This window comes from Bidens hawaiensis, unplaced genomic scaffold (assembly GCF_021521415.1).
Source record: "Bidens hawaiensis isolate Kalapana, Puna unplaced genomic scaffold, B.hawaiensis_p1.1 tig00029300_1, whole genome shotgun sequence".
NCBI lineage: Eukaryota > Viridiplantae > Streptophyta > Magnoliopsida > Asterales > Asteraceae > Bidens > Bidens hawaiensis.
Window position 1 is genome coordinate 132,034 of NW_027494834.1, and position 72,089 is coordinate 204,122.

Genomic DNA, 72,089 nt, shown 5'->3' on the forward strand with positions numbered 1-72,089 from the left:
TTGTCCAGCGTATAAGTCTTGCCAACGTGTAAGCACTTCCGGCGTGTAAGTCTATAACGTATAAGCCATATATACATGTCCATATACATATGCGCTACATACATATACGGATATACATATGCACTACATGCATGAACGACTCGTACATACATACGCGCTGCTATACATACACGTTTATATACATACGCGCTGCTAAACATACACACTGCTATACATATATACTGATATACATACACGCTGCTATACATATACGACGTATATACTTATACACCGTATAAGCCCTACTTAGCGTTTATATACACATTTTTGGTGTTTTTCTTCGATTCCGGCGCCGTCAACCACCATGGTTGATCGGGGTTTGATCGTTTATAGTCTAGGTAGCTTCGGGGTGTCCAGATATGAGCTAAGGTGACCCTTAAACTCATTTTTTGGTTGATTAAATGCCCGAATATAGCTAGATCTAGATCCAAACGGCTCATATGGCATCACGGGGCTACGGTGTCGGGTTCTACTATGTCGGTTCAGCTGAAATAAATCATATCTTACCTACGATTGGTCTCAGATCATCGAAAGGATTAGTGTAGAGAGTGTGTGGCTTAAGTATGTGTTTTTGAAGGTGTAGGCTATGGTGTAGAGATGGATGGAAAGGGAAAGGATTAGGGTTTAAGGGGTATTTATACTCTCTTAAGCCCACTGGACCTAAGGTGTAAGGCCCGGTCCCGGTGCCCTACATTGGATGTTGGATTTACTTATAAACACAGTTCTAAATATCAAAGTTAATTAAAACTTTTTGCGGAATAATAAACTTCAACATATATTACAAAATCAATAATATCTTGTCTTAACATCCTTCAAATTTGTCTTTTGAAACAAAATATAGTTAAATAAACATCATAACATTGCCCTTGATATGCCTGTATCTTCGTCTCAATGCCATGTTTCCATATCAAGTGAGCTGCCTCAACCTATTCACATGTGTGCATATCAAAAGTCAACTACACTGAGTGAGTTTTAGTTAATTAGGCATCATAGAATACATTCACATACTAACATAAATACGTATCCGGAGATACATATTTTCATCCTTTCTTTCCTAGTTACGTACATACATACTTTCATTCATACATATACGTTTTAAAGAGAATTTCGCCATATAACCTTCGCATATACTCTTAGGGTCTGTTCCCTACATTCGCAGATATTATTAGGGTCTGTTCCCTACATTCGCGGGTATTATTAGGGTATGCTCCCTACATTCGCATATATTATTAAGGTCTGTTCCCTACATTCGCAGATATTATTACGGTATGTTCCCTTTTTAGCTATACATTCCATCCATCCAATAACCATACATACCTTTCTTTATATAAACATACTTTCGTACATACTCATTTCATTACGTACTTTCATACATACATATTTCATACTAGGCATACTATTCATTACTTTCATAAAAGATACGTGCAATATCCGAAGATCATTCACGCACCGACAAGCATTCATTCATACTACTCATGTTAAATTCCTTCTGTTCGAAGAAATACTTTAAGCTCTTATGATCTGTGTAGATAGTACACTTAGTACCATACTGATAATGTCTCCATATCTTTAGAGCATGCACTACTGTTGCTAGCTCTAAATCATGCGCCGGGTAAGTACTGTTGTGAACCTTCAACTGTCTGGATGCATAAACTATCACTTTTCCTCGTTTCATCAACATGCAATTATAAAAATTATCAAACATATTTTACAAATCATAACATTTTTGTTTAAAACATTCAAATTGTCTTAAGATAAAACATTATAACTTTCCTTCACTGGATGCCAGTCAGCTCAGTCCATGCCATGTGTCCCCCCTCAAGCCAGCTACTTCATCCCATTTGCATGCGTGCATACTAAAGTCAGCTACGCTGATTGAGTTCTAGTTAATCATGCAACATACAATACGTTGATACATTACATACTTAACATGCTTTACTTTCTTTCGTACATACGTAAGTATATACCTTCATTCTTACTTTCATACTTCGGTTCTTTCATACATTCATATGTAATCTTACTTTATATACATACTTATATGTTTTAAAGCGCATTACGCCCTACTTTCCTCGAATGTTATTAGGGCCCAGTTCCCTCTTCCCTCAAATATTATTAGGGTTCGGTTCCCCCTTGCCTCGAATATTATTAGGGTTCGGTTCCTTCTTGCCTCGAGTATTATTAGGGCCCGGTTCCCTCTTGCATCAAGTATTATTAGGGTACGGTTCCCTTTTCTACCATACAGCCATATCCTACCTTTCCTTACCTTTATAATTGTAACTATCATTCATACTTTTAGTAGTTGCATTAGCGTACATATAATATTCATACATAATTTCTTTTACATACTCATTTCATTCTTACAACATATTATTCCATTTGACTGTACGTGCAATATCCGAAGATCGTTCACATACCGACAAGCATTCATTTATATCATAATTATAAACATCACATTGATCACTATAACATACACTTACCACTTAAGGTAAATGTATTAACATTCACATCGAGTATGCACACAGCCCCGAAAACATAGCAAAGAATGGGGCAAGAAACTCACCTGGATCTTGTTATGTTCGCCGTTAACGGTTATTCCTTTCTTTAGCTGGGCTCGGCTAATTGTACATTAATTATTTGTATCAGTAATCGTCCTAATTACATTATTTGGGTTTTAACAAAAATGGCTAAGTCTGGTCTAATCTAATTAGGTACCCCTTTGGTACTCAACATTTCAGTATTCGAATAATATTGTATTCGAATACTTTTATTCGAATACAATTATATTCGAATTCAATGTATGTATTCGAATATATCATATTCGAGTGCATTGGTACTCTTCTTTTTTTCTTTATTTCCTTTCGGAATTCGAATAAGCTACCTAATGTATGCAATTAGGCTTGCATGCTCTCTTGTATTCGGGTAAAACACTTTTACGCCCAAGGGGATTGTATGCAGATCCCCATGTATTCAACTGGGCATATATTTAGAATACGTTTCATGTATTCTAATGAACCTGCCATCTTGCTTAAACTATGCGAACACACGTGTAGTCGAGTTTAGCTATGTTTGAATACTCTTTGTATTCAAATAGAACGACCCTTGCAATATCTTCTATCATTCTTTCATATATTCGAATAGAAAGGGTTGTATTCGAATACACCCTTGGGTCACGGCACACTCCTAATTTCATTTCCCTTATATATTTTAATCCTTGTACTTCGATTATGGCTCCATGGCGTCTCTCAAACATCCCCGTGCCATCCTTTGCCTATGATCTAGTTCGGGTGTCCATAAAGCATGAACCTTTATCGGTTCCAAACCCATTTAGGCTAGATCTCGGGTTTTTAACATGAACCGTATATATCAACTAGTTCATTACGTCCATATTAATCATCAAGTTTACATTTTTATGGTGTAACTACACCCAATTTACTATCCTACTAAGTTTCATGCAAAACCGACCTCGTTTACCCGTCCTTTTCACAAACCGAACACTACTCGTTTTACTCGAAACGAACCAGCTAACCCGTTTACTATAAAGTTCATTACTTTATCAATAATCATGACCCTATCTATCATCCTACCAATTTTCATGTAAATCTGTTCATGAAAAGTAAGCCTTTTAAACAAAAACGTACCTTTGAGGTTTTTTTCTGAAATCACTCGAGAGGCCCAAAACCATATCAAACGAACTCCGATTTGAGTGATTCAAGCGGCCACGGAACCATATTGCCCTGATCAAAAAACCCATTACCCATCAGCTCACCTTCGCTGAAAACAGCCGCGACAGTTACCGGAAAAGCTGAACAGTCGTCGGAAATCTTCATTTTTGAGCTGCTACGGTTTTGCTAATAAAACCTGGACTTCCCTACCTCTGATCGAATATCTGATCGGTGAAAATCTTCATATATATATATGTCATTAACATTCCGTTAAAATTTGAGACCGATCCGACGGTTAGATCTCCGGGAATCGTCGTGTCTTTGTGGGCTATTTTATCAAAATCGGGAATTGGAGAAGTGTGTGTTTTTGATGGTGTAGACTTTGAGGTAGAGTTGGATGGAAATGGAAAGGATTAGGGTTTAAGGGGTATTTATACTCCCTTAAGCTCATGGACCTTAGGCCCATCTTTATTTTTTGGTCCATAATTAATTCCATCTAATTAGCCTACTTATCCTTACATCTTTATTATTTTATTATTTCTCTATTAACTCAAGTAAACTTTTTCACCATAAATAAATAATATATTAATTATTTATTCTTAGAAATTTCGGGATGTTACAAGTCTACCCACCTTATAAGAGGTTTCGTCCTCGAAACCTTTTTAGTCCTTGTAAAAAGGATACTTCCTTTATTCACATCCTTTCTTTAGCTTCCTGACTTACCAGTTTATCCTTTGTCTTACAATCAACAAGTGATGTTAATTAGTTTTAACTTACTTAGGTAGCTTGTCCTCGATGATACGCTTCCTCAAATAAGACTTTTGCAAGTGCATATCACTTCCACAAGCATGTTCTTCTTTCTTTTCCTTTAAATAGAAACGTTGCACTTACTATCGTTACACTTAGCACTGAATGACCATTCCGTCCAATTACAACCTTTTGCAAATATACTGCTTGCATTAAATTCAAAACATAAGAAAACATTTCCAGTTTATTTTTAATGATTATTCCTTGAAATCCCTTTGTCCATCCTTTAAGGTAGAACACTTCTTGCAATTCTTGAGCACATCCACTGCATAACTTGTTAGAGAACTCCTTAAGTAACAACTTAAACCTTCTTTCATTCTCAGCTCCACATCAACATGTAGGGTTCATGAGTTATAGTTGTCTTTATCAGCTTCACCCATCTTCTTGCCTCGTATTCCGTTCATCTGCTTGAAGAGATATTCAAACTCTTAGGACATGTATTAATGGTACATCTTGAAAACCTAGCATACGATTACGACTTCTTCAGCGTTTCCAACACTTTCTCAAGTGTCCAGCATGGTCGGACTTATCAAAACTATTGTCTGTGAAGGAAATGACATATTTGTCCTAATATCGGATGACATGCCCTATTCACAATAACCAAAGATGATGTTGGAGCATTCTTCAATCCCAACGATATCACGAGAACGTTTAGCGTTCATATTGGGTCTGAAACATTGTCTTAGGGATGTCTGCCTCTTTCATTTTCAACTGATGATAGACTACTCTAAGGTCTATTTGTGATTGCATTTGATCAAACAAATCATCAATTTGTGGCAACGAATATCTGTTCTTCACTGTAAGCTTGTTCAACTCGCAGTAATCTATACACATTCTCATATTTCCGTCTCTCTCCTTCACGAACATCACCGGTACACCCTGCATGGAAATACCCGGCATTAAAACACCTTCGTCAAGGAGTTCTTGCAGTTGGGACATTAACCCTTTCATCTCGGACGACGCCAGGCGTTAAGCTGCTTTCGCGGCGGGCTATGCTCCTAGTATTAACTCTATCTGGAATTCTACCTTTCATTCCAGTGGTAACCCTAGAAGGTCCTCTGGGAACACTTCTGGTTAGTCACACACTACAGGAACATCTTTCATTTCTTTCATGTCGGCCGTAGCTTTGACAACATACGCCAGGTAGGCACTACACCCTCGTCTTAACAAACCTTCAGCTTTTATCATAAGAATGACGTTAAGCCTTGAACTTTCCTTAATACCATAAACCGTCACTGTACCGCCATCCAAAGACTTAAACCTTATCAACTTACTCTTACATGTTATACAAGCTTTAAACTCAAACTTCAAATCCATTCCCAAACGACATCGAACTCTCTTAAGGTCAATCATAAAGAGTAGCAAGGAACTCACGTCCCTCTAGTTCTACCTTACAATTCTTAACCATTCTCATTCATTAACGAAAGTATCGTTGGTGGTCTCTTCCATAAAGTCTCAGGTACACAACTACATTCTTCTTTGTGTCTTCTTTCATATTCGCTACACTATGTTGCCTCGTCCTTTCATTCCTTTTCAATTAGGATGCCTTGACATTCACCCGTCCTTCTCGATCATCTCTGTTTTTATCATCATTCGCTTTGTTACTCACGATCCCATCAAGTTACCTTATGGAGTTAACTATTGCAGGCATACTACATGTCTTGACTCACTCTAGTTGGCTTATTTCTGCATCTCTCATGTTGCTTCCACTTGGACTTCCCAGTTCGGGCTGCCTTTGATGCTTCAACGAACTTTGTTGGCATTGTAGTGCAAAAAAATTGAGCAACTCCCTTAGGGTATATGACTACAAGCTCCAAGTGTAATCCTTCTTCATTACTTTCTACAGTCGGAGTCATCTTGCTTTCGTATATCGCTTTGTCACACGTTCTTCAAAAAGGGTTTCTGGTTGGCGCTTGTCTTACCACAGCGTCCAGTACGACCTCCTCGTGCTCGTCCCTTTGTATCATTCATCTATCTTATCTTTAAGGAAACACAAACTTCATCACTCGAATTATTTAGCACATGATTCGTAAGGTAAGTAGTTAATGACATTGGCCAAGTTTAATTAACTCTTTACAGTTGTCCTCAGGTCCTACATACTTCCCTTCATGATTTCACTTGTGCTTGTTGCTACTACTTACACAATCATGCAAACATACATACAAACAACATTCGTATCCCTAGCAATTAAGCTAGCATACACGCATTCTTTCTTTAGCAATTAAGCTAACATTCAAACATTCTTTCTATAACAATTAAGCTAACTTCCTTACACATTCTTACAGTATACAAGAAAGTAATCATGTACTTTACCTTTACCGAGCTTGCTTGAGTGACACATAGCTTTCTTGAACTGGCATCTTCTTTCTTTTCTTACTTAAATCCCATTCTTTGTTCGAGTCAAAGCATGTAGGATGCTTAACTCTCTCGAACTTATGCTCTGATAGCAACTTGTAAGGACCCGATCCCGGTACCCTACTTTGGCATTGGATTTACACATAAACACAGCTCTAAATATCATAGTTAATTAAAACTTTTCATGGAATATAAAAATATCCAACATATTTTACAAATCATAACACTTTTGTTTAAAACATTCAAATTGTCTTAAGATAAAACATCATAACTTTCCTTCACTGGATGCCATTCATCTCAGTCCATGCCATGTGTCACCCCCCTCAAGCCAGCTCCTTCATCCCATTTGCCTGCGTGCGTACTAAAAGTCAGCTATGCTGAGTGAGTTCTAGTTAATCAGACAACATACAATACATTCATATGTTACATACTTAACATGCTTTACTTTCTTTCGTACATACGTAAGTATATACCTTCATTATTACTTTCATACTTTCATTCTTTCATTCTTTCATACTTTCATATTTAATCATACTTTGTATACATACTTATACGTTTTAAAGAGCATTACGCCCTACTTTCCTCGAGTATTATTAGAGCCCGGTTCCCTCCTGCGTTGAATATTATTAGGGTTATGTTCCCCCTTACCTCTAATATTATTAGGGTTCGGTTCCCTCTTGCCTCGATTATTATTAGGGCCCGGTTCCCTCTTTCCTAGTGTATTATTAGGACCCAGTTCCCTTTTCTACCATACAACCATACCCTACCTTTCCTTACCTTTATAATTGTAACTATCATTCATGCTTTCAGTAGTTGCATTAGCATACATATAATATTCATACATAATTTCTTTTACATATTCATTTCATTCTTACAACATATTATTCCACTTGACTGTACGTGCAATATCCGAAGATCGTTCACATACCGACAAGCATTCATTCATATCATAATTATAAACATCACATCAATCATTATAACATACACTTACCACTTAAGGTAAGTGTATTAACATTCACATCGAGTATGCACACAGCCCCGAAACCATAACAAAGAATGGGGCTAGAAACTCACCTGGATCCTGTTACGTTCGCCATTAACGGTTATTTCTTTCTTTGTGTCACTTGAAGATCTATGGTATTTTTATCTCTTGACACTTACTTTCTTTCTTTATGCTATGGTTTTTCTATAATTTCGGGACGAAATTTTCAAAAATTTGTGAATACTGTAACATTCGTTATTTTTAAACCCGGAACCTGACCCGTTTAGTTTTTTTCTTTTAATCTATTAAAATTTTAAAAGATATTTGTTTTATTATAAATATATGTTACTTTTATTAAGTTTATTTACATTTAAACAAATTCCAAAACTTGAGGGGCCAATTCTGTCAAATTTCCAAACTCCCCTCTTGTCTTCCTTCCTTGTCACGTACCTGCAAACCTCCCCCATCCCATTCACGATTTTGACCAAGGTCAAAAACCATCAAATCATCCAATAATCGAGGGATTGATGATATTTCTGGTTCTCTAATTAACACGTAATCAATCTATATGGTAAGAACAACTAATTAACAGCTAATTGATAGTCATTCTCGCATTAACAACCCGCGGACCAAACAACACCAAAATGCTATAAATACACAATTTTAATCCAATTAAACTCGTACACAGCTCACTCAAGCTATCGCGATCTGAACCCCAATGCTTACTTATACAATATCAACCTCTTGATCTTCGTTTTTTACCCTCCTTAGCGCCGGCCTGGTTCTGTCCAATTAACCCATCACGGTTCATCATACGAGGTATTGAAATACATGGTTTTAATCTCATTTATTCCTTGATATAAAGCCCTAAGATCTATTTGGTTAATTATAACTGGATTGATCAAATCAAGATGTTAGGGTTTATGTTCAAATCTGTTATGAACTGATAGTGTTTTTAATTAATGAAAACCAAATCTGTTAGTACACGGTTTAGCATCTCGAGTCTTTGTATTTATGGTTAATGTATTTATCATTTTAATTAATGTATTAATTATTAAAGACCTTACTGTAGTTCATTAAAGCATTGACTAGTTCGTTAAGGATGTTTAACGAACTAGGTTTAAGTTATGTTCCCTCCTGATTCGTTAAGGATGTTTAACGAATCAGGGGGTGATTCGTTATCTTTGTTTCATTTATTGTAATGTAACGAAGTGGAGGCTAGTTCGTTATGGAATGTGTAACAAACTAGATCCATCTTCTATATATAATTGTGTTATTCCACGGTTAATTTAAAAAAAAAGTTTTGAGTTTAGATTATCGAACCTCTGCCCAATTCGTTTCTCTCAAGCTTCAATATAATATTATACATACACATACATACAATTAATATAACATATAATCAAGTGTCATCATGAACTAGATCCTTAATCGGTACTAATTATATATATCAGATCTGAGATCTGAGGTTAGTATAAGGTAATCACAAGTGGTATCAGAGCTTTCGGTGTTCGATTGCTCTTGATTCGAGTGTTAATTTGTTATTAGTGAACTGTTAATTGGTATTTTAGTATAAGTTTATGTCTGGTTTGAGTTTGGATTGAATTGAGTTGATTCGGACTTGGATATGAATTGATTGGATTAGATTTGAGATTGTTAAAGTATTGGTAAGGTTTGGTTGGAAGGAATTGAAATTTGGATTGGTTTTGGACTGATTTGGTTTGGATTTGGATTTGGCCGAAAACAAGGTAATCGTTTTGGTCATAATTGGTTGTGATATATGGTAATTTGATTTACGAGATGGTGAGATTTGGATTCGCGTTGTATTTCCGAGTGTATTGATAGTTTAATTGGACGATTTGGTTGTGTATCAATTGAGTATTACGAATTTGATACCTGGTTGATTGTTCATATTTTTCCAGAAATCTGGAAATATGTGTTTGAAGATTTGAAGATTCAAGTTAATTCGTTAACATTTCTGGCTAATTCGTTAATGTCTTAAGCTGATTCGTTATAGTTATTGGCTAATTCATGAACCAATTCGTTACGCATTCTAATTCGTGTAAATCAATTCGTGTGACACGTGTCTCAGTTAGTTAACTTTAATCCCAATAACTTTTGCCACGTGGCAATTGTTGTCAGAAGTTTGTTACAACCGTTGTATCAACCAGATTCGCTATAAGTTGATTCGTTATCAACTGTAGCTAATTCGCTACTTAAGTCGCTAAGATTACTCTTAGTGATTCGTTAAAGGAAAAAATCTGATTCGTTACTTACTTCGTGGACCAATTTTTATAATCTATTTCGTGTGAGATTATTCTAGATTCGTCAAAGTTACTGTTTCAGATTCGTTAAAACCATTTCTAATTCGTTACCTGGAAAATTTTCAATTCGTTAAATTGTGATTCGTTAATCACTGTTCACAATTCTTTGGTTCTACTGTTCACAGTTCGTTAATATAATTTTCATTTTTAAACCCTTGGAGTTTGAGGAAATTGTCATTTAGCAAACATGGCTGGTATGTATGCACTAGCTTCCCAAAATATGTTAATGCAACAAATGTTGCAACTGGATACCGAGATTGGTTCACATTCGAAGTGTCCACGTTTAATGAAATTTAGCGATTTTTCTAAATGGGAACCCCGTTTCCGTGCTCATCTAGGGTCAGTTCACCTTGGTTGTTCATATTGCTTAGAAGAGGTTTACACCGTTCCAATTATTGGGGATGAGACCATTGGTTTTACACCTAAAGCTATCTCGAAATATTCGGTTGAAGAAAAGAAAGCCTTAGAAATTTAAACGAAAGCTTATTCTACTCTCACTATGGCTTTACCCGAAAACATCTTTCATCAAGTTGAAAGTATAAAAATATGTGCCTCTTTATTCCAACACATTCATATGAGGAGTATGGGTAACACTGCTGAAAGCAAAAAGGTTATGCTCAAGTTTCAATTTAGAAACTTTAACCTACTTAAGGGTGAGACTGTTGAAGAGATGATAGCAAGGTTTAATCATTTGATAGCTGAGATGGATAAGATGAGGTTGGAAACTTCAGAGATTGATAAGATTGACACCATTAAAAGTGCATTACCAAGTTCTTACTCGACTTTCTTAATGGTTCTGAAAGAGAATAATTATTTCAATAATGAAGATTTGACGGCATCAGAATTTATGCAAAAGAAAAATACACGAGAATACGATCTTAAATGTCAAAAGTCTTCAAAAGATAGTCAAGATCCTGCATTGTATGGTGGAAGTATGCCATTAAGTTCAACCATTTCTCATATCACTGCATTTCTAACACAAAATGCAAGTGATAATACAACAACTATCTATAGTGATCCACGTGCTTGTTTCTACACAACTGGAAATTCTGGATCATCTGGTAATTCTGGTGTATCTGGAGGATCTGGAAATTCATCACCTTCAAATCAATTCTCATCACAACCGAATGTGAACATGAGGGAGGCCGAATAAAGATTTGCCTTCTTAACTGCCTTCATGACTTCATATGAGAATTGGGTTAGTAGTAAAATCGCAACGAGCGATTTGACTGATGAAGATTATGATCAAAATGATCCAGATGATTTGGAACTAATGGACTTGAAGTGGAATATGGCTATGATAGTCAGGAAAGTGAAAAAATTTATGCAGAGAACCGGTAAAGATCTTCCATCTTTGAACAAGAAATTGGGGTTTGATAAATTAAAAGTCAAATGCTACAACTGTCAAGAGTTTGGGCATTTTGCTAAAGAATGTGATAAGCCAAAGAAAGAGTACACTGCTCCCAGAAAGCAAGATCAGAATACAGCTGGTAAAAGCGTAAGTGATGCGGGAAAGTCTTCTTGAACTAAACCGTCGTCTTCTGGATCTCATGCATTGTTGTCTAACTTTGATGGAGATGGCTGGTCACAACGATTGCTATGCCATGACAATCAAGCTAATTTGGTGATGTTTGGATCAATGCAAGTGGGAGTGAGCTATCTTCTGATGCTGATACTGAGTCTGATTCGGATGATTCTAGTGAAAAGCTTTCAACCACTTTTGCATGTATGGCTAAAATCAGTGATTCAAACACGTCAGCTTACATGGCTAAGCAAAATGAGGTCAGTACTTCGAATTCTAAATTTTCTGTTAACGTTTCATGTGCCGATTGTGAAATCAATAAACCTAAGATAGATTCCTTAAAACTTCAAAATGATAATTTGCTAAAAGAGATTGTTTCGTTAAAGAACACTTATAGGAAATCCTTACCCTCTCAAATGAATCTACGAGAGAAAATTGAGGCCTTAACTATAAGTAATCATAATCTTAAGGTTGAGCTATCGGTTAAAATGACTATCAATGATCAAAAGTTTCAAGAAATTTTGAAACATAGATCAAAGATAACCGAGCTTGAAAATAAGGTTCTTGAGTTAAAGAACAAATTGGGAAAATTAAGAAATTCTTCCTTTTTGCTAAACAAAATAATTGAAATTCCACCACCTTTTCAGAATGATTACACACTAAATCCTTTTGCTAGAAAAGAAGAGGATGTAATTGTTAAAGAACCTGTGATTTCTGAAAAAGCAAAACCAGTTAAACCTGAAAATGTTAAAGCCCAAATTACAACTCAGAACCTCATGTTCAAACAAACAAAGTCTTTGTTGAAAATGTTGATATAGTCATCATTGAGGATATGTTCGAACCTGAAATAATACACAAAAACAAGAACATTCCAAGTTCTAATCACATACTTTGTGAACCTCATGAATTTGAGGAGGCTGTGTATGGTTCGCACACAACTCAGGTGAAACAAGAAAATCATGTTAAGATCAAACCAGTGGAAGCTAAGAAACCAGAAAAGCCCAAAATTTCTGATGAGGATTTATTGCGTTTCATCAATCCGAATGTTTCCAAGCCATCAACTGGTCGTGTATTTAAATTAAAAGGCATAGACATGATGTTCACTAAGAAAGACATTCCAATTAGTATCATTAAACCGAAACTGATTGAAAGCGTTTTTCACAATGAAACCTCCAAAGTTCAAGATCTTGAACGTCAGTATGCTCAAGCTAAAACATCAGTTTCATTTGACCCCTTGACTAAAGCTAAGCAAGTTTTAAAACATGCTAAGAAAGTTCAGTCTGTAAAATCGACTGGAATAGATACTTTGCAAAGCTTTTCAAACTGTTCTAACCTAGATTTTTATTTAAGAAAGAAATCGGGGTCATCTGGTGATTTAGCTAAGAGTTTTATCAAGAACGTGAGTCAGCATCCTTCTGTGTCATATGTTACTGCTAATTCTCAACACAACCATGTGGACATGCAAAGTTTTTTCCTTTGCGGTCAACAAGGTCATGTTGTGAGAAATTGTGGACAGAAGAGTTCTCAGAATCTTCATCCATTTGTCAAAGATCAATCAAAACCAGTTCCTTTTATAAAGGAGATTCTGAAATGACCTGTGTCGTATGATGATGATATTCACATCATGTTCTCAAGCGTTAATCCTCAAAAGGTCGTTCATGTGAATGAAACTTATGGTTACGTTAAACCAAAGTTTGTTCCAACTGAACTGTTGTGCAAAAATGTGAACTCAAATGTAGTTCAAGCTGCTTATCTAAGACGGAAGTCTAAGAAGCCTATAACTTATTCTCAAGTTGCTGAACAACAGTTGAATTCAGCTAAGTTTAATGTTTCTCAAGAAATCCAAAAGGTGACTGAGGCCTGGGCTGCCTTTTTTAACTAGTCATTTTCTTTTATGTGTAGGGTACATCCAAGACCATCTCTGGTGAAAACTGGATTATGGATTGCGATGTTCTCGTCATATTACTGGAAATCTCGACATTTTAACAAGTGTGAGAAATATTCAAGGGGGTTATGTGGCATTTGCTGGGAATTCTGGGGATATGATCACACAAGAAGGTGATGTTTTTAATGGGCATATTACTTTTGAAAAAGTCAATTACATAATCTGTGGTTCTGTCATTACATAATCTGTGGTTCTGAGATCATTCATAATTCCCAAAAACCTCTCCAGAATTGATTTCAACCTTTCTCCTTCTTTATACTTGAATCTTTCTAGCTGCTGCTTCAATCTCTGCTTCTTGATGTTTTTGAGTTCAACATTTCCCTCAAACATTTCAAGTATTGCATCATACATTTCCTTGGCATTGGGATGATGTGCAACCTTCGTAAGTATTTCCCAAGACAGACCTAGCTTCAACATAGCTAAAGCCTTGTCATCTACCTTTCTCATCCTTTCTCTTACAGCAACAGTTGCTGCCTGATTTGCACCTTCTGCAACTTCCCCTTGTGGACCATTCTTGATGGAGTTCCACATATCAACATCATTATAGCAAACGGCTGCTTCAAACAAGACCTTCCATTTAGTGAAATTTTCCTGTCCAGGCAGTCTAGGAATCTTGTTAGTAGAGACTTCTTGTTCCTCGTAACCAGACATTTTGAGAAATCAAAAGTAGTTTCTTTGTAAAAACAGAGTTCAAAATAATCAGATCTGAAAACCGATTGTTCAGATCTGAGGTGTCTGATGCGATAAGAGCAAGATTTATATATAAAGATTAAAACTTTGATTAAAATAAGGAAGAGAAAACACCAAATGATTTTAGATCTAGAAGAAAAATGAAGAACAGAGCTGCAGACGTCACGTTTCAATATAATAGTGGTCTGCTGATGTCATTCTTCTTCAAATCTCAATCAGCAACAGTCTTTCCAAAATAGCAGCAACAAGCTCCGATACCACTTGTCTGGTCCCTTGATTTCAGCTGGATCTTAATTAATCATGTCATAACTCACACAAATAGATGTGTCGACAAGAGAGTTAATGACGGGTTGCTATATTTAGAAAGACGACTGTTTGTTAAAGGCGGAATCAATAACAAAAATACGGTTGCAAAATCAGTATTCAAAGGTAACCAACAAGAACAAGATTCACTCAAAAGATTTCCATTTATATCATATTAATCATACAAAGTGGATAATCGATTTAGGGTTTCTTGAAGGTTTATCCATACTAAGACAGCCGTCATACACACAATATTCTATTCTTAATAAATGTGTCTGTCTGCCTTGTCTGTCTTGTCCTCTTGTGGTGTGCCCTAAAACATTCTATTTATAGGCCTGCCACCCTAGGACAGCTGTCATTCCTTCTAGAAACCCCAAACGTACATACATATTCAAATTACATAATCAGAAAATAGTCTAAGTGTAAAACAAGTCTTTCGGGTAGGCTTTGCATCAATCTTCACATTTTGAGTACGTTGTGTACTCTGCCATCCTTCAGGACTTGGTAACATAGAAGTGTGCTCGGATCAATTTCCGGGTAGACTTTACTTAAAGAGTATTTTATCAAGTAAAATACTCACCGGGTAGACTTCAATCTTCTTGACTTTGCCAGACTTTGCCCGACAAACCCTTACGAGCAACCTTGTTCTTCAATGGTCCATTTCAACACCTTGCTATAACATAACTTATTAGCAAAGTGTACTCGGGAGTACTGTTCCTTTGCTTGAGTTGAACCTTGCTTGATATTACTTAAAGATATTCATTTCAATCATCAAGCATGTTCGCACCACTATTATTAATGAATACCTTGCCCGGTCTTCCAATCACTTGGCTTCATGGACTTGGTTAGCCAAAAGCTTACTCGGGAGTGAACTTTACTTGGCTATGAAGAACAGAATTGCTTGATAAAGTGAACCTTGCCCGGATTTACATAAACTAGTGAACCTTGCCCGGTAATATACTAATTTGCAAACCCTGCTCGGATATCCACTAAAGAAGACTACTTGAAGATAACCTTGCTCGATAGACAAAATATCGTACCCGGCTAAGTAAATGCTTGCTCGGATGTCTAATGTGTGCCCGGATCCATACTTAGCGAATTCTGAGGAGGTTGAGAAGATTCCAATCTTCCATGTACTTCATTTTGGTCAAATCTTTGACTCAACAATCTCCCCCTTTGGTCAATTGTTTGACTCAACAATCTGAGTATGTTGGGTACAATTTTGGTATGCAAGTTAGTGAAAAGAAGTGCATAATGGTCTTTTTTTTATAAAATGAGTTGATAATGTTTTGCAGGAAAACAGCTGTTGAAAGTAAGTTGAATTAGAAGCAGAAGAACAATATGAACAAATAGAGGTTGTGCAAGAAACAAAACCAGCAGGCGGAGAAATGATGACTGTCACAGCATGGAAATAAAGTGGATTAACTGTGACAACATGATGTTGTATTCTATATTTGTTGCTTATTTGGTTTCAGCATTACACTTGATGTTTGAATGTGTGTATTTAGTTAATGTCTGTTTGAACTTAATGACTGAGACTTTAATGAAATGAATTCAACAAACCCGCCTGTATAAGTAGTAATAGTATTAAAACAACCAATATTTGTTTACTTTGAATTAATAAGTACAAAGTAAAGACTGGTGATATCATGTATCACAACTAAATTTAAACATTATTGACATCTAACTAGGCGAACAAACTACTGTATCAAACCAGCAGTTCTTTGTAGGTGCTCTATAAAAACAACACTTATTGCAGTTCAATCTCCATTACGAATGTTGGTTTTCAAACAGTCGTTCTATGCAGGGTTCAATCTCCATTACGAATAGTTATAGGCTTTTCCCTGGGCCTCCAGTAATCATCCGGGGACTCATTATGAAGCAGTTGATTTGGTTGTACACGTGGCAATCTATTACCCTCATGAGGGAAAGTTACCATACTAAATTCCCCATCGACCTCGTCATACGAATGTCTATAATTGTTGGGTGGAGTCATGAGGACAGCATGTTTTTTTCAATCCAGCTGATCTTGAACATAAAACACCTAGCGTGCTTGCGAGGCCATTATGAACGGATCATCCTTATTGCCAAATTTGTTTAGGTCGGCCGACGTGTGACCAAGAATATCATGTTTGACATGTTTACGGTCAACCCATTGGCACATGAAGACCGGAATTCTTTTATTATGATAATCTAGGACCCATATCTCTTGCAAAACCCCAAAATAAAAGTTTTTTCCATTGGTCACCACGTCTTTTTTGATGTGCATGTCATCCACCTCTACACCAACCCCGCTGTTCTGGTAATGTAACACCCCGTAACCGCAGCGGAAACGTACACGGGATGCAACAGACACATCTGATATCAACAGCATTGCTTATAAAGAAAACACCACTACATTAATTTAAACGTATTACATTGTTCCATTACCGTCTAGGTGTTAACACATGTGTTTTACCAACATTACATTAACATATATAATTCAAAATGATCCATATGCTTCCACAAAACACGCATCAACAAGCATATAGCACTTACTCCAGTTTGGGGGTACCTAGAAAGCATGTAAAGAAACGGGTCAACTACGAATAGTTGGTGAGTTTCACTAGTTTAAATAAACCATGTCAAATCAGTATAAAAATCATATATTACGATGAAATTATGCTGAGCTCACATATGAAACCCCTATTAACCCAGAAACTCCTCTAATAACTTCTGGGAACACTGTTAACCCAGCAACACATTTAATAACCTCTGGGGACACGGTTAACCCAGAAACACATTTAATAACCTCTGGGGACACGGTTAACCCAGAAACACATTTGATAACCTCTGGGGGCACGGTTAACCCAGAACACTGTTTCGGGCCTTACAAGATTAACAACTCAGACAATTACCATCTTAATACATTACCGTACGATTCCCGTACAATAAACATTAAATAATGCATTTATTTCCATGCGATCGGCATGTACTTAAACACTTTGATAAAAACATGCTTTCCGCCCCGGGAAAATATTTAAAACAGTTCAGTAAAAGGGGCTCGTGAAAACTCACCTTCTTGTGAGCAAAGATGTACTACGGTGCACGGCTACTGGTACAGATCTGTAATACGATCCCCAAATCGTTACTACACAATTTCTATCAATATAACTTAAATTCGTGTTAACCGGTACGTCCGGGGACACTGTTAACCCAGTACCGTACACGATCCGGGACCATGTTAACCCCGATACACTTCTCAAGACTTAGATTGTGATATCACTTAGAGTTCCTTAGTCAAAACTACCATTAGTTTGTTTTCTCGTTTTGCGTGCCTGGCACGGTTATCCGTCTTTATGTTTTCAAAAATGAGTTTGACCACACACGACCCGAAAATAGTTTTTATTGATATTTTCATTAAAGTGGTGAAATTAGAGCTCGGTTAGACACCCCGTTTGGCCGCGGGGCCCGTTTCCGCCTTTAATACACCGGAAACGGTTAAATCGGGTAAAATTACCCAAATCATCCGAATTATTTTCGGATGATTTATTTTTACTTGATTAACTTAGTTTCATAAAAATCATCCATTTTTAAGGTTCTCAAACACCAGTCAGCTCGCTTAGGCGAACTTCGCCGGTTTACTAGTTTTAAGCTTTAAAAGTTTGTTTTTAAGTTCCATTTAGCACAAATAAATATCCGTTTAGTCTCGGACCTTGAAATTTTGTACAAACCATATTTTGACAGTAAGGGATTTTATAAAATTTTTCCAGAATTAATTTTTATATCTAAAATTTATTTAACCGTTTTTAAACGTCATTTAAACACCAAATATGTCGAAAATACCAAACGACCTTCGAAAAATCCCAAATTTTTCTGGGATGACCCCTGTCACCCAAATAGTTCCCTGTAATTTTTCCAGAACCAAAAACTCATTTTTCATGCCATTTTTTCCAAAACCGAGCTAGAAATCCCTAGAACTCGTTTTACCGAAAAGCCTACTTAGACTTCTCCAATGAACCTGAAATTTTGTGTGTGACTTTTATATGTTATAGAAAGCTTATCTTAAATTTTCCAGAATTTTTCATGATGTTTAGCTATTTTTCACCATTTTTGGCCAAAACCGAGCATTAAATTCACCAAATATTCATCCTTTATCCAAAAATTACCAAAAATTCACAGATCTCATATTTTCATGTTTAGATCATCTCTGTGAAATTTCGTGACCCAACTCTAGGTCTATCACAATCTGTCCAAATTATCTAAATCATACGAAAACCGAACTACCTTGTGTTTTCTAGCGTTAGATCGCAAAGATCTTGGTTTCTAGCCTTTGCTAGCCACTATATACAACACCTACAAGCACAACAACACCACACCAAGCAAGTTATACCCACAATCAAGCCATTTCTTTCATGGTTTCGATTAAAACATCAAAACAAAGATTTTGACCGTAAAAATTCGTTTTTGACTCTTTTAACTCCTTTCTTGGACCAAGATCCCTTGTATAGCGTGTATACATCACTGGATCATGCAAGAATCGGTTTCATCTCGGGTTTTCACCCATTTTTCATTTGAAACCTCATTTCCTTGTAAATGAACCAAGAAAAGAAGATAAACACGATTACAACTCGGTTTTTACCTTGTGTTCTTGCTTAAAAACTTGGGTTTTGGATGGATGTGTAAAGGGGTTGAGAGGATTTTGGGAGTAGGATTGAAGAAAAAAAGAAAATGAATGTGTATGTGTGTGTAGCATGGATCGATCGGTCCATGTTATGTTTGTGGGGGGACCCACATCTCCAACCATAGCCACACATTCGGATTGTGTAATCCGGATAATGTTGTGGATAATCTGGTTCAGTTCGTTTTTCGGTTAAACGTTTAATTCCGCTCAAAACGAGGTCAAAACGGTCGTTTTTTCGGCTTAAAAATGAAATTTATATAAAACTGATTTAAAAACTTTAAAAACTTAAACCATGACGTTTATTGACTCAACACATCATATTGTCGGTAATTGTGCATCTTTTTCGGCTTGATCGATCGTCTCTTGCTTGGTTTGATATTAAAGGTTTCGTTTAACGTACCGACGTACCATTAAATCGAAATCCTTTTTCTGTGCTATAATTCACTCATCCCGAAGATTTAATACTTCGTAAACCTTACTAAACATCATATATTTCTTATATAATGTAATCCCCGATTCGTTCGGGTTTCAATAACCGTTCATAGGTTAATCGTAATTCCAATACGACTAGCTTATACATTCGAGTATAATTCGTACTGTGAATCTTATATACTCGTATAGACACATTATAATTCATATATTCGGCATTAAATAACACGTAAATAGTATATTCCGGCTAGGGTATACCTGAATTTGCCGGAATCATTACATTCTCCCCCCGTTACAAAAATTTCGTCCTCGAAATTTTACGCATCAACTACTTCCTTTTGCGGAAATAGGTGGGGGTATTTCTTCCGAAATTCGTCCTTTCGTTCCCACGTATATTCTGGACCTCGTTGCGAGTTCCATCTAACTTTTACCAACGAGATCTTATTGTGTCTAAGTTGCTTGATTTTCCCATCCACTATTTCTATGGGTTCCTCTACAATGTTGAGTTTCTCACTTATTTGGACACCCTCTAAGGGTAACGCCGATGTCTCATTCGACAGACACCTTTTCAAGTTCGACACGTGAAACACATTGTGAACTGCACTCAGTTCATCAGGCAGTTCTAATCGGTATGCTACGGGACCGATTTTTGCAGTAATGTCGAATGGTCCAATGTATCTAGGGGCTAACTTCCCCGCCTTTCCAAATCTGACTACTCCTTTCCAAGGTGATACTTTCAAATACACTTTATCACCTTTCTCAAATGATAACGGTTTTCTACGGGTATCGGCATAACTCTTCTGCCGATCCCGTGCGGCCTTCAGATTGTTCTTAATTTCAAGAATTTTGCTGGTCGTTTCCTGGACCAGATCTGATCTAATAACCTGTGTGTCGCCCACTTCAGTCCAGCAGAGTGGTGATCGGCACTTCCGACCATACAATGCTTCGTAAGGCGCTGCCTTTATACTGCTATGATAACTGTTATTATAGGAAAATTCAACGAGTGGGAGATGTTGATCCCAATTTCCTTTAAAATTCAGTACGCATGCACGAAGCAAATCCTCCAGGGTTTGGATGGTCCTCTCAGACTGACCGTCGGTCTGAGAGTGGTAAGCTGTGCTTAGATCAATACGCGTTCCCAGCGCTTCTTGGACAGCTTGCCAAAGTTTGGAGGTGAAATGGTTATCCCGATCGGAGATGATCGAGATGGGTATACCATGACGAGACACAATTTCATTTATATAAATCTGCGCAAGTCTCTCAGTGTTATAATTATTTCTAATCGGAATAAAATGTGCCGATTTGGTTAATCGATCCACGATTACCCAAATTGCATCATGTCCACGGGACGTCTTGGGGAGATGTGTCACAAAATCCATCGTGATCTGCTCCCACTTCCATTCCGGAATTTCCGGTTGTTGTAACATTCCCGAAGGTTTCTGGTGCTCCGCCTTAACCCTCGCACACGTCGTACACTTGCCGACGTATGTGGCTATTTCCTTTTTCATACCCGGCCACCAGTAGAACTCCTTCACATCCTGGTACATCTTATCCGATCCCGGATGTATGGAATATTTCGATTTATGCGCTTCGTTCATGATTAATTCACGAAGGTCATGGAGGGTCGGGATCCAAATCCGATTTTTGAAATAGAGAATTTCGTCCACGCGCTGTTCGAAATTCTTCTCGTTACCGTAAAGTCCCTCTTTTTCCAATTGTTCCTCTTTCAACGCCTCGCGTTGAGCGACTCGAATCAAATCCGAAAGGTTCGACTGGACTATCATCCCCAGCGCTCGCACTCGCAATGGCTTAACCCGATCCTTCCTACTCAAGGCATCGGCTACGACGTTAGCCTTGCCGGGGTGATAACGGATGTCACAGTCATAGTCGCTTAACAACTCGACCCATCTTCGTTGCCTCATATTCAGTTCTTTCTGATCGAATATGTGTTGCAAACTTTTATGATCGGTGAAGATGGTGCACTTTGTACCGTAGAGATAATGTCTCCAGATTTTAAGTGCGAAGATAACTGCTCCCAGTTCTAAGTCATGAGTAGTGTAATTTTTCTCGTGTATTTTTAACTGACGAGAAGCATAGGCTATAACCTTATTATTTTGCATCAACACGCATCCTAACCCTTTCCGGGATGCGTCACAATACACGACAAAACCATCGTCTCCGTCGGGGAGACTTAAGATCGGCGCTTGGCACAATCTTTGTTTTAGCGTTTGAAACGCCGTTTCCTGCTCTTCACCCCATTCATACTTTCGATCTTTTTGGGTCAGAAGGGTTAAAGGTTGGGCGATGCTGGAAAAGTTCTCTATAAATCGACGATAATATCCAGCTAAGCCTAAGAATTGGCGGATTTCCTTTGGCGATTTAGGTGCTTGCCAATTCTTAACTGCTTCAACCTTACTTGGATCAACGTGTATTCCTTGATGGTTTATAACGTGACCAAGGAATTGCACTTCTTGTAACCAGAAGTTACACTTGGAGAATTTTGCAAACAACTTCTCCTGATTTAGAAGCTCTAAAATTAATCTCAAGTGTTGCTCATGCTCTACTTTACTCTTTGAGTATATCAAAATATCGTCAATGAACACGATGACGAATTTATCGAGGTAGGGTTTACAGACTCGATTCATGAGATCCATGAATACTGCTGGCGCATTTGTTAGCCCGAAAGGCATAACTAAGAACTCGTAATGGCCGTAGCCAGTCCGGAATGCGGTTTTTGGGATATCCTCCTCCTGAATTCTAACCTGATGGTATCCCGATCTAAGATCTATTTTTGAGAAGTAGCTCGCACCTTGTAGTTGGTCGAACAGATCATCGATTCGGGGGAGAGGATACCTATTTTTGATTGTCAACTTGTTCAACTCCATGTAATCAATGCACATTCTAAGGCTCCCGTCCTTCTTTTTCACGAATAGTACCGGTGCACCCCACGGGGAATAACTAGGACGAATAAATCCTTTATCCAACAATTCTTGCAACTGGTTGGATAATTCTTGCATCTCAGATGGTGCAAGTCGGTATGGTGCCTTAGCAACAGGGCCAGCTTGAGGTAACAGATCGATTCTGAATTCGACCTGTCGGGTTGGCGGTAATCCAGGAAGTTCCTCTGGGAAAACTTGTGGAAATTCGCGTACCACGGGGATATCGTCCACCCGTTTTTCCTCAGGATCCGTGGCCGTCAAGCTCGCTAGATACGCCACGCATCCCTGGCGTATATATTTTAACACCTTGAGGTGGGATATAAACGGTATCATATTGCCCGACTTCTCACCCTGCACTAATACCTCTTCGTCATCCGACACCCGGATCTTGACGATTTTCTTTTCACAGTTTATTTCTACCCTGTTACGTGCTAACCAATCCATTCCCGCTATCACGTCAAAACTACCCAATTCTACCGGTAACAAGTCAATCAGAAAGGATTGTTCGTTCAGAATAAAAGAGCAATTCCGAACTATCTGATTAACTATCATGGTTTTACCGTTAGCGACTTCTACGGTGTAAGGTTCTATGGTTTCACCAATAGGAAGGTTTGCTATCGACAGGAATCTAACGGAGACAAAACTTCTATCGGCGCCTGTATCAAATAATACAGAAGCGTAATGATCAGAGACGAGGAATGTACCTGTCACTACGCTGGGGTCCTGGCGTGCCTCGTTCGCCCCCATCACGAATGCTCGGCCTCGCGCCGGATTGGACGACGATGCCTGGCCCACAGTTTGCCTCCCATTCCCTCCCTGGTTCAGCTTCGGACAGTTTTTCTTGAAGTGATCTGTGCCGCCGCACTCAAAGCAAGCACGGCTAGTGGTCACCATTTGACTTCCTTGCGGGTTTTGCTGTTGGGTTGGTTGGTTCCTAATTGGCTGCGCACGGATAGGTTGCGGTTGTCGGTTCAGAGTGTTCAGGTTTGTCCTACATCTCGGTGCGTAGTGACCTTCCCTGCCACACCGATGGCACACTACCACCCTGCACTCGCCACCATGTTGGTAACCGCATTTCCCACACCTGAAAAACATCCTTATCTGCGGTTCCTGCCTTCCGCCCGAACTAGTCATGGCGTAGTTCTGGGCAGTGGGCCTAGCACGTTTACTTTGCTGTTTTTCCCGGCTCCTATGGTCATGCGTACTCCGCTTTCCCCCAGCGGATTCTCCCGTCACCTTCAGTGACCCGCTTCTTACGAAATCATACGTGACGATACCAGCTTGTGTCACCGCACCCTCATACGTCTGGTGTCCTCCAGAATTGACTATACTCCTTACTACTGGAGTTAGTCCCCAAATATAACGCTCCACCCTCTTCGACTCTGGGGTGACCATCCATGGTACCAATCGCGCCAACTCATTAAACCGGTTCGTATAACCCAAGTGGTCCGCCCCCTGCATCTCCAGATTCCACAATTCATTTTCTTATTTCTGCAATTCGTTTCTCGGGCAGAAATGTTCCAATACAAGAGCCTTGAGCTCTGTCCAGGTCATGCGGTTTGTCGTCGCCTGACCGCGAGTCTGCACTATGGTGTTCCACCATGTCAAGGCATGGTCCGTGAGTGTGCAGGTGGCGTACTTAACGACACAATCCTCGGGGCAGTTGCTGATGTTCACAACGGATTCTATTTTCTCGATCCATTTAACTAACCCATTTGGTCCTTCAGACCCGCTAAACTCTAGAGGTTTGCACAACATAAAGTCTTTGATCGAACATCCCCTGGATGCAGGAATCGTTTCAGTACGGTTCGTCTCTACAGTAGGTATAGGGCCATTACTGTCTGTAGCGACCACCGTAGGCGGTGCGTCATTACTCGGAATCGTGTTATCGTTTTGTGGAGGATTAGCATTTTGTTCCCCGTTATTATTGGTGGTCGTTTGATTGCTCGGAGGGGTTGGATTGGTCGAATTGTTAATACTGGCGGCGATGCGCGATACTATATCCGGTATCGCCGCCTCCAACTGGCGAGCAATCAGACGGCTCACGTCCACTTCCGACAATTGGGCTGAACGTTTTGGTGCCATTCTACATAACATCAAGAAAATATATATAATCAATACAAGTTCCAATCATAAAACACAACAAACATTCCATTCATTAATAAACGTTAGTACATGTTACACAAACATCCGTTCATATTACTTTCCTGTCACTATTACATTAGTTAAGTTTTCATACGTAGGGCCTATGTCGGCATCATCTCGACATAACCCGCAACGGGTCAGTGCTTGAATGATACCCAAAAGTATCTATACTGATATGCCCCAAAAGAGACCCCCCCTATGGGCCAGTGGTTGTATTATAACTAAACAAGATTCACTCCATGTTAGCATCACCACTAACTGCTTACACAAAGTATCAAAAAGCGGTCCCTGTCTATTCCCATCCCAACACAACTAAACACGGTGGTAAACCAACCCCACAAATATCGCCACCAACACCACCAACACAGCCATCATAACCCGAACCCGCATCTCCATCCGGCCGAGCATCCATTGGGAGTATGAGCACTCCCTCTTCAGCTGGGCAATCGCATACTGATGGTCCAGTATGCAATCCCCCAAGTACATCCTCCTCTGGACTCCCACCATCAGGGCGGCGGAGTGCTCATTCACCTGTTCGGTGAGCACTCGGAGCCAGGCCGCCGCGTCCCGTTCCTGTCTAGGAAGACCCCACACAGGTGGAGTCGCAGGCTCGGGCTGAGAACGGGAGGACTCGCCCCTGCGGGTAGCAGGTCTGGGTGGGGGCGAGGTAGGTCGGACATGTGGGATACTGATCCGCGCCGTGAGGCGGGGTCCGAATCCGGGGGGTGCAGGGACGGCCTGTGGTGCGGGTGGGGTAGGAGATCTAGCAATCCTGGCAGGGGCGGACTGGCTAGAGCTCCTAGCACTAGCCTCGCTAGGCTCAGAGCTGGATGATACGGGGAGGCTCCCAGAGTTCCCGGAGCTGACCTCCTCCGGGTCCTCCTCCATCGATGCACTAGGTGTTCTTGACATTCTAACCTGCACACAAGTTAACAAACATATAGTTCTTTCCATAGTGTAAATCGTAATCAAATTAATACACACTTACTTATACATCTTGACCACATAACAGTATTATCACATATTTGCACGTATGTTGCCAATTTTACCTATTAAAGTCCCCCGTGACTTTCCCTGAATTCCCTCGTGCAGACAAGTCTGTTATTATGTTCCGGACCATAATAACCCACTTGTCCATCCAAGTTCATCCCGATCTCGTCACAATAAATTATTAGTTGATATTCAGATCCTATAATACTTGAACTACTGGTTATATTTTAGGTATCTTTTAAAGACATCCTAATTCTTTATAACCAATGGCTCTGATACCAAGTTCTGTAACACCCCGTAACCGCAGCGGAAACGTACACGGGATGCAACAGACACATCTGATATCAACAGCATTGCTTATAAAGAAAACACCACTACATTAATTTAAACGTATTACATTGTTCCATTACCGTCTAGGTGTTAACACATGTGTTTTACCAACATTACATTAACATATATAATTCAAAATGATCCCTATGCTTCCACAAAACACGCATCAACAAGCATATAGCACTTACTCCAGTTTGGGGGTACCTAGAAAGCATGTAAAGAAACGGGTCAACTACGAATAGTTGGTGAGTTTCACTAGTTTAAATAAACCATGTCAAATCAGTATAAAAATCATATATTACGATGAAATTATGCTGAGCTCACATATGAAACCCCTATTAACCCAGAAACTCCTCTAATAACTTCTGGGAACACTGTTAACCCAGCAACACATTTAATAACCTCTGGGGACACGGTTAACCCAGAAACACATTTAATAACCTCTGGGGACACGGTTAACCCAGAAACACATTTGATAACCTCTGGGGGCACGGTTAACCCAGAACACTGTTTCGGGCCTTACAAGATTAACAACTCAGACAATTACCATCTTAATACATTACCGTACGATTCCCGTACAATAAACATTAAATAAATGCATTTATTTCCATGCGATCGGCATGTACTTAAACACTTTGATAAAAACATGCTTTCCGCCCCGGGAAAATATTTAAAACAGTTCAGTAAAAGGGGCTCGTGAAAACTCACCTTCTTGTGAGCAAAGATGTACTACGGTGCACGGCTACTGGTACAGATCTGTAATACGATCCCCAAATCGTTACTACACAATTTCTATCAATATAACTTAAATTCGTGTTAACCGGTACGTCCGGGGACACTGTTAACCCAGTACCGTACACGATCCGGGGACCATGTTAACCCCGATACACTTCTCAGGACTTAGATTGTGATATCACTTAGAGTTCCTTAGTCAAAACTACCATTAGTTTGTTTTCTCGTTTTGCGTGCCTAGCACGGTTATCCGTCTTTATGTTTTCAAAAATGAGTTTGACCACACACGACCCGAAAATAGTTGTTATTGATATTTTTATTAAAGTGGTGAAATTAGAGCTCGGTTAGACACCCCGTTTGGCCGCGGGGCCCGTTTCCGCCTTTAATACACCGGAAACGGTTAAATCGGGTAAAATGACCCAAATCATCCGAATTATTTTCGGATGATTTATTTTTACTTGATTAACTTAGTTTCATAAAAATCATCCATTTTTAAGGTTCTCAAACACCAGTCAGCTCGCTTAGGCGAACTTCGCCAGTTTACTAGTTTTAAGCTTTAAAAGTTTGTTTTTAAGTTCTATTTAGCACAAATAAATATCCGTTTAGTCTCGGACCTTGAAATTTTGTACAAACCATATTTTGACAGTAAGGGATTTTATAAAATTTTTCCAGAATTAATTTTTATATCTAAAATTTATTTAACCGTTTTTAAACGTCATTTAAACACCAAATATGTCGAAAATACCAAACGACCTTCAAAAAATCCCAAATTTTTCTGGGATGACCCCTGTCACCCAAATAGTTCCCTGTAATTTTTCCAGAACCAAAAACTCATTTTTCATGCCATTTTTACCAAAACCGAGCTAGAAATCCCTAGAACTCGTTTTACCGAAAAGCCTACTTAGACTTCTCCAATGAACCTGAAATTTTGTGTGTGACTTTTATATGTTATATAAAGCTTATCTTAAATTTTCCAGAATTTTTCATGATGTTTAGCTATTTTTCACCATTTTTGGCCAAAACCGAGCATTAAATTCACCAAATATTCATCCTTTATCCAAAAAATACCAAAAATTCACAGATCTCATATTTTCATGTTTAGATCATCTCTGTGAAATTTCGTGACCCAACTCTAGGTCTATCACAATCTGTCCAAATTATCTAAATCATACGAAAACCGAACTACCTTGTGTTTTCTAGCGTTAGATCGCAAAGATCTTGGTTTCTAGCCTTTGCTAGCCACTAGATACAACACCTACAAGCACAACAACACCACACCAAGCAAGTTATACCAACAATCAAGCCATTTCTTTCATGGTTTCGATTAAAACATCAAAACAAAGATTTTGACCGTAAAAATTCGTTTTTGACTCTTTTAACTCCTTTCTTGGACCAAGATCCCTTGTATAACTTGTATACATCACTGGATCATGCAAAAATCGGTTTCATCTCGGGTTTTCACCCATTTTTCATTTGAAACCTCATTTCCTTGTAAATGAACCAAGAAAAGAAGATAAACACGATTACAACTCGGTTTTTACCTTGTGTTCTTGCTTAAAAACTTGGGTTTTGGATGGATGTGTAAAGGGGTTGAGAGGATTTTGGGAGTAGGATTGAAGAAAAAAAGAAAATGAATGTGTATGTGTGTGTAGCATGGACCGATCGGTCCATGTTATGTTTGTGGGGGGACCCACATCTCCAACCATAGCCACACATTCGGATTGTGTAATCCGGATAATGTTGTGGATAATCTGGTTCAGTTCGTTTTTCGGTTAAACGTTTAATTCCGCTCAAAACGAGGTCAAAACAGTCGTTTTTCGGCTTAAAAATGAAATTTATATAAAACTGATTTAAAAACTTTAAAAACTTAAACCATGACGTTTATTGACTCAACACATCATATTGTCGGTAATTGTGCATCTTTTTCGGCTTGATCGATCGTCTCTTGCTTGGTTTGATATTAAAGGTTTCGTTTAACGTACCGACGTACCATTAAATCGAAATCCTTTTTCTGTGCTATAATTCACTCATCCCGAAGATTTAATACTTCGTAAACATTACTAAACATCATATATTTCTTATATAATGTAATCCCCGATTCGTTCGGGTTTCAATAACCGTTCATAGGTTAATCGTAATTCCAATACGACTAGCTTATACATTCGAGTATAATTCGTACTGTGAATCTTATATACTCGTATAGACACATTATAATTCATATATTCGGCATTAAATAACACGTAAATAGTATATTCCGGCTAGGGTATACCTGAATTTGCCGGAATCATTACAGGTAAACTCTATCATCATGAGATTTTGTACGAAACACAAACCCGTTAATGTCGTATGAGTGGTATTTGTATACGTTGCGGTGTGCTCCATGTGCAATCCACTTTACGGTTTCCGATATAGAACCTGGGGAGCCCGCTAGCTCTCTTTCAACCTGAATTTCATTACAAGGATTAGATTCACCTACATTGCAGAAACTATAAAAGATTTTTAAAAATTATAGAAGAATTAATAAATTGATCTACCTTGTCGCGTAACCAGTCATCAAACTTTAAAGTATGCTCCTTCTGCAGCAATGCTTGTCGTTTACCAGGCATTTGGTTTTTCAAAGAGGTCTTGTGTTGTCTGCAATTAGGAGTATAATATGTACTCTCTTGAAGAGATCAGGAGAAACTTCAACTGATTTAGCGCCTGTGACAGAAATTGTCTCCCCATTATCATCATGCTTATCATGTGGAATACCAGCAGTACTCTTGATGTTTTTTTGGTATTCGCTGAGAAACTCGATTGTTTCTTTCGCAATGTTCTCCTCAGCAATGCACCATTCTGGATAAGTTTTGTTTCGCACATGCCCTTTGATAACTTTCATACACCTTTCAAAGGGATACATCCAACGAAAGCATGGTGGCCCACAAATTTTATCTCTCTGACAAGGTGCACGGTTAAGTGAACCATGACATCAAAAAATGATGGAGGAAAGTACTTCTCCAGCAGGCACAATGTAACTATTTGCTCTTCCTGTATCTTATCAAGCTCTTCTATAATGATTTCTTTGCTACAAATTGCTTGAAAAAAAAAAACAAAACCTGATTATAGCATTTCTCATTGGTTACGGCATGATGGACTGTATTGCAAGGGGCAGAGTTTGTTGCATAAGCATGTGATAATCATGTGATTTAAGGCCTTGTACCTTCCTTTCTATAAGATTCACCAAACTAGAAAAGTTAGAACAATACCCTAGTGGAGCCTTCATTTTATACAATGTTTCAAAAAACATGTGTTTTTCTTGTGTTGATAATGTGAAGCATGCTGCAGACAGTTCTGTATTGTTGCCTTTTGCTTTCGGTTGCAACTCCTTTTTAATCCCTAAAAAATCCAAATCCTTTCTAGCTGCCAATCCTTTTTTTGTCCTACCGCGAATGTTCAGCAACGTCCCGACAATACTTTCTGCCACATTCTTTGCATCAAATCAATACAATGTTGGATAGGTAAATACTTCCAATAGCTGAGCCGTTGGTACCATATGTTGAACTTCTTCCAATATGGTTGCGGCGTTGTGTTATCCCTTTTTCTCTTACTCCCACATAGGGATTCAGATGCCTTTCCCCATTCATTGTTAATGTTTTTGACCTCGTCGTATATCTCTTCTCCTATCATAGGCTCTTTAGCGGTTCTCATCTCTTCTTTTCCGTTGAACGTCTTTGTTTGTTTTCTGAAAGGGTGGTCATGTGATAAATACCTTTTGTGGGCATCATAACTCTGCTTCTTTGTGTGATAAAGTCGAACACACTGAGTGTCGCCCCGACACACTACACAACCTTTGAATCCACTGTAAGGGCAACCACATAGTGTACCAAGAGCAGGGTAATCATTAATCGTCCATAACACAACTGCACGTAGTGTAAACATTTCTTGTTTATATGCATCATATGTTGGCTCCCCAACCTCAAATAAAGATGCTAGATCGTTAATTAAAGGCTGTAAAAACACATCAATATTGTTTTCTAGCACTCCGGATATTAATAAGGAAAGCTTGATGAACTTTCTTTTCATACACATCCAAGGTGGAAGGTTGTAAATGACTGCTAAAACAAGCCAGACACTGTGGTTTCTGTTGCCTCTATGTACGTCGACCCCATCAGTGCAAATCCCTAGACGAAGATTTCTTGGATCGCTTCCGATGGTATCGGAGTACCTGTCATCTATGGCTTTCCATGCTGGTGAATCTGATGGGTGGCGTAAAACACCGGGTTTATTGGTACTCGCGGCATGCCATGTTAAATTCTCTACTGAGGTCTTTGATTGAAAGAGACGCTTGAATCATGGAATAATGGGAAAGTATCACAGTACCTTAGCGGGCGCGTTTATGTAAGTTTTGTTAGTCTTCTCATCCACCTTCCATCTTGACTTGTTACAAACTGGACATGCTTCCAAATCCTTGTAATCCTTATAGTAAATAATGCAGTCATTGATACACACATGTATCTTTTCGTATCCTGAGCCCATTGCCTTCATCATCCTTTTGCCCTTATACGTATTATTTACCATTACGTTATCTGCAGGTAGCATCTTTTTCAACAATTTCAGAAGTTTATCAAAGAACTTATGAGATACCCTGTGCTTGCTCTTCAATTTGAATAGTTGTACTAATGCAGACAACTTGGTGAAGTCAGGACATCCTTTATACAGGGGCTTCTCAGCGTCAACAAGTAGTTGTAGAAACTGTTGATACTTCTTGTCTCCTTTGAAATTGTCTTTTGTAGCATTTACCATTTCTACAGTTTCACAGGCATCTGTTGGAATTTTGGTGTCAAAAAACCTAGTATTATTATCATAATTATTTGGAATGCTGGTGCAGGCAAACCCAGTATTATTAACATTAGTTGGAATGTTGGCGTCGGCTTCTCCATGTTTTATCCAAGTAGTATAATTCTTATCAATTCCAAACCTGTACAAGTCATGTTCTATATCGTCTACACTAAGAGATACGTGGTTCACACACCGAACACATGGACATGAAATAGAAATTAGTGGTGATGTCTCCTTGCAATTACGAACTGCAAAATCTAGAAATGCCTTAACACCATCTTTATATGCTTTACTGCACCTTTCGCCTACTGGCATCCAAGACTTATCCATCTTCCAATAATTTTTTTATTAATTATGTCATCAATGATATATATATATATATATATATATATATATATATACTAATTAACGTTAATAAATGTAACTGACATTTTATTATGTATGACACTAAAAGTAAAAATATTTGGTACTCACCTGAGATTAATGAAGCTGTTTGGTAGGATTGAGTAGCCATAGTAATTAATTGATGAGAGTTCAATAAATACACTAGCAGATCATTTATTAGGGTTTGGTGAGATTGTGAGATTTTATTTGGTTCAATAATTGATTTTATCTTCCATAAGAAGATAGCTCGATTAATTGGAGGGTAAAAATGAAAATTTTAAACATCGAAATTTCGTTATATAAATATTAGAAGAGGTTCTGTTATGTTCTCAGGGTGTAGCTCAAACGGTTGAGGCGCTTGTGATTAAACATAGATTGCAAATATCACGGGTTCGAAACTCAGTAGGAACATATTTTTATTAAATTTTTATATTAACCTTTTTAATGAAATAAATACACTATGTACGGTCAAATATCCCATTTTGAAAACACTTAAACACTAAACTACTCATTAAAAGGCCTTTAAATCAGCCCAGAAACATAAAAATACATCATAATAGCTGGTCTGAGATCATAACAAAGTTTCTTAGCTTTTTACTCTGATTACAAAACTAATTAAAAGCCCTAAAAACAACAAGAAGCAAATAAAATACAATTTCTTCACTATTTTTTCAGATTCAATCCGTGAAGCTACACTCCTTGCAAGTTGATCCTCTAATGATTTATTTGCCCTTATCAAGATAGGAATCACATTTTTTGCCCTAAGTTAAAAAAAATATAGAGCTTAGGGTCAACAATCAACATAAAGACGGGATGAATTCCAACTTTATTTGCAATTTCACTAACCTGAGATGCACAATTGTAGAACCTCCGACTTGGATTTTGGTGGTCCTTGATGTTCTTAAGATGACTTATTGACCACAAAAACAATAAACCTGAGATCGATTGCTTCTGTTACTGGATGTTGTAGTCCGCGATGAGATTTCTTCCATGGAGATCGATTGCTTCTATTACTGGATGTTGTGGTTTTTTTAAGTGTTTTATTTTAGTGTTCATGGGGGTGAAAAAGGAGTTTTTATTGAAAACAAAATATATATATATATATATATATATATATATGAGGTTTTAGAAAGGAGTTGTTGTACATAAGCGTGTTACAAGCGTAATTGACTTCGATTCTTGTTTCCAATTAATCAAAAAACATCAATTAATCAATAACTGATTTTGTACATAAGCGTGTTACTAGCGTATTAGAATACTTATATATTTTTTTGTACATAAGCGTGTTACAAGCGTAATAGACTTTGATTCTTGTTTCCAATTAATCAAAAACCATCAATTATTCAATAACTGATTTTGTACATAAGCGTGTTATTAGCGTATTAGAATATTTATATATGTTTTTGTACATAAGCGTGTTACAAGCGTAATACACTCGTTTGAACAAATATATAACATATTTTAACCTAATCGTTTACAAAGTGTTTATTTACTTACAGTAGTTCATGAAATCTGACGTTTTATGCTTGTAAGGAATCGGCAATTTGACATTTGTTTTCTTGCAGGTTCAGCATGAGGAGCAGATCGCCTCCGGAGCCCTGACACTTGAACCGTGCACAAATGCCGTCACCTTAGTGCTTGGCAAAGAGAATGGTGGGTTTTTAAAAAGGGATTGGGTACGGATTGACAGCAGGTAAATATTGGGGTGTGAGTCAGGTAAAAGGCTCGTTTTAAGGAACGGATTGCCCAACTTGAGTATAAGGTGGTGCAGAGAGATGAAGTGGTGAACAAGTTGACGTCTCTACTTGAATCCACGAATGCTATGCTAGCAAGCCGTGAGAAGGAACAGTTAGCATTTGAGGCCAGGTTTAGACTTCTCGAAGGAATGTTGCCGCAAATGTCGGCAAGTCAAATAAGTGACGTATGTTACATATAAACATATTAATTAATGCATTCAACATACATAATTGGCACTGTTTTTGTCACAATTCGTAGGTAAATCCTGTTCCCAATCAGGTTGGTTCTAACTAAAGTACTAGTGCTGTGGGGAAAAATAAAGTGCCAGTACCAGTAAGTATCTGATAGTTTCTTTGTTTATTACAACTTTCCATGTGATTTTTCATTTTCCATAACCTAATAAATTGATTTGTAGGCCAGTTCTGTGGGAAACATCTTTACCTCAGGTGAGGCTGTGCAACAAGAATCCGCTCCTCAGGTAAGCATTTGACAGTTTGATTGATTTTTTTTAATAATTAACTTTCCATGTGAGTGTGCTGATTTTACGTAAGTTAATTGTAGGCCAAGTCTGTGGATAAAATAGTTGTCCAAACTGTACTCACTCCTCAGATCGCGACATCAGTAAGTATTTGACAATTTCGGTACTTTTTATAATTCGTTTCCAATGTGAGTGTGCTCATTTTCTATTACCGAATTGCAGGCCAAGTCCGTGGAAAAAAATGTTGACCAAACGGTAGTCGATCCCCATAGCGCGACATCAGTAAGTATTTGGCAATTTCAGTGTTTATATTTTATAACCTAATAAGTCTAACAATTCCAATTTCTTTTATATTACCAATGAAGCCTGTAGAAAACAATGTTGACCAAACATCAACGCAACTACACCACACTCCGGATAGTAACGGCTCGAAAAAACCAACAATACTTGACAGTTTCATATTTTTTGTTTCGAGTTTTCCCTTTAATTGTTGATTGATTTCCATCCATAAGCTGATTCATTGAATGGTTTTTAGGTAAAACGGAGAAGCCATGAAAGAAAAGTTGATGTATCTACGGATGAAGCTTCCCCACCTCCTGAAATAAAGGTATGTAATGCGCGAAACATTGTTAATTTCCCACCAACATGGCGTATCCATGGGTATGTACTTATATATTGACTTCAACTAAGCCATCTTAATTTCCCATGCTTGTTTATAGGTGTATGAGTGTCGTTTGTGTCTGAATGACAAGCGTAACAAGGTGGCACATGGTAGAGTTCATTGGTCACCGGTTCCACAACAGTTGCATGGAAAAGCAATCCGGAGGGTTGCTATAAAATTAGTATTGATGAAGCCAAAAAGGAACAAGCAATTATTCCTTGTGAGGCAGGTGAAATTATGACTGTTGGTGACGCAACTGGTACTTTTGTTGCTTTGCCAGAACACCTAATCTTATGTGACCAGGAGGTTTGTACCCTTTTAACTTTAAACCTATAGGAAAACTTAACCAAACAAATATCTATGTTCATTTTCATTTATTTTAAAAAATGAACATTTGTGTTCGTTTATGTTCGTTTGTTTATAATCTAAACTAACATAATTGAACAAAGATAAATGAACATAAACGAATGTACGCTCATGAACATAATGAACGAACGGAACATGTGTTCATGTTTGTTTTTTTAATTAAACGAACACAAATTTTGTGTTCGTGTTCGTTCGTTTATTAAATAAACGAACATAAACGAACTTCCCACCGAACGGTTCACGAACAGTTCAAAAAAAGTTCGGTTCGTTTGCAGGCCTACTATTTTGTTCTATTCAATTACAAAATATCATAAGAGATCATATCTGTTGTGACAAGGAGGTTTGTTCCTGTTTTGTTCTATTCAATTACAAAATATGACATTAATTATACATATTTGTTTTTCATATTATGTTGTTCCAGCTACCACCACTCCCATCCTCAAAAGAACCAGACAGAGCTGGCAAGAAGCCAAAGGCAAAGTACACAACGATAGATAGGGTGACCAAACATAAGACAAGGAGCAATACCAAGAAAACCGACGCCTTAGCTAGGTATTTTTTAAGATATTTTGCATATATCTTACAAAAAGATGTATACATTTGCTTAAGTGAATATTATTGTTAATATAATTTGTTTCTAATTTTGTTTTGTCATGCTTGCTTACAACTGTTTTATATTACTGCACAAAAAATAAAAATAATTATATATTGTCTAATTACACACTATTTGGCCACATAGAACATATAAAATAGGTGTGGCCAAAAGTAAGATAATAGCCACACCTCAAATTACAAAAATTAGAGTCTATAAATGACCATTAGCCACAACTAAAATATTGTTGTGTGACTAAAGGGTAGCAAAGTTAATGGAGTTAACAAATTATGTGTGGCTAAAAGTGTGACATAGCCACACCAAAAACTCATGATTTTATATATCACCATTACCCACACCATGCTTGCTTCGTTTTTTATGTGTGTGACGGAATCATATAAAACGTCATATAAAAAAATCACCAAGTGTGACCAAATGTCATAAAATAACCACACTAGCCATTGGCCACACTTTCATCTTGGTTTTTGTTTGTGTGGCGGAACGAGATCAAACGTCATTGGAAAAATCACTACGTATGACCAAAAGTATGATAATAGCCACACTTTATATTACAAAAGAATTATGTGTGACAAATGGTAAGACAATGGCCACACCACAAACTACAAAAGAGTGTTTGAGTGGCAAGTTCACATTTTTAGCCACACTGACAATAACCACCAGTGTCTATATGATATGATTGGCCACACAATACATCACTATGTGTGACAAAAAGTTTGACAATAGTCACACTTTAAATTAGAAAAAGCATTATGTCTGACAAACGGTAAGACAATGGTCACACCACAAACTACAAAAGAGTGTTTGACTGGCAAGTTCACATTTTTAGCCACATTGACAATAACCTCCAGTGTCTATATGATATGATTAGCCACACAATACCTCACTATGTGTGACGAAAAGTTTGACAATGGCCACACTTTAAATTATGAAAAACATTATGTGTAACAAACGGTAAGACAATAGGCACACTATAATCTACAAAGGAGTGTTTGAGTGGAAAGTAAACATTTTTAGCCACTTTTAATGTAATATCCAGTGTCTATATTATATAATTAGCCACACTATTATTAAATTTAAGTGGCCATTGCTTTGCTATATCCACACGGTATAGGTCACAATGCACGCTTAACACAACCCTATTGGCCACATTACTATAAAATTCATGAGGCTAAAACATGAATTCATGTGGCTCTATACGTGCAATGGTCACTCATAGTAAATATGTGGCCATTTTCTACCGTTTAGCCACACTTATTGAGAGGTTTCTTGATGGCCAGCAACTAATGCTGGTACGCTTTAGCCACACTTATAACCACATAAGGCCACTAAAAACTGTGTGTGGCCGTATGATACCTACAATTTTGCGACCTTTGGTCACACATGATCTGAACAAGACATGTGTGGCTAAAGGCTTACGGCCACACTTTTTTCGTGTAACCAAAGGTCGATTTTCACGTAGTGCTCGGAACACGGGTGTGATATTCATATAAAAGATAACTACCTTACAATGCATGATGGGCAAGGTAGGTTATTGATGAAGGTGACTCGTTCCCAGAATCGGCTATACCGGATACAATTAAAGATTGGTAAACCGGTTAGTTTACTTAGCCGAATTGAAGAAACAAGTTGGTTGTGGCATGCTAGGCTTGGTCACTTGAACTTCGAGTCAATAAAGCTAATGGCTAGGAGGGAGATGGTTGAAGGGATGCGTGGCGTTACCCATAAAAACAAGTTATGTGAATCTTGTTTGGCGGCTTTTAGGGCGACTCGAGCCCTAGAACTTGTGCACGGTGATTTGTGTGGACCGATTACCCCTCCAACAATAGCGGATAACAGGTACGTTTTTGTTTTAATCGATGATTACTCACGATTTGTTTGGACGTATTTGTTGAAGGCTAAAGATGAGGCGTTTGAAGCTTTCAAGAAGTTTAAGGAATTGGTTGAAAGTGATGTTGGAAAAAAGATCAAGATGTTTCGTACCAACCGAGGTGGTGAGTTTACCTCACATGAGTTCAACCAGTTTTCTGACATGGAAGGCATTCAAATACATCTAATAGCACCATACACACCTCAACAAAACAGGGTCGTTGAAAGACGAAACCGAACCTTATTAGAGATGACACGGAGTATGTTAAAAGCAATGGGTGTTCCGAATTACTTATGGGGTGAGGCAATCCGACATGCAACGTACATTGAGAATCGGATTCCTACTCGTGCCATAAAAGAGAAAACGCCATACGAGATGCTAAAAGAAAAGAAACCGAATATTGCTCATCTAAAAGTATTCGGTTGTGTGGCATATGCAAAGATAGTGGGCACTCACTTGAAAAAGCTCGATGATTGTTCGAGGATTTTAGTGCATATCGGAGTCGATATCGGGTCCAAAGCTTACCGGTTGTTCGATCCGAAGACCCAGAAGATTGTGATAGCTCGTGATGTGGTTTTTGACAAGAAGAAGACGTGGGTTTGGTTTAATTCAGGTCAATCCAATGAAGAAGCGGAGCTAGCACCGGGTTTAATGTGGGTTTTTTGGAATGGGGTTATTGATACCGGAGTTGGGAAAGTTGTAACTGAGCCTATTGGAAGCAACAACATTAGCGACGACTATACAGCTTTGTCGCCAAATTCTGAAACAGAATCAGCGACAACTTATGTCGCTAATTCAGACAGTCCATCATCACTTTTAGCGACAAATTCTGACATTATGGTCGCTAACTCCAACAGCTCAGCATCCAGTTTAGCGACACCAGCAGCAAATGGTTTAGCGACAACAGCACATAATGAACTAGAAAGTAACCTGAGAAGATCTACATGTGTTCCGATCGCACCGGTTAAGTTCAATGATTATGTCTTATGTTCGGAAGTAGAGGACATTGAACTTATTTTGTTAGAAGAAGGTGAACCGAGGAATTTTGGTGAAGCATAATCCAAACCGAAATGGATAAAGGCTATGCAAACGGAACTCGAATCCATTAAACGAAACGACACATGGAAGTTGACCAAGTTACCGAGAGGGGCTAAAGCTATCGGATTGAAGTGGGTTTTCATGGTAAAAAGAAATGCAGATGGTTTGATTAATAAATATAAAGCAAGACTCGTGGAAAAGGTTATGTGCAACAACCCGAAGTCGATTTTGACGAGGTCTTTGCTCCAGTGGCGAGACTTGAAATCGTACGTATGCTCATTATCATTGCAGCTACCAAGGGATGGAAATTACATCATTTGGATGTAAAGTCGGCATTTTTACATGGGGAGCTACAAGAAGAGGTCTTTGTTTCTCAACCAGATGGATTCATTAAACCCGAGGAGGAAAACAAGGTCTACAAGCTAATCAAGGCTTTATACAGTATGAGATAAGCACCACGGGCGTGGAATACCAAGCTTGATGGTATTCTCACGGGTTTGAAATTTGTGAGGTGCTTGAAAGAACAAGCGGTGTATCGGAGATTGATTAGAACCGATATTATTATTGTCGGCGTGTATGTCGATGATTTGTACGTTACGGGTTCGAACAACGATCACATTAATCAGTTCAAACTTGCGATGTCCAAGAAGTTTGAAATGTCTGATTTGGGAATGCTCACTTACTATCTCAGAATCGAAGTCTCACAGTTGGAGAATGAGATTCAAATCCATCAAAGTGCTTATGCTCGAAAGTTATTAAAAGAAGTCGGGATGGAGGATTGTTATCCTAAAGGTGTACCCATGGATCCTAATGTGAAATTGTCTAAAGCCGATGATGATGTTGATGCAGATGCAACGGAGTACCGAAAGTTGGTTGGGTGTCTTCGTTACTTGTTAAACACTCAACCTGATTTGGCATTTTCGGTTGGCATGGTTAGTAGATATATGCAAACTCCAAAGAAGTCTCACTTGGCAGTAATTAAACAAATTCTTCAGTTTATTCAAGGAACTGTTGGATGGGGGGTCAGGTATAAACGAGGTGGATCAAAGGAGTTGATCGGGTATAGTGATAGTAGCCATAACATTGATGAAGATGATGGAAGAAGCACTACCGGTCATGTGTTCTATTATGGGGGAGCCCCGATTTCTTGGTGCTCACAGAAGCAATGCACCGTAGCACTTTCGTCATGCGAGGCGAAATACATGGCGGCGAGCTCTGCTGCGGGACAAGCCATATGGTTAGGTGAATTGTTGATGGAATTGACTAGAAGGAAATTTCAAGAAGTGATGCTAAAGGTTGATAACACATCGGCAATTGCCTTGGTTAAAAATCCTGTTTTTCATAGTCGGAGCAAGAACATAAAGTCCCGATTTCACTATATACGGGAATGTGTGGAGCGGAAGGAGTTAGCGGTGGAGCACATTAGTGGCAAGGAACAACGAGTTGGTATTCTTACGAAATCACTTGCAAGAATCAAGTTTGACGAGATGAGAAGATTGCTCGGTGTTGAAGATCTCCTATATTCGAGTCGGAAATTAGGGGGGATTGTTGGTAATTTCCATCAATATCGGCCCGTCGCATGTAAGTGACCGGGTTGGACCTATTGGGCCTATGGAATTCATTAATGATGTAATGGGTTTTTAAGGTTACAATTAGGCTTTATATTGGGTAATTACTTGTTGACCAAATTAGGGTCTCCCTATATATATAGCAATGTTAGGGTTATTCTATGTGTGGGGGGATTATTGTATTCAAGTTTTGTGCTAGTTTCTTGATTATAATAATACGTGAGTTAACCTAAATATTGTGTGCTCATTTGTGTTCCCGTTATCAATTCGTTATTGAGTTTCTAAAGCTAGTAAATCTAACTATCTATATAATTGTCTACCATAAAATCCTAGGTGTCACTTTCAGGTTGTTCCCCCCATTATCTAGAGCCACCAGATTGCTTAATTTATAATTGGAGACTTCTCATGCATTTGACCCGATCTCGCGGGTATGGGTCTCACCAAACCCGGATGGTCTTTAAATGGGTTATAACATCTCATTTATTTGTAAAACTATTTCATAAGCAAACAATAATTTTCACAGGTCATGGGTCTCACCAAACCCGGATAACTCTTAAACGGGTTAAAACATCTCATTTAATTGTGAAATAACTCGTTAATTATCAAAGAATAATTTTCACGGGTTATGTGTCTTACCAAACTCTAATAGCCCTCAAATGGGTTATAAGATCTCATTTATTGATAAACACTTTCATTATCAAACCCTAATTTAATTTATCTACTTTACATGTTCCACGTTGCTGATCTATCATCTCCATCGTCGGTTAACTTTCAATACTACCCACCATCGTCAACTACATCAATGCCTCTTTTTTCATTAGACAAATATTTGTGTTCATGTTTGTACATTTAAAAAATGAACATGCTCGTGTTCGTTAAAAATCTAAAACCTAAACATCTCAACTGATAAAACTCAAACGTTAAAAAATAAAACAATCATCATAAAATAGCAAAAACGATTAAAAACAAAACTTTAAATAATCCAAGGATCAAACTAGTAATAAATAAATAAATATAAAAAAAGAATGATGGGATCACTTCATCTACACCTATACATACACAATAACAACGTACATGTTTCGTGTCAGTTATCCAGTCAGTCAGTCAGTGAGTCAGTCTTTGTTAAGCCACAGGCAACCTCAATTTTTATGGCTTGATCTTCAAGTTTTCATCATACCCACTCTGTTTCATGGATGATGATTTAATTCCACGTAAATCCTGTCTTGCTCCCGGATTTCGGTTTCACCCGACAGACGAGGAGCTTGTGAGGTACTATCTCACGCGTAAGGTGTGTGGGAAGCCCTTTCGATTTCAATCCGTCTCCGAAACCGATGATTTGAGCCATGGGTACTTGCCGGTAATTCGTTTCAACTGCTATTGGTGTTTGTTATGATTTAGATATTCAAGCAGTTTCATTTTCACCATTTGACCAGTTTGTAGTTAAAGAAGTTGTAAATTTCTAATGTTAATGTGTTGTGACGTTGTCACTTGAGTGTACGTCTTTATTGGGGAGGTTGATTCTTGATGTTATTGTTGGTATTTGAGATGTGTTGATAAGTCTAGTCTAAGGATCATGACTTTGAAGGTGAATATGCACAGGGTCTCTACCTGCTTTACTTTAGCATAAACATAATGCTTTTTCTTGTTTATTCACGCTTTATGCTTCGTGCTTTAGAGCGGAAGCATAAGTAATAAACACAGAAATATTCTATAAAAAAATTGATTAGAAACTGACTGCGTTAAGAATACGGAATCCTTAGTTTAGCAGGTTTCTCAAGTTTTCGAGATTATAAACTGACTCATAATTATTGAAATTAAGACTATAAATAAAGACAAATTAAGCTAGTGAGTGATTTGCGCATTTAGGCTGACTAAGGAAAGATTTTAGATTTTTTGTTGACGACATTAGAACCTAAATGGTGGAATTTGGGTATGCCAGTTGGTCCAAACCGCCTATCGTGGTTTGCCACATAATCCAGCTCGTCAGAACCTTTTTGTCAACTGGTTACAGAACTTGTAGTTTCACTCGTAGCTCAAGTTATGTGGGATTGAAGTTTTGGCTTTTTGTGCACTATTTTCCTTTGTTCAATTGAAATAGTCTGCTAATTCTTAGATTAGCTCAACATCATTTAGTGTACATGCTATAAACATGTCCATATGTACGTTTAGGATAAAGATGTTAATATATATGTATTTTGTGATTTGTGGATTTCTAGACTATTCTCAAATGAATTCAAGGGACCAAGAATGGTACTTCTTCAGTCCTTTAGATAAGAAGTATGGCAACGGTTCTTGGTTGAACCGTGCCACCGGAAGGCTATTGGAAAGCCACTGGGAAGGACCGAGCTGTGCACCATAAAGGCCAAGCAATAGGGTCCAAAAAGACGTTGGTTTTCCATGTTGGTCGAGCCCCAGATGGAAAACGCACAGATTGGGTCATGCATGAATATAGACTCTCTGATAAGGGATTGGAGAGAGCCCAAGTTGCACAGGTTTGAATCACACGCGATTGTTTTATTTCCATTAATGCGTATTGGAATATTAATCCGAAAAGAGTTATCTTTTCTTGATTTGGAGGGAAAGGATGCATTTGTGTTACGTAGAATCTTTCAAAAGACTGGTTTGGGACCGCCAACTGGAGACCGTTATGCACCGTTTCTTGAGGAAGAGTGGGAAGATGATGAGGCCCTTTTTGTTCCTGGTGGAGAACCACGGGGAGATACCAATAACGGGAAAGGAACTCGAAATGACAGTGTACAGGTATTATAAACTTGTGTAACTTATGTGTTTTTACGTTAATACTCCTGGTCATTAGTGGAATTCACATTTTAGGTTTTGCTTTACTTTAGTTTCTTGTATTCCATCAAAAGGCATCATAAAGTTCGAATCCTTTTGTTCTTCATGATGAATTTCAGGCTGGTACTCGGACAATCGATTTTGTGTGCAAGAGGGTAAGACCGGAAGACGAAATGGTTTAAAGTCTGAACCTGACGCCGAACCTCTCTCTTCGCTTAACAAACGGTCAAAACAAGTTGACCCGAGCACCTCCGATGCAAATGGTTCAGATGATTCAGCCACAACGAGTCAACATCCAAAAACAACCAACCTGTCATCTTCACTTGTTGAGTTCCCTTTACTAGAGCCAATTGCAGCCAAAGAAGCTCATCATGCGACCACCACACCACCGTCATTTGACGCTTCCACCCTTGAGAAATCCCTTTCTCCAGGGTGTTTGAAATATATTAGTGACTTGGAAACTGTGATCCGAAATGCGTTGACGGAAAAGGAGAGTTTAAAGCTTGAAGTGATGCGGGCCCAAGCTACGATCAACGTTCTCAACACGCGCATTGATCTTTTGACCAAGGAGAATAATGAATTGAAAAGTGGTGGTTAGGTAATTACTGGCCTATACTTGTGTTCATCAGTTGTAAACCATATGCAACTGATGAAAACAAGGTCTTGAGGAAAGAGTCATGATAAGATAACATGGCTCTTTCCTAAGTACAATTCTGCATGATTTAGTTACAATAAAACTTCATGTCAAGACCTTTTTGGTTAAAAGTTATGACATTGTTGAGTTTGGATCATGTAATCTAATCACCTTTTAGTGTTATCTGACTCATGTAGCCTAGCCCACCGATTAACATTAGATCGTGGTATTAAATTGGATCACAATGTAGGAAATCAAAAAGAATTGAAATATTTTTTTAGACAAAAAACAAAACCAAGAATCCCTACACAAGTTTTATTTGTTTGGTGAGTACGTCTGGATATTTGCACCTTGTAAACGTACAACCACCGAAGCATAGGGTACACCCCTGATGTTTTGAAGTGAAGAAGCCAACTATTTACCATTGAGTGTGTAATCAAGACAAAGCTATGCATGCTTTCCATCATTAAACTGAGCGTTTTTCGACGACCGGAAAGTTTTTAGAAACTTCGTTCCCATCTGGAACTCTTCCTCCTGCCTTGACTTGTCCCAATCACGTTCCGCTGCCATAATCTCAATGACACGTGGCAGTGCTTTGCTGGCAGCATCCGTGTCAAGAAATGCAAGTCGGGATCTTCTAGCAATGAAATCTACTGCAGACTCACAGTACTCGTTCCTTGTGCAGTATGCCACCTCAGCTTCAAGGTACGGGTATCCGTGGGCAAGCCGCTTGCCTAGATTTTCATTCTACATTAACAACATTAAGGTGTAATTAATATTTAACAATACCATTTTTTATTATGTTTGGACAAATATGCTTAATTATTAAATGATGTAAAACCTGGGCAATGGAAGCTACTCTTTCAGCCATGGTACCGTACGAGTGAGACAGATGCTTTGCTGCAGCGGTGTCCATCTCACCGGGAATTATTGCTCTGTTTTCTGCTTTCTTCATGCGTACGTATTCTTGTGCGAGCACTGTGAAAAATGCAGGGTACCAGCCGTCTCCGCCCACAAGACAAAAATTGGATGTTACACAGTTGTTTACTGGATTTAATTTTCCTGAATTTATAGCTGCATTCACTGCATCTTCAGCCATGCTGAAAATAAGGTTAGTTAGCACACAGTTGATCCATGCCACTGAGTCAAAATTAGGGGCGCAATTTCTGAGTTCTAACATGACATGAACCTAACATGAAACTCGCGGGTTTTGCTCAGTTTCAGATTGAGCCAGCGAACATGCTTAACTTATGGCAGGATAGTGAGTTAACACGTTTACTTCTATAATTCAGAAAATATATACATTTTGGGCATATTAATAAAGGATAAAATCATAAAATAGAACGAAACATCAGGATTTGTAGTTTAAATGTAACTTCTATTAATACACAAAAAAAGGTAGAATAAAATGAAAAGTTGGGGTGCAGATTATTAATACCACATGAAACTCACAGCTTTGGGTTTGGACCGGTATACGCAGGTTTGGTCGATTTCTAGTCGAACCCGCACGAATACGTTTAGCTATACAGCCTGTGTTCAATTCGACTAGACGGGCTTGCGAGTTGACCCATTTACATTTATAAATTCAAAGATCATATATTTGTGTTATAACTTAAATGGATTGGCATTTTATGCCATAAATGTAAAGGATAAAAGAGAATTAAACATTAGGATTTATAGTTTAAACGTAATTATTGCTTGTAAATTGTAATAATTGATTATTAATATGTAAATCCGGTTTTTCAGGTCATGTTTGTGTCATCATGTGAAAATTTATGTTGGATTCGGGTTCATGTGTGCTGATGTTGGATTCAGGTCGGTTCGACTGACCAGTTAACTTGCAACCAAATGGGCCGTGTTATTTTTTACCCGTAAAAATTCGTGTCAGGTTTGGGTTCACGTGTCTGACACGATTTTCTAGCTGACCTGACAACCCGCCAACATATGGGGTGTGTATCTGTGAATCTATTAAAATTCGTGCCAGGTTTGACTGACCTGTCAACCCGCAAACAAACAGGTCAAGTTAGTGTCAACCCGTGAAAATTCGTATCGTGTTCGGGTTCATGTATGTCTGACACGATTTTTGGGCTGACCTGTCAACCTGCAAACAAAGAGGTTGTGTATCTGTCAACCCATGAAAATTCGTGTCAGGTTTGACTGACCCGTCAACCCGTAAACAAACAGGTCATGTTAGTGTCAACCCGTGAAAATTCGTATCATGTTCGGGCTCACATGTCTGACATGATTTTTGGGTTTGTGTCGGGTTAGACCGACTCGTAAACCCGTAAACACAACCCACTCAGCACCCGAAACGTCGACCATCAAACGATAACCCACCTTCTATAAGTGGTCCACTTTCCACCAGTAATCGTAACCAAACCAGGATAATCTTCACAAACAACATGGTCCCTAGAAATGCTCTCCGTGTTCTTCGCAGTGGGGTCCACCGCCAGTGGCCGAATCCCACTCCAAGCAGACAAAACATCCTCGCGCCTAACCTTAACATTAAGATAATCACGAATAGCATCCAAAATAAACTCAATTTCATTCTCGTTCGGTTCAGGTAACATTGTGATACCGGTACTAGAATCAGTTGTACCAGCAACTGTCCTACCTAACCACGGGAGCATGAAAACGACACGCCCGTCTTTCGTTTTAGGTACAATTAACCCCATTCCTTCTGGGGAATAATAATCTGGAAGCACAATGTGGACCCCACTGCTCGGACAGATCATAGATTTTGCATCTTTATCAGCTAGTTTTCTTACTGAGTCACAAAACGGCCCGCCCGCATTCACAATGACTTTTGCATACGTGTTGAACTCCTTACCTGTAAGACTCACAAAAAGTATTGAAGTCAAGATGAGTATGTTTACCTGCTAACTCCTCCTTAGTATGATAATCATATATAGGGTTAATATCATTATAAACCACAACATACTTTCTCATTTTTCACAAATAGTAATAATTTTGGCGTGTAAATTTCTCTGCTGTCAAAAAAATAAATAAATAAATAAAACACACACACGAAGAAGTCGGAGCCATGAGAACATGCTATATTGATGACCATTTTCTCTTAAAAGTACTATATTCAATTCTTTTTTACAAAAATGTTTAATGTCACTTTATCAAACACCTGTTGTTTGATTTTTTCATGTATTTGTGAAAAAACAAAAAAACCATTTCCTCTTAAACAAGATTGTATTCAAATTTTTATATCAAAAAAGTTGAATGTCACTTTATCAAGTTTTCGCAAACACAAGAGGAAACGTCAGTGTTTTAAATATTTTTTTCACAAATACATGAATTCTAGACCAAGTGTAGAAACTTCAACGAAGCAAAACTGTGTTGAGGGACCTTTTGTGTTTGTTTACATGTTTAGGGGCTTTTATACATCAAAACTATGTTGAGGTACTTTTTAATATGAATGAGAAATTATGCTGATTTTGAACATAAATGTTGCTTTTATTACCTGATAGGTTGTCACGGATCCGGGCTCCACTAACCCGGTCCCGACCCTCTTCTTTCAAAAGAGACACAACTTCTGCATGATTAAGTACAGCTGCACCAGCTAAAGCAGCAGTGCAAGCTAACCCAATATTAACCCGTGAATCATTCATTTGGCCATCATAATAAACCACTGTTCCTTTCAAACTTCTATCTTTACCCTTCCGTGCAAGTGTGGGGAACAGTTCAGAAGACTCTTGTGCAGAATAATATCTAGAAAGATGCAGTAAATGTCGTCCTGCAACTAGATCATACATTTTCAAGCCCGCCCAATAGTAAACAGTCTCGAACCAACTGTAACACGGTGTCATGCAAGGTAATGCGTGACAGAGGTGTGGTGCGTTGTTGATAGCCTGTTTACGCTCATTTAGGGCATGAAAAACTAACTTTAGTTGACCGTAGTCTAAACTGAACACGGCTTTCTCCAAGTACCGAACACCTGAAAGATTAATGCAACTCTAGTTCAAAATCAGGGTATGCATAAGGTTGAAAAGTCAAAATTAGGCGTGCAAACGAGCTGAGCCGATCAATAAGAAGCTAGAAACGAGTCGAGCCTTATTGAGCCCGAGCATCAAATCAAGCTCGTTTAGTTATATGGGAAGATCATTTAGGCTCGTCAAGCTCTAGCAAGCCTAGTGTGTTTTAGGTTATAACTCTTTTGCGTATTAATCTCACACTGAGCATAGCTTAGGCCTTGTTAAGGATTTTTTCAAAAGATATAAAAATAATTGAAAATGTATATAAATTAATTAATAAATAATAAACGAGTGAAGCCGAGCCGAACAAAAGGAGCTTGATACGAGCTCTCGTTGGCATTTATATCAGCAATGACGAAGAAATTCGAAATCAGGAAGATGAAAAAAATAACTATTAATCGTAAAACGTGATACGTGATTACGCGATCGGCGATCATAACAATCAAAATAATACAACACCGTACACAACACGATGCACACACGTACCTCCGTGAAGAAGTTTCGTTGAACGAGAGGATGTACCGGACGAGAAGTCCTCTCGTTCAACGATGCCCACGCGGAGGCCTCTGGTTGCGGCGTCGAGAGCGACTCCGCAACCGGTAGCGCCTCCGCCAATGACGAGAATATCGAGCGGATTATCGGAAGTAGCGCCCATTAACGACGTCTCCTGTACAGAACGAGATGGTACGGCCGCGGCAGGGTCGGTGATCCTCCTACGTAATGCTGTCAGCGATGAGCCACCGCCGCGGTCGGTCGAGGACACGGAGGTGTCACGTAATGTCATGTGTGAACCGCCGACGGCCACGGCGAGTGCACCGGCGGTGACGCGTACGCTACGAGCGCGGAGAAACATGTCCATGGTTTTCTTGTGAAAACGTGATTAGAGAAAGAGATCAAATAAAGGAGAAAGTGGCCCCCCTATAAATGAACGGAGCACCGAGGAAAACACGAGTTTGTATTCATATCACTTATTTTTATTTTTATTCTTATTCTTATTCTTTTAACCACTAAAAAAGTTTGACCACCCGGATAAACTTATTTACAAGGTGTTAATAACACTCGTGCACATGACCATACCATCACCTGAAGGCCTATGCTGTGTGGTAAAACCATTGTCTTACACATGACATATTTTATCATGAAAGAAACTCGGATTTGTGATCTTTTCTAAAAAAAAGTAATCAAGATGTTACTAGAGTATTGCTCATTTGGTCACTTAATATTTATATTTATATGTATTATATTTAGATTAGAGTCGGCTCATAGGTAGTTTGAGGAGGGCGACAACCCATACTCATTCTTTTTTTTTAATGGCCAACAAACATAGATTATTATTATTATTATTATTATTATTATTATTATTACCTTTTGTTTTGTTCCGTATTGGGATTTGAGAATGCAACTCGCAACTCAACTGGTAAAATTGTCAAATTATTTATCACACAATTAAAAACATAACTTTAGAGGCTTTTTTTTGTGTTCGTCCTAAGCCCTGAAAATTTAAGAGATTCTTAAAGAAGACATTGATTTAGATTTAGATAATATTGAATGGATGCCCCTTTTTATAAAAAAGTTTTACAAATTCGATTTGTTAACTATAAGAATGTCAGGTTACACACATGGTTCATGAAGTAAGTAGATGTCAATTGGTTTTTTAAAGCTTATGACCAGCGATGATGTAGGTAGGTAAAGATAAGCATTCAAAAGGGCCTCATATTGTCAAAACGTTTACAAGGGCCTCCTAAGATGAATTAAGAAGCTTTGAATGCCTTATCGTGAAGTAATCTCATACTTTGTTATACAGACACGTGTATCATTAAATCAACCGTTTTTAGTAATTACAACAACAAAGTAATCATAAAAAGCAAAAATATTGTTAGGCTTTGGAAAGGATGAAATATATGCAAATCTTTTCTCCATCTTTAGAAATAGAGACACTATTAAGTAAAAAAAAAAAATTTAGTAAAGACATTTAATACAATCCACTTCTATATTAATCATAGTTAAATGATCGTTGAAGAGGTATGTACCCGCCTCAACACCGAGCAAGGCGGGTCAACCCACAAGATACAGACAAGTGACTTGAAATCAAGACATTACGAAGGCACAAAGCCAAAACCTATGCGCATGGCGCATATCACATATGCTCAGGCATCATATGCCCAGGCACCACACATGCTCAGGCATCATATGCCCAGGCACCACACATGCTCAGGCATCACATATGCTCACGCATATCACATATGCGCGTGGCGCATCCGCGCATGACGCATATCGCATGCTCATGCATATCACATCTGCGCATGAAACATCTGCGCGTGAGAATAAAGAGAAGACCTCGCGCATCCTCAGGATAGGCGCATATCACACATGCACATAATCAACCTCGTCCTTATCCAAATCAGGATTAGGGCAACCTTGGTTGTGCACGTCAGACAACCTTCCAGAAGGTATCTTTTTAAGGAATAAGAATATGCTGATGTTGACAGCTGCCAAATGAAAGGTGGACAACTCAGCATAACGCATGTGCTACCACGTGATTACAACCAATGAGAAAGCACCAGGTGTCCCAGAGGACACGTGGCGCAGAGCAATTGGAGGAGGCCAACAAGGCTGAGCCCAATCAGTGGAAACCCTAGCACTATAAATACAGCATCAACTCCACAAGGAAAGGATCATCCAACAACACACAGTTACAGTCAGTAACACACACAATCACAGCAAATCACAGAGTATTCAGCTATTAAGCAATACTCTCCAGATTTCCTTACTCTCATAACATTATCTTCTCCTACAAATACTTATTCTCACACCGGAGGGTTACCCCAAAGAGGACCCCTCTGTCCCTTTCTGAGGGGTAAGTTGACGGTGCTGTTCATTTTGTAGGTGGAAGAACACAAATCCAAGAAAACCATCGGTGAAGAAGCATAATCACACCCGAGGAAAGTAGATCGTCTACCAGTGAGTCGATCCACGTTTCTTCATTGGCGCCATCCACTGTTACAACGGCAATCAGATCTCATCAGATCTATATATAAAAAAAATCACCATGGTTTCTGGCGTTCATAACGTTGATCAAGTTCTGGAGGATATTGAACGTGAGGATGTTAATGAGGGACAGCAGTTTCTGAGGGGGCCGCGTGATTCTACGCGCACCACCAGTAACCGTCCCTTCATCACAACTCCTCACGGCCAGACTGAAACTCCTCCAGACGATCTCACGTTACAAAATCTTGCCGGCGCGAAACAAAAAGGACCAATGGGTCCAGAATATGAAACAAATGATCCTAAAGAATGGCTCATAAACGAGCAGCGGCGTCTAATGGACAAGTACAATGAGATGGTCAAACAGAAAAAGCTAGCCGACTTAACACAATGGCAAGCGTTTGATAAGCAAACTGTTCATGGAACAAAAAGGCCGCGCGCGTCGGAAGAAGGACATTCTGTTCACACTGCACACGCTGAGTTCAGTGATGAAGAAGTGCACAGCATGAGGAAGACGCGAGATACTCATGCAGGAGGCTCACAGCCCCGCGCGCCTGTGAACATGGCGCCTGGAGCCAGAGCCGATCTGGATCTGCACATGCCGTACAGCCCACCAGTTAGAGGGCAAGTGGACGTAACCACACCGTATAGACCAGCCATCTTGGTGAAACATTCAAAGTTCACTGAGCGCATCGCGAAGGCTCCCATCCAGCACAAAACCAAGATGCCAAGTGGTTTGGGTAAATATGACGGCACAACAGATCCAGACGATTTCTTGCAAGGTTTTTACAACACGGGAAACCTAGAGAGCTGGACGATGCCAACATGGTGTCACATGTTTGCTCGCTGCCTCACAGGCGCGGCGCGTGTCTGGTTCGAGAGCTTGCCGACTGGGCAAATTGATGGGTTCGAGGAACTATTGGAAAAGTTCCAAGCCCACTTCGTACAGCAGCGCAGACACACGCGCGATCCTGATGACATCATGCACTGCGTGCGCAGGAATGATGAAACGATTGAAGACTACATCACTCGTTTCAATCAGGAGTCTCTGGCAATCGGAGGTATAACTGAGCAACTCCTGCGCGTGGCCTTTATACAAGGCGCGCGCAGTGATCAACTCTGCCGAGCTCTCGTAAGCAGAGACGGCATGCCCACCACTTGGGCAAAACTAATGGAAGCATCGCGAGTCTTCACGAGAAATGAGAAACAAATTGCCCAAGATAGGGCAAGAGAAAGAGCGCATCAAGCTGAGTCACCGCGCAGCAAAGAAAAGAGGGGCAAACAGAACTCTGTATGGTCCAGGTTGCAACCAACCAGTTTTTCTTCCGCAGAAAAGCAGGCGCAACCAAGCTCACCCCAGCCCCAAAAAGATGTTCGTAATCGCGGGGAGGGTGACAAGAGGGAGGGCGGCAGAGATCCTAACAGACCTCTGCCAAGAATATGGACTCCCCTCACTAAAACGCCTTCACAGGTGTTAAGCACTGAGAATGTCCAATTCAAGAGCCCCAAGCCACTACACTACAAGGGACCATCAGACAGTGGCAAGTACTGTGAGTTTCACAAATCCACAGGACACAACACTGATGCATGCCACCACTTGAAGGATGCAATTGAGAAGGATGTAAAATCAGGCAAGCTGGCTCACCTGGTAAAAAACTCAATACCAGAAAATGAACAATCAGGAGCCTCAGCCAGCAAAAAGTACAAAAGAATCTGTGTAGCCGAGGGAGGAAGGCAAGGGCAAATGTCAAGAAAGAGAAGCGCGCAAATCCAAGGAGATTGGCGCGAGCAACAAGTCATCTTCCCAAGAATCAGGGGAGGCCCTTCCATCAGCAGTCCTCTTGTTATCACTACACACATTGCTCATTACGAAGTGTCAAAAGTCCTGGTGGACACTGGCAGCGAATCAGACATAATGTATGAGCAATGTTTCAGGAAACTGGATCCGGCAGACCAAGCAAGGCTTGAAATTGTGAATGCACCGATCTCTGGTGTTTCCAATGAAATTATTCATCCCCTAGGTCAAATACAATTTGAACTAACCATGGGGGATGAGAAACACAAGCGAGCCGAAGTTGTCAACTTCTTGGTCTTGCCCACCACTTCTTGCCACAATATGATCTTGGGTAGGGGAACGATTGCCCAATTTAACGCCATACCGTCGCCAGCGCACGGCGCGTTGGGGTTCCCAACACCAACAGGTGTAACTTTTGTATACCGGGATCATTTGTGCGCAGTGACAAGTACTCCGCGGGAGGGGAGAATGAAAATTCCAATGGCAGAAAATGCGCCAGAGGAATGGATTCTCAACCCGAAATTCCCGGAGCAAAAAATCACAATTGGCGCAACGATATCAGACGACACGAGGGTGAGAATGAAAAGATTGCTCACAGCATATATGTCGGTCTTCGCGTGGCAACACTCTGATATGACTGGGGTTCCGCGAGACCTGGCGCAGCATTCTCTCAACACCTTCAAGTCTGTAGAGCCAATTGCCCAAAAGAAGAGAGTCATGGGGGATGAGAAGGCGAGGGCCATGAATGAGCAGGTTGAGGATCTACTGCGCGCAAACATCATCCGCCCGATACGATACCAGACATGGGTAGCCAATCCTGTGATGGTAAAGAAAAGTAACGGGTCGTGGAAGATGTGCATTGACTTCAAGGACCTCAACAAAGCGTGCCCAAAAGATTGTTACCCCCTCCCAAACATCGATGCAAAGGTGGACTCCGTGGCGCCATTCAAACTCAAATGTTTCCTGGATGCCTACAAAGGCTATCACCAGATTCAAATGGCACCACAAGATGAGGACAAGACCGCATTTAGAACCGACAAGGGTGTTTTTTGCTACACAAAAATGCCCTTTGGTTTGAAGAATGCGGGCGCCACCTACCGAAGACTTATGGATGCCGTTTTCAGTGAGCAAATCGGAAGAAACCTAGAAGTCTATGTAGATGATTTGGTGATCAAGAGCAGGGAGGAAAAGCAAATGCTCAAAGACATCGAAGAAACCCTTGGGCGCCTAAAGGAAGTTAACATGAAGCTCAATCCGAGCAAATGTACTTTCGGCGTACTAGAGGGAAAATTTCTAGGTGTAATGGTCACCAAGGACGGTTTCAAGGTGAACCCTGAGAAGGTGGAGGCCATCCTTGACATGCCCTCGCCATCCACCATGAAAGAAGTCCAGAAGCTGAATGGTAGATTGGTTTCAATCAACAGGTTCCTAGCGAACCATGCAAGCAAATCTACCCCATTTGTCAATACATTGATAAACTGCTTAAAGAAAAGCCAGTTCAAATGGACTCCTGAGGCCGAGCAAGCTTTCAGTGAGATTAAAGAATGTTTGATAAATCTGCCCGCGCTCACAGCTCCACTTCCTGGTGAAACTTTGACACTGTACCTATCAGCAGGAGAGCGCGCCATCGGCGCAGTATTGTTGGTGGATCGCAAGGGAATCCAAACGCCAATATACTATGTGAGTCGGGTGCTGACAGATCCTGAGACGCGCTACTCCATCATGGAAAAGTTAGTTTTATCACTAACACACGCGTCGCGCAAGCTTCATAGATATTTCAATGGTCATCCCATTGAAGTTCTGACTGGTTACAACATCCAGCAAGTCTTGCGGCGCCCCGCGCTCTCAGGAAGGCTGACAAAGTGGGCGCTGGAGTTAGGAGAGCACACGATCTCCTATAAGCCCCGTCCAGCAATAAAGGGACAAGTCTTGGCTGACTTCATGGCAGAAGTCCCCGAAGGAAAAATTGAAGAGGCTCAGCGCGAGGTAGACCCTCCACGAGCCAATGATGAAGAAAATGTTTGGAGATTGTTCACTGACGGAGCTTCAAACAACGAAGGGTCCGGCGCAGGCCTTAAACTGGTGGATCCAGAGAATCATGAATATACTTACGCCATCAGGTTGGACTTCAAGAGCACCAACAATGAGGCTGAGTATGAAGCCCTGCTGGCTGGCCTGCGCATCGCGCAAAAATTCGGAGTTAAAAAGCTAGAAGCCCATGTTGATTCATACTTGGTAGCAGCACAGGTCAATGGCCTTTATGATGCCAAGGAGAACACCATGCCTCTATATCTAGAGCAGGCGAAAAAGCTCATCGAGCAATTTGACTGCTTCAGAATCATTCATATTCCGCGCAGTGAAAACAAATCTGCAGACGCGCTGAGTAAGATGGCATCAACCAGTTTTGATCACTTTGGCAAAGATGTCAGGGTAGAAGTAATGAGCAACCCGTCGGTGGTAGCGAAGTCTGTCCTGGTAACTCATACAACCCCTTCATCATGGATAACTCCAATAATGGAATTCTTGAAGGAAGGAAAGGTACCAGATGATCGCGCACAAGCGAGGAAGATAAGACACAAGGCGCAGAACTATGAACTGCTTGATGGTACATTATATCGACGCTCTTATCTTGGGCCGCTCATGAAGTGCCTAGATGCTGAGGAAGCAAGCTATGTGATCAGAGAGATACACCAAGGAATCTGTGGAATTCATGCTGGCCCGCGAATGGTGGTTGCCATGGCAATGAGCGCCGGCTACTATTGGCCAGGCATGTACTTGGACGCTCTAAAGGAGATCCAAAAGTGCAAAGCATGTCAGAGCTATGCGCCAAACACCATGCGGCCAAAGAACAACTTGATTCCAGCAACCTCAGCATGGCCTTTCCACAAATGGGCAATCGATATTGTGGGTCCCCTACCGCAAGCGCCTGGGAGAGTAAAATTTTTGGTAGTGGCAGTAGACTATTTCACAAAATGGGTTGAAGCCAAGCCACTAGCAAAAATCACAGCCGAAGTGATGAAGCAGTTTATCTGGAGCCACATCATATGCCGTTTTGGCTTGCCCATGGAAATTGTGAGCGACAATGGCAAGCAATTCACTGACAAGAAGATATCCAGCTGGCTCAAGGAATTGCGCATCAACCAAATTTTCACTTCAGTTTATCACCCTCAGGGGAATGGACAAGTGGAACGCGCGAACCAAAGCTTATTAAATGGGTTGAAGAAAAGGTTAGAGGGAGAATCCCATTCTTGGGTCGAAGAGCTACCTAATGTCCTGTGGGCACACAGGACATTAAGCAAAACCAGCAATGGCGAATCCCCGTTCAGCCTAACCTATGGAACAGAGGCAATGATTCCAGCAGAAATTGGATGCCCATCCCATAGAGTACTCATGATGAACAAGATTGATAACGAGCGCGAAAGAAGGTTGGATCTCAACTTACTTGAAGGGCGCAGAGAGGCGGCTATCATCAGTGAAGCCAAATACAAGAAAAAACTGGAAAAATATTACAACCAGCGTGTGAAAGAATGCCACTTTAAGAAAAATGATTTTGTCATTCGAAACAATGAAGCTAGCCGCGCGATACCCCCGGGAAAAATGTCCCCCAATTGGGAGGGACCTTATCAAGTCTTGGAAGAATTGGGAAAAGGCGCATACGCCTTAAAAGATTTGAATGGAAAGAAGATCCCGCGCGCATGGAACGCGGCACAGCTTAGAAAATGTTTCATGTAAAAATGTCAAGTTTGTAATCAAGGCTTTTTCAGCCATTATGAATAATGATACGCGCTATCTTCTCTTAATGTGGATTCTATTACCTTTTTGCATACATGTTTCACACTTCCCTTTATTAGTTTTGAGCAATATGACAACATTGTATTGACATCAAAACGAATTAAAAACGAAGTAAAACATACATGCGCGAGCTTCAAGCTCAAACGCGTTAACGAGTCTTAACTCTAAAACGTCAGGGCCTTAGCCCAGTTCTATTACCTTTTGCATACATGTTTCACACTTCCCTTTATTAATTTTGAGCAATATGACAACACAATATTGACATCAAAACAAAATAAAACGAAGTAAAACATACATGCGCAAACGCGTTAAAGAGTCTTAACTCTAAAACGTCGGGGCCTTAGCCCAATAATGTGAGCCTTAGTTCAAACAACTCACAACATCCATCCTACATGCTGCGCAGCCTGACCATAAAATACCTAAACACAACTAAGGCAAAGCAAATGCCAAAACATAGTTGTTAAGGTCTCAGGTCGAGGTCGCGCATAAAATTGTAATGGATATCTGAGTAACACATTGACGCGTGAGGCTAAAAAAATCATAATTCCATAAACGCGCGATAACGTCGCGCAAAAGAGGAATAATGAAAGCGCCAAGACACGTGTCAACATAATCAAGATATGGCAAAATCACTTACAATATGACAAGGGTTAAGTATAATAAATTCCTTACAACCTTGTTCTTATATTCAACAAGCATATCTTATATAAAGAGATGAATGGGAATGCGCAAGATGCGAAGAAGGGAAAAACAAAATTTCATTCCAAAGCATTGAAATTTACAAGTTTACAAGATGAGATACAAACTACAAATAAAAAAAAACATGAAGGGCTTCTCAAGTCTCCACGTTGACATCAGCCTCTTCATCATCCTCATCATCGCCCTCGGCATCTGGCGCAGCCTGCTCCTCGTCATCTCTAAACTGACCATAGTCAAGTTCTTCATCTTGAATGGAGTCTTCTATCACAACAGTGTCAGGAGCGGATCCTTTGGCCACGCCAGAGCCGCTAGCAGCGCAAGCATTCGCCGCGCCATCATCGCCGCCGCCAGCCCCCTCGCACTCGTCAAGTAATTTCTTTAGCGCGAAGAGATCGGGCTGGTCAGCAAGCGCGGATATCTGCAAATCATAAGCAAAAATATGAGTAAAAAGATACTTGGAAAATAAATCAAAGTAATCTCATTAAAGTTAAAATACCTGCGCAAGGATGGGAATGGGAGTATTCATATACTTCTCCCCCATCGCGGCCATGTCCGCGCAGGCAACGGAGCTCTGATAAGGGTACTCGGATGGGTTCTTCTTCAGCATGCCATATTCATAGCCATCCGTAAACTTTTCAGCTCGCCCCACCAAGCGCGCGGCAGCGTTGCAGTCCATCACAAGGGCCTGAAACTCGTCTGAGTATTTCATCGCGAAAGCGCAACGAGTCATGCCCTGTGAGATGAGCCAGTGGCGATCCTGCGCGAGGCCAGCAACAGACGTCTCGAGGGCAGGAACCTGAGAGTTTAATAACTCAACAGTTTCCTTAGTCTTTCTCAGCTCCTCTTTGTCGGACGCTGCTGCCGCCAAGATTTCTTCTTTTTCCGCCTGCGCAGCATCAAGTGCTTCCTTGCTAGACGCTGCCGTCGCCAGGGCTTCATCCTTATCGGCCTGCGCGGCCGCCAGCTCCCTCTTCAGGCGCGCAACCTCACTCTCCAGTGATGATTTTTCAGTGATAGACTGGACAAGAGCTTGGTCACGCGCCTCCGCCTCAAGCTCCTAGTCGCGCGCTCGGCGCGCGTACTTGGCCGCGTCCGCCTCCGCCGCCTGCAGCTTCTCCCGCGCCGCCTGAAGCTCATGCCCGCGCTTCACGAAGGCGCTGTTGGCACTGGCTCGGTTCTCACTGAGCTCTGCTTGGAGCTTCTCAGCTCTTTCGCGAGCATCAGAAAGATGCCAAGCAGACACCTTAGCCTCTTGCTTGGCTTCCGCAAGAGCATCACGTACTTTAACGTAATCAGAGCGAAGCTCTTGGGAGGCAGCAATGAAGGCCGACCCAGCAAACATATGATCGTTGAGCAGGTCGTCGCGAGCGCGGTCCTCCTGGAACCTCCTTTCAGATGGAGGCACAGCATGAGCCCAGAATTCCGCACACACACCCATGGACTGAAAGGTGCTGTCTTCAGTAATATTCCACCTCGGGCGGTAAGTGTGATCGGCTTCCTGCAAAAACAAAGAAATTATCTAAGTCATCAAAACATTAAGATGGATGTCCGCGCAGCGGAGCAAAAAAGAACCTATACCTGCGGGGATGAAGCAGAAAAGTCAGCGCCAGCCCCACGAGAAGGCTCCGCCGCGAAACCTCGTGGCGCTGCAGGGCTGGCGCGGGCGTCGTAGGAGTCTTCAGCATGAACCTCCTCATCCTCCTCTGAAATAGGCCTCTTCTCCTGCGACCTAGAGTCAAAATCAGTCTCGCGAGGAGGGCTGTGCGCAGGAGGAGGTGAGGGAGGTCTCGACGCCGCCAGGTCGGCGCGCAAAACGGCCTCCTGCTCCTTAGTAATCCCAATGAGGGGAGATTCATCGCTTGCAGGAGCAGGAGCAGAGCCAGCGGCGCTGGCGCCGGCGCCAGGAGTGCCGCCAGAAGCTTGTACGCCAGCTACGGCTTTTATGAAAAAATCAACAACAAGAAATGGTTACTGACTTGATCTAAAAGAAAGTCAGAAAATAAGAGCGCAATACGTACCTTGGCGCAACTCCGTTCGCGAAGCAAACATCGCCATGAAGTCCATTCTACCCTTCTTTGAGGGTAAAACAGGGGACTTCGAAGCGACCTCCGGCGCAGCCTCGGCATCTTGTTGCGCTGTCGCCGGCTCTACAAACATTTGAGTGAGCAAAGATTCATTAGTAATTCTATCAGAATCGCGCTCACAGAATCATAAAAGATAAGCAAAAGATAAGCAAAATATACCTGTCGAAGGCGCAGCACCGCTTCCCTTTTCCGCCACGCGAAGGGAGGAGGTAGCGCCACCATATCTCAAGTGGACAGGAGGTCTGCCCACTTTTTGAGGCAGGGAAGACAAGGAAATCTTGGTGGTAAACTCCTGGGTTTTCCCAAATCCCCCCGCCTTAGTAGGAGGATCCTGAACAACAGGGGCATTATCGTTCTTCTGTTTCTTACTGGCCCCTGCGCCAGTTTTCCCCTTAGCTTTACGCTTTAGTTGGGGCGGCTCCTCCTCTTCCTCCTCCTCTTCCGCGAGCTCCAGCTCATAATTTTCAAGCGCATCTACAATACATGCAACAGAAGTGTTAGCCAAATTTGGTATTATAAGGGAAAACGCATAACTACAAAGGCTTACCAGGCGCATCGCTGTCGAAGACAAATCCCAGATCAACAGGGATGAATATGTCATCAAAGCGATCAGGGAAACCAACCTCCCCAGCGCCGAGCGCGACAGAGCCACCCTCCATATGCTCATCATATGCGGCGTGGATATACTCCTTGGTGACTGCACAAAACAAGTCAAGTGATATCAGCAAAAAAGAATTATATTCGCGCAGAGAAAAAAAAAAAAAAAGCAATGAGATAAACTTACACAACCCGTCGACTTGAATAACGGGCTCAAGCGCGCTGTCCGCCCACCTCTTGCTTATACCAACCCCTACCAGCGCCTCCTCACAAATGTTCTTGGCGGGGGATGGTTCAGCGGTCAGCTTATTAACCCAGGCGCCAGTTGGGTTCTTGAGGACACCCACATCCGCAGGCGCAGAAGAAATCGCGCGCATGGTCATGCGGATGGGGATCACACCAGCCCTTATGTAAAAAAACCTCTCAGACCAGTCATGAAGGCTCTTGAATGAAACAGTGGAGCACTTCACCTTCTGACTGCGAGGAACAAATGAGAACCAAGAATCTTGGATCTTGGGCTTGTAAAAATACTGAAAGCGCAGAGGGGTGGGCTCCTCGCGCTGGGATTTGCACATGAACTCAAAGTGAGTCATGCGCACAAGTCCAAACGGATGGACTTGGGATATATGAATCCCATAGAACTTAAGCAGTGCACCCACAAACCTTGTCATCGGGAGACGAAGGTTGCAGTGGGTGAAAAAATGGCTATATAGGGATATATAGCCGGCAGGCGGGTTCGCCGCCGTTTGCCCGGCCGCAGGCAACATGCAGCCAAACACAGGGAGGAAACCCTGAGAGGCGATAAGGCTGTCAAGATCAGCCTGCCTCAATTTGCAGGGGATTTCATTCCACCTCTTCACGGCTTTGGTCCTCCCTACCTCCTCCGATGAGACCTCAGCAGTCTTCTTCCCCTTGCCGGTCTTCTTCAATGTAGACATTACTAATGATTTTCTACGGCAATGGATGGGGGAGATTGTGTTGTCTGAGCTATCAGACATACAACTGTGACAACGAACGAAGGTTGTTTCTGAATAACAGATATTTGGAAGCAGAACAAAGGGAATAGAATGAAAGAAAGAAAGAAAAGCTCAGAATAATAAACAAGAAGATGAAGGATAAAAAACTCTAAGGGTTGGCTTTTATAGGCCCAGGAGAGAGAAAAATGGGTGCTGATCGGACTTCACGTGCCCCCACTCGCAGGCGTAAGCCAACGCGAGCGCGACACGTGTCCCTGACAACTGTGTGAGGGGACACGAAAAGAAATAATACAGCTGTTACCAGAGTTCACGCGCCACCACTCGCAGGAACGGACCAATGCGAGCGCGACACGTGTTCCTGACACTCTGTGAGGGGACACGAAAGGCAACTGTAGCACCTCGAGCACACGAAAGGTCTGACACGTCTCCATCACTGACCCATGTCAGCAACAACCAACCACGTTCAGGGACGTTTCGTTTTCAACCAAAAGGATAGATCTTCGCGCAATGACGAGTAATAAGAAGAAAAAGACAAAACCCCTACTAAAAGAGCAAACTATTTAGTCTAACATCTATCTTACCTCGCTCACGCGAGACAAGACACACATTAGACTGGGGGGGGGCTTGAAGAGGTATGTACCCGCCTCAACACCGAGCAAGGCGGGTCAACCCACAAGATACAGACAAGTGACTTGAAATCAAGACATTACGAAGGCACAAAGCCAAAACCTATGCGCATGGCGCATATCACATATGCTCAGGCATCATATGCCCAGGCACCACACATGCTCAGGCATCATATGCCCAGGCACCACACATGCTCAGGCATCATATGCCCAGGCACCACAGATGCTCAGGCATCACATATGCTCACGCATATCACATATGCGCGTGGCGCATCCGCGCATGACGCATATCGCATGCTCGTGCATATCACATCTGCGCATGAAACATCTTCGCGTGAGAATAAAGAGAAGACCTCGCGCATCCTCAGGATAGGCGCATATCACACATGCACATAATCAACCTCGTCCTTATCCAAATCAGGATTAGGGCAACCTTGGTTGTGCACGTCAGACAACCTTCCAGAAGGTATCTTTTTAAGGAATAAGAATATGCTGATGTTGACAGCTGCCAAATGAAAGGTGGACAACTCAGCATAACGCATGTGCTACCACGTGATTACAACCAATGAGAAAGCACCAGGTGTCCCAGAGGACACGTGGCGCAGAGCAATTGGAGGAGGCCAACAAGGCTGAGCCCAATCAGTGGAAACCCTAGCACTATAAATACAGCATCAACTCCACAAGGAAAGGATCATCCAACAACACACAGTTACAGTCAGTAACACACACAATCACAGCAAATCACAGAGTATTCAGCTATTAAGCAATACTCTCCAGATTTTCTTACTCTCAAAACATTATCTTCTCCTACAAATACTTATTCTCACACCGGAGGGTTACCCCAAAGAGGACCCCTCTGTCCCTTTCTGAGGGGTAAGTTGACGGTGCTGTTCATTTTGTAGGTGGAAGAACACAAATCCAAGAAAACCATCGGTGAAGAAGCATAATCACACCCGAGGAAAGTAGATCGTCTACCAGTGAGTCGATCCACGTTTCTTCAATCGTGGTTTTCTTTTTGACTATCAAAAGTTACAAACGATCAAGAGGTCTTCTAGGTACAAGTTTCAGGTTGGATTGTAGTCCCTTGAGTCTTCACTTCCGGTACGTGTATGCCCATAATTTTTTCTTTTTTTGTAATCTCCTTCACAATTTTTTTTATTGTATGTTTTATATTTTGTAATTCTTTTCTCTAAAATATGCATCATGATATAAAAAAAATTATAAAATGTTACACAATAACTACCCCTAATAATATTTTCATGAAGCGAATTGATCACTTTTTTTAATCTTTCATTCTAGTAAGAGTTGTGCAGATTGCACCCCTGTGGTCAACACTATTTTGCAGGATTAGAACATGTTGTGGTAATTTTGCAGATTGAGCACCTGTGGGCATGTGGCATGCATTTTTGTGTAATTCGAACCCTGTTGTTAGCCCAAGGTTAATTTGACTGTTAATGATGGTTGAATAACGCCGTGAACCATTAAACCCTGAAGTCGACATATATAACGCACACTGTAACTCTCTCTTGTCGTCACCTTCTACATCGGCTCTAATGACCCACCGATCATCCTCAAACAGCTAAAATGGTAATGATTCTAGACACAATACTAGATTGCCCTTATTTCACAGGTAAGTAACTTAATTTATGTGTTCAATTTTAAGTTTCGAAATTCTATTTGAGCATTTCCAGATCCTATTAGACCATTTTAAGATCAACTGATCGATCAATTGTATGAAACTATATAATATATAGATTAAACCTATGGTTTTGATAATGTAGTCGACTTGTGGGGCAAGGGCTCGTTGACCCACATCTACGTGGACTTCGGGTTCTACTGAAGATATGGCCGATGGTGTTTCAGGTCCAATTTGGTCATGGAGTGCTACATTTACAGTAGGATTATTTAGTTTAACTTAACGAGTAGTATTACTTAGGGTTTAATAAGTTGGATGATGAAGTTAACTGTAAGATTGTTTGTATAATATTAATCTAGTTTTGTTTTTTTGGTTGCAATGAACGTTTAGTTGTAAAGAACTTTAATTATAAACTTAATTATATAATAATCAACTAGTTATGTTTAATTATAGACTTATGTTTTTTTTTCTTTTTTGTTGTATATAATGGATTGAGATGATTGTGAGATCATGAGATGATAGATGCAATGTATAAATAATTAGATGATAACGCGCATAGTATTTACATCTGTATTTATGTGTGTATATCAGTAGTCAGAGCCGGCTATAGGGTATGGCGTGGTAGTCGACAACCATAGGCCCGACGCCCCGCTAGGCCCGATTTTTTTTATTTTTTTTAAATAATATTTACTATTATGAAAAATTATATGTATATTCAATGTTTCAACACAATTACATTACCACTAACCAAAAGGTTGTGGATTCTAATCTTATCTGAGACATTTTTAAGTTTATTTTTCTACAAAATTTTTCTACACAACTCAAATCATAATAAAGTAAGCCTATTTGAAATTAAATTGTTTAAATCCAAAAACATGTTTTTTTACTAAAGGCCCAAAAAAAATTCGTCATTGGCCTAAATTTTTTTTCATATTCTCGGAGCCGGGCTTGTCAGTAGTATGTGTGAATATCAGTATGTGTGTGTATTAGTATGTATGAATATCAGTATCTATGTGCACATAGTATGTACATTTGTATTTATGTGTTTTTGTGCCATCTTATTTTGGATGCTCTATATGGGTCATATTTAAACACTTCTACTTCGAAAAATAGATCTCAAAGTAGTCTTCGTCAAGACTTGAACCCGCATCTCACGGGTTGTAGCTTAATAACCTTACCATCATATCACCTGTTTGGAGTCTTGGAGATGATTTAACATGGCTTTACCATTCAGATTAAGTAATTTGAAATTTATAAGATTTAAGGCGAATTTAAAATCAAATAAAAAGTACGTAATTAAATATAAAAAATATATATTTTAATTTTAAATATTGACTTCAAAATATAAGCAACTAAATAATAATTTGGATTATGTGTGAGTTGTGTATGCACGTGAGTGCTAAGTAAAAAACCAAAACAAAATATTCGAGGGAGGATGAATCGGGTGATCACTTTTCTTTATCTCGTGTGGGGTTGCTTAATCTCTATGGAGCTTGATCTTTCAATGGTGCAAGGTACCTCCAAGTTTCGCGTTTAGCATCTGGGATATGGTCGAAATGCACAGGTACACGAATTTCCGAAAACATAAGGCGATAGCTTTTCATGCGATGTGCTTGATTACAATGTGGTTTCTGTGAAAAAAAACAAAAACAAAATGCGTTCATGAAGGGTCCTCGACTCATCTTTGTAGCTTGGTGGATAAGGAATAGGTCCAAAAAAATTTGGTTTATCATGGTAGGATTTTTTTGTTTTGTTTTGTTTTTTATATAATAAGTTGTTGGTGAAACAATATAAAAACAAACATAAGAAATTACAAACTATAATTTATTTATATATTATAAGTTGTTTTTGTTTTTAGATGGTTTGTATTTTTTTAATACTTTGGCACTTTAATCTTTTAACTTACATTGTTATTTTACATTTTTGAAAAAAATATATATAATTAAAAAGCAAATCGTTGAAGCCTCGTTCATCTGAACCACAACATGCTCAGCTACTCAGGTGGCTTCAATAGGGGATTCAACAAGTGTACATTCAACTTCATGTGGCACAATATTACAAGATGAATTCAGGATGAGAATTCAACGATAATAAACAGTTAGGAAACTAGGAGCATGCCTCTTTGATGTGACAAGTAAGCAACACTTAAATTGGTAATTACTAAATGAAACTATAGAAATAAATTAAATTAATTGTTATTATGTTACATGTATAACTTTTATGAACAAGATTACCAAAATCGTATGGAAAAAAATATAAAAGATACTTTTTAACAAAAATAAAAAGCATGTTACATGAGTGGCTTCATTACATGCATGTCTAAGTGTTCATTATCCAGTGATTAAATTTTAGCAAAATAAAATCATGTGAAAAGAATTAGCTATTAAAAAAAACTAATTTTCAAGTAAGAAAAATCCTATAGTAAAAAATTGAATGATATATGCTGCATGGTAGTAGTTGTATATTTGAACAAAATGTTTATGAAATAAAATTATAAAAACTATATAACATATTGATGATGAAAAGCAACTATATAGCATATTGTAAAAATAATGATGAAAAGCCAAACTATAAGATTGTAACCAAATAGCCTTAGCCCTAGTAGTATCAATGTTGTAGATAAGGACTTGTTTTTCCAAATTGTGAGATATCAAATCTCATAGGTAATAAAAATAAAACCATGTGTGATTAAAAAAAACAAATTATAGTTTTTATAACCGATAAAGTGAAACAATGGAAGATAATCGTGAAGATAATATATATGTATTTCAAACTATTATTGACATTTATTATAGGCTATCTAACTATAATTCTAAGTTTAAGTAAAGTTTACACTAATTATTACTAAACAAGTATAAACTATGTGAATATATCATTTATTATTAGTAGTTTATTTTTTATTGTGTCATTCATGTAAGCTTCCTTTCCAAATCCCTTTGAAAGGTCAATAACCAACAAAGTTTTTTACTAAAACACTTGATTTGTAAGAGATGACGCACTTGTTCATAACCGAGGTCAAATGTCTGAAAATCAAAATTATATGTTCTTTATATATTTAACAGCTATGTGTTATCGTATATTTCATATGATGGCACCTATAAAAAGAACTAAATATCGCAATCATAAGGAAAATCTTGCTCTGGTGGTTGTCTATTTTTTTTCTAGAAAAGGGTGGTGCTCGCGATTAACATATGAAAAATTTATAGTCGTTTAAATATAGTATGGGTAGTTGGTTATAACTAGGGGGTGTAATTATTGCTTTAATAATCGAAGGTTGCGCATAATTAAGGGGTCAAATATGTAAATATTGTCTAAAAGACATTTTTGCCCTTAGTAATTGATGAACACATGCATGGAGCGTTATACATTGAGCAATCACATTTTTAATACTTAAAATTTAAGAGGCTATTTTCTCATCTATAATAACTATATATAATTTACAAGTTTGGTGCCGCAAGTGGTTTATTGTGCTATTTGGCGACACCATATTGGTCGGTGAATTTTGTATTTTTTTAGTTTAGTTACCACAATAAACGTAATGGAAACTGATCAAACGTCAAATTTTTTAGTTCCAGTACCATAACAAATCTGAAAAAACCAGCCGAGTTCGCGCAGACTCGCAGCTTTATTTAAAGCACATGACCGACAACGCTACCGACCAACCCCCCCCCCCTCCCAAATTGGTCGTTGGTCCACCTCAAGTTATTTATTTTTTTCGTTTTTAGTTCCGGTACCGTAAGGTACGTAATCAAAACCGACCAAATTCGTGTCAAGTTACCGCTTCAATGCTGGGGACCGACAACGTTCTGGTTTTACCACCGCCTGGGTTTGCCAACCAACTAAACATCGTTTTAAATATTTTGTTTTTTTGTATATGTTAATTTGAAGAATTAGTATTTTGGGTTCTAACCCTCAAATTTTACTAATGGTGTCTATGTTGTTACGAACGCAGCCGGTACTGACCAAATTCGTGTCGACTTATCGTCGTAACGTTCGGGTTTTACCAACGCCCGTGTTTCAACATATGGGTTTTGCTAGCTGCCCCAGCGCAACGCGCCGGAATGAAAATCTAGTTATATATAGTATAGGTTGCGCCGGGATGAAAATCTAGTTATATATAGTATAGATTATTACGTTTATTTGATACACTATTTGATTTTGTGAGAAATTTTAGGAGACAAATTTTTTTTTAAATAATAAATAAATAACAATTTGGTAGACAAAAACATAAAAGTACCACGTACCTTTTTTGTTTGAAAGTTTGTTTCTAAAATACATTAAACTAGGAAGTATAACAGCCGGCGGCTTTTGGGTTTTAGGGTTTATTATTTGTTATATATATATATATAGGGAATGGATCTTGCGAGAAGTGATATTACAGCGAAAGTGTGAGAAATGAATCATGACCATTGATTGTGTTTAATCAATGGTTTACAATAAAAATGGCATTATCGTAATTAAAAACACATATTTATGACATATTTTTAATTAAAAAGGGTAGACATGTTTTTGATGTAGGCCTCATTAAACCAGAAATTAATGTATTGAACAATTATTTTTTCTTATGCTTAATCAATACTCATAGGATGATTAATACTATTTAATTTTTCTCATTAAAATTTTGCAAATAAAGAATAATTTCTTTTTTTTTTGGAATTTATGGTTGTGTAAAGTGTTTATTTGATTTTAGGATTTACTCATAAAGCACATAATTTTTTCCATAAAGTAGAGTGGTAGTTTGAACTGTGTATGTTCATATATTATACTATGTAGGGAGTAGGGATTAGTTCAATGTTAAGGTATTTTTCGTTCATTTCATTTTCACAACTAATATTATTTGTGTAGGATAATTGTGCTTACTATGTAGGGTATGTAGGAAAAAATACGTTATATGTTGGGTATGTAGGATAACTTTGTTTACTATGTAGGATAAAATATTTACTGTGTGGGATGTATAGATTCATATATGTAATGTGTGTGGTATTTTGAATTGTCTATGTGTAAAATATATCGTGTGTAGATTCATATATGTACTGGGTAGGTGCTATTTCGAAATGTGTATGTGTAAATTTTATCATGTGTAGGTTCATCTATGTAACGTGTTTGTGGTATTTCGAATTGTGTATGTGTCAATTTTATCATATGTAGGATCATTTATTTACTATGTAGATTCATATATATACTGTGTAGGTGGTATTTCAAATTATATATGTTTAAATTTTATCGTGTGTAATATCTAGGTAATAAAGTAGTTGTAGAGTAATTCAATATTTAAAGTCATATATGTAACCTAGGCTTGATCGTATGTGCACGTACATGAATATGTTATATTATATAATATGATATAAAGATATTGAATATGTATTGATCTTAGTTTTATTAGTCGTAAAGGAATCTTTTGGTAACGTCAAAATAAAATCCTAGAAATTATGCAAGCAGATTTGGATGATGAAGAATTAAAAATTAAAAAAAGAAAAACCATTTTGAAACTTCCTAAAACATTTATTAGTTACCAAAAAATAAAAGCTAAGAATTTTACTATTATGCCCATCTAATTAATTAAAGATAAAATAAATAGAAAATTCCTGATTGGTTCTAATATCTTCTCACGCTTCTCGCACTAAGAGACACTTCTGAAATAAACCAAAACCTATATATATATATATATATATATATATATATATATATATATATATATATATATATATATATATATATATATAACAAGCCGACCCGTTTGGTTATCAATTAAGTTTTCGCGTTCTCCTCTAACGCTATCAATATCCGACGTCTCGATCCATCATCTGAATATCTCCAAACCCTAACTATCCATAATGATGAATGTTACTTCTCCATCAGCTAATCAACCACTGTCACCTGCACACACGCATTTTCACTTGTTTCATGAAAGGCATAGTCATGTTTGTCATTGTTGTTTCCAAACTTCAAACCCTCGCATCCCAACGTCCTTTAAAGATGATACAAAGTGTTGGAAGCAAGATGATTAAGAAAGCCGTGAACTTTATCAAGAATATCAAGAAGTATGGGATGAGATCGAAGAAGGGCTACACACTATTTTAAAGTCGCATTAGCCATCAAATTCATCTCTTCGCTTTTCTTCATGCACCTACTATATGCATAGGTGATTCCGGAATCATGGTCGCATTGGTTGTTATTTCAGTTTTCGAGTATAGTGCTTGTGAGTTAATTAAGTTTTTTTTTTATTTAAAACGTGTATTGTATTTGACATACATGTGTGCACAAACCTACATATTTGACGTAACACATACTTTTTCAAATTTGAGTTCTATGAATTTTAATTTCTCTCGGTTTTTATATTTTTTTTTCAAATATAACTGACGTACATATGCATGTGTGTGTGTATTTGAAATAATACTTGGTTTGCTTTTTTATTATTTCCGATTGAAATATTGTTTGCTAATCGAAACTTACAACCGACGTGAAGGAGGAACTCTAAGTAAATGTATCAACAATGCATACGCGACTCTAGTAGGCTGTGCGTTAGGGGTTGGGGCCGAATCTCTTGGTAGCCTAGTAAAACCAACCGTTATATATGTGCTTCTTGCTTCCCTTGTTTTAGTGGGCAAAACTCGTTTCTCTATCTTTTTCACTTTCTTCATTTTCTCATTGATTTAACTTGAATGTAACTATGCCACATTGATATGATTGTTGGCCCACAATTAATATTTTCACGTGTTCAAGATTCATCTTGAGTATCAAAAAGATATACGATTAAGGGGCTCTAATGCTTATAGTGGCTTTTACCTTCGTGGCTATGTCGAGTAACCAAGTCGATAAAATCATAGGTATGGCTCACCAACACGCTTCGAAAATCGCTTTGGGTGCATTGACGTCTTTAGTTGTCTTCATGTTTGTTTTCCCGGTTTGGGCTGGTAGAATATCTTCATAAGGTTCATATAATTTTTCTTTGATTTGTTCAAATTCGGCCGCTTGCATCATTAAATTGAAATTAATGAATGTTGTATATATGATATTTTTAGGGGGGGGGGGGGGGGGGGTGGGCGTTAAATATCAAACACACTACTATCACAAAGTGGTTCCAAATTCTTCAGCGACGCTTAGCGTCCACATATACCAACAAAAAATATGATTGAAACGACTTGAATAAGAAACATAATATTGATCTGAGATCAAGAACACTTTGATTGCTAAAGAAACATGAACCAATCCAGTTTGGATATGAGTAAATGTTATCTGATGACGAGGAATGCAACCACACTTGTCTTCTCTGACTCATCTCAGATCTACAAAATAACCTAACCACTTAAAAGGATTCAGAGACCGGAGTCTTCAGACCACCATTCGACTCTCAAGTCGTTCATTGATTCAGTAAATATGAATGTATCATACTAAAGTATAAGTATAATAGTATGGAGAGAGAGAGAGAGAGAGAGAGAGAGAGAGAGAGAGGGGCATTTGGGTGTGATGAATAACTTCGTGAAGATGGGGGCATCATCTTGTATTTATAGGTGGAGGATGAGTTTAACCCTAATGGGTCTTTCTCAAACTTGGTCTGCCTAAATCAGTGTAAGTGGATTGGGCTTACCTGTTATATGTTGTACTATTTAGGATGAAACCTCCACAATTACTATGAGAACTCTTTTCAAGAAAGCTTGATTATAGTTTGGGATGTGATTTTGCAAATGAGCATCAACTAATTTTATACAAGTGGCAATAATCTAGAGGAAATTTGTAAATTTTTGTACATATTAATAGGGGTGTGCAAAAATCGGGTCTACCTGAAACTACTCGAGTACCGGACCGAAAATTAGCCGAAACCAAATCGATATCATACACACAAGTTGATCTTCGATCCTTATATCTCACACAATTCGGGTTCAGGTCGGTCCTCAGTTATGGACAGAGGATAACCGACGTAATCAAGATGGAATTTCATATAAAGCATTTATGTGCCAGACCCACCATTTCTTTAACAATTATTCTATTGACAGAATAATTAAGCATTACATATATGTTTTATTTATACCTATCTGAGAAAGAATTTATAGCCAGCGTGCTTAGAAAATGGTGAATTGTTTGATCCCGTTTATCTCGTTCTAATCAATATCTAATGCTTAGATCTAATCTAGATCTATATGTTGATATTAATTATACGGACCTAACTCTATAATACCTTAGTTCGATTGCCATTAGTATGTAGTATATATTATCAGTATGTATGTATGTAATTATAATGTTAATTTAAGCTTTGAGTGAGAGAGATCTGCAAATACGTTAATACCTTAAAATAATTTTTCTCTCTCTGTTTTTGACAGTTTACAAGTGAACAGTGGTTCACTATATATAGAAGGCGACCTGGTTCGCTAACATCCCCTAGCGAACCAGCTTCCCCTTCGTTAAATAAGTTAACTTAACGAACCTCCCCCTGATTCGTTAACATCCCCTAACGAATCAGGAGGGAATACATTATAATGTCCTAGTTCGCTAACATCCCTAGCGAACTAGACTTAAACTTAACGAACTAGTCTTAGTTCGCTAACATTCCTAGCGAACTAGACATAATTTTAACGAATTAGATAAATATAAACATTTAAATATCAAATAAACATTAATGATAAATACAAAGACTCTAGACGCAAAACCGTGCACTAACAGACACCCCCTCGTCTTGAGCTCTTTGTCTTTAACTTATTTGAAACGCTTTGTCTGCCAATCTCTGCAACTATGAATCCCATGTTCATGACATACACGAACGACACGTTGGAATTGCATAGCCAGGTCGTAATCTTCTTGGCGTTCAAACAAAATCTGCTTCCTGTGTAGCACGTCTTTGTCTGTCTCTGATAAATTAACCAACCACATCGGGTCGATTATCTTGATGAGCTCAGTCTGTAGTCCTCGACCACGAACAATAACGGCCTCGCCAGTACGATTGTCATAGTACCAACGGTTGAATGACAGATAAATATCTTGAGGCATTGTCTTCACAGGAGCCCTTTTCATTGTCTTTGGTGGCTTCACTTTCAAGATAAGTTTCTTCCAGCCGGTCCTTGGATCAATCTCATCAGTACGTTTACGTCTTGGGACCTGGGGCTTGA

At 39.2% G+C, this 72,089-nt stretch overlaps 1 protein-coding gene and 1 pseudogene across 2 annotated transcripts; one reads left to right on the plus strand and one right to left on the minus strand.

Annotated features, from left to right (window-relative positions):
* Window positions 1-41,573: 41,573 nt before the first annotated feature.
* Window positions 41,574-43,815, plus strand: LOC143578601 (NAC domain containing protein 50-like; annotated as a pseudogene). The gene is made up of 4 exons (XR_013143303.1): window positions 41,574-41,741; window positions 42,601-42,876; window positions 42,968-43,144; window positions 43,300-43,815. The product of XR_013143303.1 is annotated as an NAC domain containing protein 50-like (transcript).
* Window positions 43,816-44,023: 208 nt separating this feature from the next.
* LOC143578602 (glycerol-3-phosphate dehydrogenase SDP6, mitochondrial-like) lies at window positions 44,024-48,863 on the minus strand. Its single transcript, XM_077062126.1, has 5 exons — window positions 48,284-48,863; window positions 47,287-47,760; window positions 46,152-46,644; window positions 44,656-44,914; window positions 44,024-44,561 (listed from the first exon to the last, which is right to left on the minus strand). The coding sequence occupies exons 1-5, from the start codon at window positions 48,654-48,656 to the stop codon at window positions 44,262-44,264; spliced, it is 1,899 nt and encodes a 632-aa protein (XP_076918241.1). The 5' UTR covers window positions 48,657-48,863; the 3' UTR covers window positions 44,024-44,261.
* Window positions 48,864-72,089: the final 23,226 nt, after the last annotated feature.

Coding starts and splice junctions, on each gene's coding strand:
- LOC143578602 (XM_077062126.1), bottom strand. CDS start 48,656: ATGGACATGTTTCTCCGCGCTCGTAGCGTACGCGTCACCGCCGGTGCA. Junction 47,761..48,283: donor AACGAAACTTCTTCACGGAG/GTACGTGTGTGC, acceptor TTAATCTTTCAG/GTGTTCGGTACTTGGAGAAA. Junction 46,645..47,286: donor GATCCGTGACAACCTATCAG/GTAATAAAAGCA, acceptor TGAGTCTTACAG/GTAAGGAGTTCAACACGTAT.